Here is a 69,974-nt window from a genome sequence, read left to right as displayed (position 1 = left end):
CACTCTCACTATTTCCCCCACCCCACCCCACCCCCTCGCAGAAAATCACATATAACTTTTCACTACCCAAAAACTTATCTACAGATAGCCTTGTGTAAACTGAAAGCCTTATAGATAACATAAACCATTGAACACGTTTTGTTTGTTATATGCATTATATACTGTATTCTTATAATAAAGAGTAAATAAAATATTAAGAAAATCATAAGAGAAAATACACTTAGAATACTATATTATTCACTGAAAAAAAAAACCCACGTATAAGAGGACCCACGCACTTCAAATCCGTGTTGTTCAAGGATCAACTGTACTCTTCAAAAAAGTGTTGTCTCATAACTCAACCTTAGCCAATAAACTTAGAAGCCACCCAGACACATTTGCATTTTACAGAGAGATTTTAAGGTTAAAAACCTTTCAAAAGTCAAATAAAGGAGCAATCCAGGAATGATGTTATTTTAAGGGAAGGAGCCCTGCTCAGCGTTCTCTCCAATCACACCTTGTAGGCTGCTGCTGCCAGTTTTATGTCTTTATGATCACCTACCTCTGCTTTTAAGCAGCAGTTAAGCTAACAAAGGTAAATAAAAAGGACCAGGCTCTGAAAAGTGAGCTTATAGAAAAGTGGCAGGGGAGTGTATATGTAGGCAAATACAATTTAACAAATCTAGAGGGAAATAATTAAAATAGGCTTAACCTGAATTGTGGACTCTGCCAAGAAGATGCTAGAGCAGTAAACTCTTCTGAGCAAAGAAATCAACAGAAATATTAGGCATGACAAATAAGACTATGGAACAAAGTAGAAAATGTTATCTTAACCTTGTATAAAACTGACACCTTTGCTAATTAAAATACCGTATCTGTTTTTTTCTGTTTTAATAAAAAAGTATAATGGAACTTTAATTTCCTTCTGAAAGGTAGCTAAATTGATCTAGAAAGTAGAATAGATAGATATGAAAGTTGCCTAGGCAAGTGTTAGATATTTTACATATTTAGTCCTCATAAAATGAGATAGGTATTATCAGCATTTTGCAGTGGTGTATAAGTCAGGAATGCTTTCTTCTGCAAATAATAGAATAGTCCAACTAACAGGCTTAAACATGGAGTTTTTTGTTACTTTAAAGAAGTGTTGGGGTACGTGGTTGTTGACATTTGTTCGGTGCATTTTTCCCATGGTTGCAAGAGCTTCAGAAATCATATCCAAATCAATAAAGAAGGGGATTAACCAACATCAATTGTTCCTTTTATCAAGTAAAAAAGAGTTTTCCTAGAAGCAAATCCCCTTCCAAAAGATTTTCACTTATGTGTCATTCACCAGAACTATGTCACATAGCCACCCCTAGTTGTATAATGGAGGCTGAGAAAGTAACTACAGTATATGGATTTTCCAGGCTCTACAATAGAGGTGGTCAAGGTGAAAGGTCAATTCATAGGGTCTGCCATAACTCACCGCTTAACCTTCTTAGTACCCACGTACACCTTTCTTCCCATACAGGCATTTTACATTGACTACATTCATCAGACCCCTAAGAAGGCAGCCCTAACGTCTTGGGCACCTACTGCATCCAACTAGTCTAGACTCTCTATCTCCTGTATCAGTCAGTCATTCACTCTTAATGGTTTGGCAGTTGATAACTAAAAGGAAATTGTTTGCTCCCCTCCCTCCCCCAATATCCAATATTACAGTGATGATGATAGAATGAAATAATTACAGTAAAAACTCTAATTGAGAAAAAGAGAGAATGGGAAATACACAGAAGACAACTAGTCCGCAACACATACCAAATCCTGCTGGGCTGGAATAATAATGACACCAAGTTCCATCAGTGGAGCAAGTTCCTTGCACAACCAATCAGACAGAGCAGCGCCTGACTCTTCTCTGGAAGGACCTCCATTGTCCATTGCCTCCCAGCTGCTGGTGAACCTCTTTGGAAGATGTTCTTATCCCCAGGCCATCCAATGTGAGCATTGGAGAAAATGACTCTTCTGGGGGAAATGCACACCCTTCACAATCCACTCCCTGTTGGTGCAAACACAGGATCCAGGGCATGATAAAGGTTGAAGAATTATGAGTTTTCTAGGCAGGCTTGAGATTTTGGGGGGCAAGTGACAAATATAGTTTCCCCCAGAATTTAGCAGGCTTCAAGTGTTTTTTTTTTCTTTTGATAAACTGTGTGTATGAGTGACCACAGACACACACCTGTTTAAACAAAAAACCAGTATTTCCAAAAAATCACTAACAATATACTTTAAAAGTCTTAATTACAGGTCTTTAATTAGTTCAACTCTCTGATTTGTAAGTTTTGTCTATTGAAATATCACAGTCCAAATTGCCATTTACCTTGTTAGTGTCATATCATTTTTCTAGTTATGATTGAAGAGATGTTGTAACCAAGACTGTTTGAAATTAAAAGAGAAAAGTAAATATATTCCAATAAAGAATATCTGATCCCCTTGCTTTTAAATTATTTAAATTATTTCATTAGTACATTTAGTAACCTTACATTTTAAATTATTTAAATTATTTCATTAGTACATTTAGTCATCTTACATTTTAAAATTGACAAAAGTTAAAAATAGTCCTTTTTCATTTTTCCTTTTTTGTTTTTTTTCCCTGCTTTATAGTTTTAGCTTTAAGTAAAGAACAAGGACTACCTTCAAAAGTTATTTTATAAAAAGATCAAGTTTTGTTATAATTTCTAGCACAACAAAAATGTCAATGTATCAAAAAAAAATTCTAAGCTCCTTGACATGGCCTTATTTACTGGATTACCATTAATACAATAGAAGAGCCAGACTAATAAAAGAATTTGGAAAATTCTTTCGAGAAATGAGATATTATCTATTGGATAAAAAAACACTTCTGACAAGAAACTATTTTATTTACTTTCTTGAATTCCTCCTAAGTATCTCTAAACTCTCTATCTTACTAATTACACAAAATTGATTAGTATAAAGTCATTTGTTTTACCTTAACTATTTTGAAAGGAATAAAATAGCCATCATTCTATAAACATCTACTTTCTTACACAGGGAATTTTGTGTAGTTATAATTAAAGTTTATTTACTTAATAAATTTTATTTTTTATATATTTAGGAAAGCTGAACTGTATTGCAAAAGTCGATACTGAACTTGATATAATTATTTGTGCAATTTATAGACATTTATTCCACAAATGTTACCAAATGCCTATGCTGGATAAACATTATTGCTAGGTGCTCAGGGTTCAGGAAGACAAATGAAAAAAACAAAAAAAAATCAATAGTGATAAGTATTATAAAGAGAAAGAGAGTGAAAGGGATAAGGTATTCTACAGATCAGGTAAGTATCTCTGATAACATAAGTGACTTGAGCAGAATCCTGAAGGAAATAAGAGAGTGACAGACACTGAGAAAGAGAGCTGCAGGCAGAGAGATGAGCGAATGCAAAGGTCCCAAGGAAGAAGTGTATTTTGCTTGTTCTAAGCAAAGAGATTACTGTGGTTGGAATGGTGTGAGCAAAGGAGAAAATAAAAGTAGGAGATAAGGTAACAGAAAAAGCAGGGCCCAGATCATACAGTGCCTTATGGATCCAGTGGAAAGATGACATGAGCCACATATGTAGTTTTAAATTTTCTAGTAGCCATCTTTTAAAAAATAAAAAGAAAAGTGAAATTAATTATAATAATATTTTCTTTGACCCAATATATCTAAAATATTATCACTTCAACATGTGATCAATATAACAAAATATTAATGAAGTATTTTACATTTTTTTCTTTCTTACCAAGTCTTAGAATCTAGTGTGTATTTTATACTCACAGCACATCTAAAGGCTAGTGGCTAACATTGGTGCAACTATAGACAATTGTAAAGCCTGTGAAAAGTTTTGGTTTTTGTTTTATTTATCAAATATATGCAAAAATAAAGAGAACAGTATAATAAACTTAATGTTGCAAGGACCTGGTTTCAACAATTAGCAATACATGTCCAGTCTCATTCCATCTATACCTCCATCCACTTTCTCTAAACCTGGATTATTCTGAAGAAATATCCTGGAGAGTTTTGAACAAGGGAATGATTTTTATCAGCTCACTCTGACTGTCAAGTGGAGAGTAGCTTACAAAGGAGAAGCATAGATGGAAACAGGAAGACCTGTTATGTGGTGATTACAATAATAATCCAGGTGATCTTACCGCACCTTAGTTAGAGCTGACGGCAGTGGAAATGGTGAGAAATGGAAGATTGATTGGATCTTTGATATATTTCAAAGGTAGAAGCTGACAAAATATATTAATGTATTGGTTATAGGATGTGAGAGAGAAGAATCAGGGATGACTTCAAGATATTTTGCCTGGCAACATGACAGAGTTGCCATTTACTGAAATAGGGGAAATCAAGAGTTCATTTTTGGATATTAAGTTTAAACCACCTATTAGACATTCAATTACAGATAGCAAATAAAAAGTTGGATATCTAGATCTGCAATTCATGGAAGAAGTCCAGGCAGAACATATAAATTTGAGAGTAATCATAAAATAGGTGGTATTTAAAACCATGGGACAAAATGCGTTCACTTGGAAGTGAATCTGTATAGAGGAGAAGTCTTAGCACACCCCAAAGTTTACAGCAGGAAGAAAAGGAGGAACCAGGAAAGGAGACTGAACAGAAGCCCCAAGTGAGCCAGAAAAATGAATGAATGAATGAATGAAACACAAGAAAATGTAATGTCCCAGAAGACGAGTAAGAGAAGTATTTCAAGAAGGAAATAGTAAGCAAAACACAAAACTAAATTAAAAAAAAAATTAAAACCAATGCAGAAAATTTGAAAACGAACTGAAACAAACGAACACAATGGTGTATCGGTTTGTTGACAAAACACACAAAGAAAAGAATTATTCCAATTGACTTTAGAACAAAATATTTTGACTATGTAGTTCTTAGTGGGATACACTCTTAGGACAAAAAAAAAAAAAAAAGCAAACAAATCTTAAATTATTTACTTTCATGTAGTAGCCTTTTTGTTAATAGTAACAAATGTATTATTATTTTAAAACTAATATATATATTTTTTTAACATAACACAACTAAGAAACTATGTTAAAGCAGTTAAGGATGAAATGTTCAGCATAAAAAAGATCCATTAAAAAAAATCATATGATTTTAAATTGTCATTGTAAATATCAGTATAAATTTGTAATTCTTAAAAGTTATTTTCTAGCTCTGTACACTGAAAAGACCAAGAAGCGACGATAATCCAGGAATGAGAATCCCATATTGTTGTTTAAAACACCATTTTACACTAAGAGGACTCAGGGTTTTTTGAATAAACAGCCAATTCCAGCATATGTACCCATTGAATTTGGAACATCTTATTGTACCAGAAAACAAGGAAGCTATCAAAAGCTAATCTTGCCATATCAAAGAATATAAAAACCTCCAAAGTTCCCCCTTTGTGCCCAAAATAGGATGATTTGAATATCAACCAACTGCTACTGACAGAAACACATTCAATATGTAAAGCCATGGGTTTTTAGTGATATTCAAAAGAAGAAAAAGAAAAGAGACATTCTGTGGACATCATGGAGGTTGCTAGGTAACCAACATATTACTCTCAAATTGAATAATTAAAAGGAAATAATTAAAGATCTTTCCTGCCTTTCTGGTTTGAATAGCATTTCAGGGTAACCAATAATCTTAATGGATGTAGGAAAGTTCTATATAGAAGAATTCTAGCTAATAAATGTAGAAGAGATGATCAAATTAGAAAACCACTATCTTGCAACCCCTAATTATTTCAAGATGAATCAGGTAATAGTCATCAAGAGATACTAAGATCATTAATTGAAATATTGTTGGGAAACTTTGCAATGAAGGAATCAGGCTGTCACTACCTGAACAATTTAAGCATTACTAAAAGTGAGACAATCTGACACTATGTGGCTCTTGAGGTAATGAAATAATATGAAGTCTATGACATCACCTATAGTGTATTCTTGTCAAAAATTTGAAATAGAATTTAAGTCTTTAGATCTAACTTCTAGACTACAGGGAATACAGAGATGCAGAAGCAAATTAAACACCATAAGGATGCAATTGAGACATTCTTCAAGACTACTGACCCAGTTTCTTCAAGAAATAGAGTAAGGGAGGGGAAAATGGAGCACTCTTCCAGATGAAAATAGATCTTAGAGGCAGTAAGAACTAAATTCAAGATGTGGACCTTGTTTGGATTCCGATTTGAAAAAATAAATGTAAAAAGATACTTTTAAAGACAGTTGGGGAAATTTTAATAGTTTGCATTAAAACAAGAAATGATTATTTCATTCTGTTAGATGTAAAAATGGCTTTGTGGTTATATAAGAAAATTTTTTTTTTGTCTTTTTAAGTCATAATGAAGCAGTTAGGATAAAATATCATGCCATTTAAGATCTGCTTTTAAAAACTCCAGCAAAAAAGGTAGAAACAGCTCTAGTTTATCAAGGTGCCCCCCTTTACATCAGCATAGATAAGGGCCACTTGTTCTTCAATGGCCATAGGAGAATACTGTCCTTGCTTCAGCAACTCAGATGTACATCACAACTCAAAAGTTGTTGAGTGGCAGGCAGCATGAAGGTCAGAACCCAACTGGGCAAAAGCGTCAACCTCAGAATAAGGAGCCAATTCCAGCTTCATGGTAACTGTGACCTGCTTCATGGCCTTGGTTTGGGCAGCAGATCTGACACAGAACAGAAACAAACCCAGAGAGATTGGAAGAACGATCCTAGAGACTTTCAGGCCAACTTACCTATGGGTCTGGCAACCAACTGGACCATTTCCATCAATGACATTACCAAGGGCACCTACTACATGACCCAACAGCTTCTCAGCAACTAGAATATCTATAATGACTCCTGCCCTCTTCGCAGTATCTTCTTCCTTAAGTAATCATTTCTAAACACCACACCAACATTGTCAGGTTCCGAGTTCAGAGACATACCCTCTAAGACTGAGAAACTCTACCATTTATTATGTTTGAACAGTCCTCAGCTCATGTACTCAAGCAACATCATCATCAATACTTGAGACACACCCAGACTCTTCAAAGTCAGTAGAAGTAGTAGCTCCAGGAATATGCTCCTCAAAAATAGGACACATCAGCATTACCAGTCTTCTGAATACATTTATTAGAGGCATGGAAGTTCCTTGTAGCAAAGAAGGATGATCCTGGGGCATTTTTGGAAACTGGCCCAGCCTGCCAAGGGTGAATATAGGTCATGGCCCAAGGCCATCTGCACAGATGGCTTCTTTGCAGCTCTCCTTGGATAGCTCCTCTGCAGCTGCAGCCTCTGGACTGACTCCCAAGCAAAATTAATTTTAAAAAATTACACTAGTATTTTGAGATAATATATAAGCATTATGAGATAATTACATTAGTATCCAACAAAATATACTTTTAAGAAAAAATCCTTATTATGGATAAAGAAAGTCACAACATAAGGATAAAAAGAATAATTCACTAAAAGGATAAAACAATTTTTATATAATTTTTTAACGTGTATTAAAAAATTTTCAAATATACAAATATAGAAAAAAATGGTACAATGAACTCCTGTAAATCCACTACCTAGATTCAACAATTATTGTTAACATTTTGTCATATTAGCTTTATTGATTTATCAATCTACATTTTATTTTTTATTATTGTGCTAAGCTGTTTCAAATTGTCACACATTATGACATTTCATGCCAAAATACTTTACACATCTAAAAAAAAGAAATAAGGACATACTCCTACTAAATGCAATGCTATTAATACCCCAACAATATAAAAATAGCTCCTTAATTTCATCTTATACTCACTCTATATTTAAATTTATCTATGTCCTCAAAATTTTATTTATAGCTTACTTTTTCATAACAAGATTCAATCAAGGATAATTGATTATATTTGGATGGTATAGCTCTTAAATTTCTTTTCATCTATAGCTACTCCCCCATTTTTAGGAATTACCATTTCTAGGAATCTACCCCAAAAGTAACCCTAGCAAAAAATTTTTTAATTAACTTTTTATTGAGGTGTAATTGATATACATTAATTTCAGGTATACAACATAATTTGATATTTGTACATATTGTGAAATGACCACCACAATAAGTCTAGTTAACATCCATCATTATACCTAGTTTCAGAATTTTTTATGTGTGTAATGTGAACTTTTATGATTTGTTCTTAGCAACTTTCAAATATGCAATGCAGTATTATTAACTATAGTCACCATGCTATACGTTACATCTCCATCCCCATGACTTATTTCATAACTGAACGTTTGTACCTTTGACTTTTTTCATGCATTTCACCTACCCTCCAACCCTGACCTCTGACAACCACCGGTCTTGTTCTCTGTATCTATGAGCTTGGTTTGATTTTGGTTTTTGTTTGTTTGTTTTCTGGTTGTTTGTCTGTTTGTTAGATTCCACATAGAAGACCGTAACCAGCAAAAAAATTTTAAAAGCACATATGTATAAAGTTTTTCCCTTCAGCACTGATACATCAAAAAGAGTGGAAACAACCCAAAAGTGCATTAATAGGGGACTGGTTGCATAAAGCCATACTGTGAAGTCCTATGTAGCAGTCAAAAAATGAGAAAGTTCTCTTATACTGCTATGAAGTGATCTCCAAAATATATTGTTAAATGTATAAATCATGTCACAATGTGTGTAGAATGCTACTTTTTATCTAAGAAATAATCAAAGAGCAAAACAAAAAGGATTAAAAATGAAAGGCAACATCATTACAAATCATACAGTAGTTATTAAAAAGACAATAAGAAACCACCAACAACGTTATGTCAATAAACTTAAAAATGTGAATGAACAAGAAAAATTTGAAGAAAATTAACTTAGCAAAACTAACACAAAAATAAAATCTAAATAGCCCTACACCTCTTAAAGAAAATGAACCCATAATTAAAGACCTTCCCCAAAAGAAGTTTCTAGGCCATATCACTTCCCTATCAATTTCTTCTGAATTAACAAGGAAATACTAGCAATATCGCACATGGTCTTATAGAGAATACTTCCCAGTTTTATGACATCAGAATAAACTCAAGAAGGACTTACAAAGAAGGAAAATTATAGATCATTTTTCTCATAAAACTCATAAACTTATTCATTTAAAAATTCCCAAAACAAAATAGTAGCAAATTGAATCCAATAACATATAAAAAGAATAATACATTATAATCTTGAATGCAAGGTTAGTTTAATATTTGAAAATCAATCAACGCGATTCACCACATTAACAGAATAAAGAAAACCATGCAAACTGACAGGAATATGGAACTGAAATTAAAAACCCATTCTAACCAAGTACCCGAGAGTTTTGTAGTGAATCTACAATACAAGCAAAAAATACACAATTATTCCCAGAGAAATAGGTAGCAACTTGGTTTAGAATATTGCCAGAGAACGACTCAGTCCTCTAGACTAGGCTTTCCTTTCTTTAAAATTAGCAATGAAACAAAGTTTTGGAACACCAAAAGACAGAGACTGGTCAAAGGTCATTCTTTTGGTCCCTTTATTCTTTGTCTTAAAGACAATGTTTTCATCCCTCTGCTAATAGAACTTTTTTTTTTATATTCTTTTTTCCTTTGTACACATGGGCAGTTCAGGACCCCCACTCACATGAATTTACAGGTTTGCTCACAATTTACAATTAAATTCTATGGGCACAATGGGGTGATTGTTTCAAAAGAGTGAAGTGTTATGACCTTTTTAGTACCTCTTACCTACTCCAAGCGTGAGGGGATGTGCAGACATCTACTCAAAACTCTATTACCAGTGAGAATCGGAAATGGCAGAACTACTTTGGAAAAATAAGCATGTTTCTTAATATATTCACCATATAACCCAGTAATTTCACTCTTACATATCTATCCAAAAGAAATGAAAACTTTTTTTCACACACAAAAAAAACTATGAGAATGTTCATAACAGCTTTATCCTAACAGCCAATAACTAGAAACAGCCCAGATGTTCATCAATAGAAGAATAGATATACAAACTGTATTATATTCATACAATGAAATAACACTCAGCAATAAAGTAACTATTGACATGCAATAACATAAATGAAAATCAAAAACATTATGATGAGTGAAAGCAGCCAGACATTATATACTGTATGATTCCATTTATCATATGGGCATGTAATGGACAATGCTAAAAACAAAGAGAATTTCTATGTCATTTTTTACCTCACTTCTCCATGGAGAGGATCATTCCAGTCTAATGACCAGTGCATGAACCATGTGCAGCGGGCAGAAGTCATCCCAGACAAAGAAGAAAGGTAGATACAGACCTTCCGTAATTTAATATGCTCTCAACCCAAGCTTTGAAGAAATGGCTGGAGGTTTCTAAGGCTCTGCCAGGTAGTATTTTAGAAAACTCAGAGACACTATGTGAAACAATCTCAAATCAGACATTATCAAGTCACTCTTATGACAATCTCAGGCTTCTTTAAAACATCAAATGATCCATTTGTAAAACCTAAAGCGATTACAAGGAGTAAAATAATAGACCAAGAGTGTGGTCTCGAATCTCACTTCGTCTGGCCTGTAGGAAGTGGAAAATGATAGAAGTATTTTGGCTCCAGAAAGTCTTTAACCTAAGCCTTGCAATAAAATCTTGGTACTAGATCTTATGGTGACAGAACTGCTGTAGGCGAGTTGACAGTGTCCTTAATCCCATGGTGGATACAAAAAAAAAAATGACCTTGAGGGTAGGCTAAGATTTTATTCACCCTGGAGAACATGCATTCGGTTGATCCCTATCTTCCCCTTATTCCAAGATCAAATGTGGGACACATTATCCAGGGATAAGATCAGGGGAGTAAAGGGAAATTTACTTAAGCCAAGATCAGGAGAATAGTGGGTAAGACATGGTGATCAAAAGCATACTCTGGAGACAGACCCTTCTGGGTGAGAATCTCTGCTATACAGACAATGAGATCTGTGACCAGAGCATGTTTCCAGCTTCTCTGCACCATAGTCCCTCAGATACAAAATGGAGGTAATAGAAATTACCCCACAGAAATTTGAAGATTAAATGAGATACTGAACATGAAGAGTACAGCATAGGACACGGCCCTTAGTAGATGCTCAATAACTGTTATTATCATAACAATCCTATGACATGGGGAGCATTATTAAAAACAAATTTTCCAAATCTTTCTTGCTCTAAATTCTCTCTCCTGGACAACATTCCAGTTTGAGATGGTTTAAATATACAAGGTATAGAGTTTCCTGTGGCCTTTCTTACCTGGCTGAAGTCCCCTTTCTGTGCCTTCCTGCTTTAACTGTCACTCAAGGCTTTTAGATTGAAACTCCCAGTTCAGATTTGATGAAAGAGTAAATGGGATTTTTTCCTTCCATTTCAAACTCATTAAGATGAAGAACAAGCAAAACAAACAAACAAACAAAACCCACACACATTTATCTCAAAATTGAGCATCACCTAATGTTATGTGTAAATTCCCAAAAACTGGTGGTCAAAATAGTTCCTTTCCTCAAGCCCTGATATCGTATCTACCTTATCACCCTCCCACCTAAAGACTCCTCAGAACCATAGTTTATTTCTTTGCCTAAAAAAATCAGTAGACATTACAGAAAGTGTGAGTGGGTGGATAAATTAAGCACCTGAGAAAGTTAAATGAAAAATAATGGTTTATTCAAATGAATGATGCTGCTAACCAACACTTAGAAGCGATGGGAAGTTACATTTGACCTACTAAGAACTCACCGGAGGTCCTAAACTTATTCTGGAAAGGTGTTTGAAAGATACTGGCATTGGTAAAATCTAAAAAAACTTAACGCTTAAAAAAATCTTCGTGGCTTAATTTCCTTACTTAAATACATACCCGTATGACTGATTCATTTTAAGTCAAAAGCTATAAATTGACAAATTTGAACTAATTAAGCACAATTGTGACTGCTAACCAATCCCCTCCCAGCTCTCTAACCAAATTATGAATTGGCCACTACATATTTTATTCCCAATCTTTTCCCTACTCTGCAAAATGCTTCTGGCCTGGGGTTTGTAACACAAAACAAGGTCTGAAGATGATCATCTATTTTGTATTTTTTCTGTCTCTATAGCTCTATACCAGTGGAGATATTTTACCACTTTTTCTCCCCTAAATAGGTATCAATTACTTTATTAGGTAACCCTCTAGTACCTAAATAAGGACCCCATGCAATAATGGAATGAGGACAGGCTTTAAACTTGTCCCACACCTAGATCTAAATCTTTTATCTACAATCGAAATGCCTAAAACAATTTTTAGTGCCTAAAAGTTGGGTGAAAGACATATCAACTGTGATATAGCCCCACAATGGAATAACTTTGAAAGTTATGTACTTACTGACTTGGAAAGAAGTTCATGATATGTTGTACAAAAAGAATGTATAGTATAATTTATAAAAATATAAAGACATAGATGCACAAAGTAAGAAGTGTGGAATGGTTTAGCAATGCATTTTAACCAATATATATCAGGCACCTATGATGTGCCAGACATAGTTGTATATGCCCAGGTTTTATCGGTGAACAAAATGAAGTCTTTGCCTTCATAGAGCTTAGATTCTAAGAAGCATCAGGAAAAAACATTAATATATAATTTAACATTAGGTATAACTATGAAGAAAAATAAAAAGGCATGCTACATTAGGCAAATCGTCAGATAATTTCCCTCAAGAAGTAACATTTGAGCACCTGCAGAGGAGGCACGGAACCATGAAGATATCTGAGAATGAGAACTGCAAAGAGAGTAGCAAGTTTGCAGTTGCTGCGGTAAAAACATGTTTCCTAAACTCTTGAAAGAGAAAGTCAATATTGCTGAAGAGGAACTGAGGAGGGGTGTGGTTAAGAGATGAAATTAGGAAGCCGTCAGGAGCAAATTAGGGCTTCTGAGGCCACAGCGAACACTGGATTTTAACTGGAAATGAGAAGTTAATGGAGAGTGCGGGCAGGGGAAATTAGATTCACATTTACATACTAAAATGTCAACAGCAGTTATCCCTGGTAGAAAAATTTCGGATTTTCCTTCACATTTTGCTTTTCTGTATTTATTCTCACTTTCACATTCATTTCTTTCTTTTCTCTCTCTAGCTCTCAAGCTCTCTCAAAAGATGAACCTTACCATTTTCCCAACCAAAAGTTGTTAAAATCATTCAAGGGCTCTCAAGTATTTCAAACATGGTTGCAATTAATGCCTTTATCTGTTTGTTTTTTGTCTTTTTCGTTATATCATGTCCCCTTGCCAGGTAAACACTTCTCTAAAAAAAGAAAAGAAAAAGAAAAACAATGTACCTACATTGATTGCTACTCAGCTCAAAGTGGTTAAAAACAGAACATTGTTTGCAATTAAACCAAATGTACAAGTCAGAGGTTCCCATATAAGCTATTAACATTTTAGGCTTCTGAGACATAAATGAGGTGAGGCAGGTTCTATAAATACAAAAAAAAGGGAGAATATGGTGTCCTGAAAAAGGCAGACGTGAGCCTTATAGTCTACTTAACACAGAGTCAAAATTCTGTGTTTCTTGAAAGACCAATGAGATCCGAGTTATCATTAACTTTGTGAAAAAATGTTTAAATTGCCTTTTTACCTGTATAGTGCTTAAAGCAAACTCAAAGATACTCTGAAATAAATTTGAAAGTTTATAGTACTTTTAATGACATCCGTCCTCTGTGCTAATGTCCCAATTAACCAAGATTAACTGAAGATATAAACACTAAGGCATGACTTGTAAAAACTCAACAGTAAACTTCAACTTGAAGGCACGAACCTAGGAAACCACCTCTAATCACAACCCCCAAACTTGTTCCCATCCATCCCAGGACTCAGCCTCTCCTATCCTTAACAAGGCAACCTGCCATTTTTCTCCTTTGAAAAAGTTATCTGGAGTTGATGGAACAGAACCCCAAATTATCTAACATTCCTTTTATTCATTAACTTTTTATTAAATGCACAACCACCATTAAAGAAAAAACTTATGATAGCACTTTGTAAGTACAAATAATATATTTTATTTCATCCCTGAAAACAAAAAAAAACAAAAATGTCCACATCTATTAAGACAGATTGAACAGTTATTCCAAACTTCACCTGGCAACGACATGTAATTAATTTCTTCACAAAAAGGTAGAATATAGAGAATGTCTGGAAAGCTACCTTTCATAAAACAGTACTTTTCTCATACTCATTTTAATAAAACATTATAATTATTGCTACTACATGTAGTAGCATATTATAATAATGAACAATATCCAAAACTAAATACAATATAGTCTAAATCTAGAAGCTAGCTGCACTTAAGCAGTTATTATAGAGAATAAATACTATGAAATATAGGGCACCATATGGCAATTAAATTTGCTACAAGAGAAATTTAAATAAAGGTGTCCTTTGCTCTATACTAGAATTACCCAAGATTAAGATCTCTTGTGCTATATACATTAGCTGTTTTCCTGAAAAGATAAAGTCAATCTTCAAAATTTAAATTATATCTTAAGTGTTCTTCATTATTTTTAAGTGGTCATTATGTAAAATGAATATCTAACATATCTTTTAAATCCAAAATTTCATAAAGGAGGATACTCTTATATAACGTTAACATTTTCCAAGCAATTTAATGCAGCACAAATACCTTTATACACCTATACATCTGGCTAACGTCTGTAAGAACCCCATTCTCACAAATATCTCAATCTCCCCCACCCGGACAACATAATAAAAATTACCCAAATATGGAAATAATGTGCTTTCCTGACAGCATAGACACTCAAAGGGTTAAAATTTTAAATTAACATTCACGTATGTGAAAAATCATGAATAACTATACTGTTTTATTTTTAATCTCGTCATAAAAATCTTTTATTCTTCAGAATATATATAAGAAAATGTTACGTATAAGATTAGAGATTACTATTTTAATGTTATTTAACTGTTCCAATGTTTAGAATAGGTTACAGACAGTGGCTACTACCCATTTCAAGATTATACTCATACAAATGTAATTTTTAAAAATATACAATAATTAACCTCCAGTTATTCCGAAGGATAGTGCAAATGAAGACATTCTTTGGGTCATTATTTCAAAACATTATTTCAACATTATACTTCTTTACTCTGCTCATAGTCTCAGTAACAAAACCTAGTACTGGAAGTAAGCACATTCTCTAAAGTATTAGTCTAACGGTTATACATATTGAGAACAAATGACAGAATGATTCAATAACAACTTTCTCCACTTGTCTGAAAAACATGTTATATATTTAAATAAATATTTTATAGAAACGAATCCACATCTTTCAATGTTTTTGTTTCAGCTCGATTGCAAATAAAAGATTTATACAAAGATCACCTACCTGCTCACTACATCGACCATGTTACTAAATTCCCTTTAAGGATATAGTACAGCATTGAAGAGACTTGCCTGCACGCAAACTAATAACTTAAAATTTATATACAGAGTTAGAGTTCCATGAATCCAGATTCCTTGAAAATGTGTAGAGCTTTTATTATAAAGTATTACTCTATCCTAGTCAGCGATTTAAAAGCTTTTCTGTCATGGGATGCACTCCATGGTGGATGTAGCAGCACGAGGTGATCGCCAACTGCTATCTGATGCTGCCTGATGCATTTATCCTTTTATTTGTGGTTACTGGCACCAGATTCCCACTAGTACCATTGGTAGTGTTGGTTGCTGAGGCGTTCACAACAATGTAGTCAACTTTGTTCTCTAGCTTTACTAAGCGTTGTAAAATGTCATCCAGAAGGACAGCAATTGTTCTTTTTAGATCCGCTAGGGGGAAAAATCAGAATACACGATGTTAAACATTGGAAGAGCACTTAACATTTGTGTTTTTATAGTCTGAGGATAAAAGTGAACCATTATTGTCATCTGAAAGAAAATATACTGAGGAGAAAGCACTCATACCACAAACAGGAAAGGCCTAATTATTTTAATCAAAAGCATCACATTTAGAGTTTCTTAAAGGAATTTCAGAGTTATAAATGGGGAAGCTCTCACTTTTCTAGTGCAATAAAACAGATTTAAAGTCTGGTTCAAAAGCTGGTCCCTCTGTGAGGAACCTGTTCACCTTGCGTTTCTTCAGCAGTTCGTAAAGATCACTGTGGTCTAGGCAGCTAAGGAAAAGCCAGTAACTGAGCTATGAAAGTCAATGAAGAGCAGAAACAAGAATCCTGGAACTTCCACGGGCTGAGGTATGGGGGAGCCTAGGATCTAGGGTAGCTGCCAGGAACCTGATTCGTGCTGTAGAGATACTACTAGTTCTGGCTTAAATTTCATACAGAAAATGATATGGACTATCTAGAAGGGACAAAAATATAGAAACAAAGTGGATTAGAGGTTACCAAGGGCCAGCAGAAGGGGGAATGGAGAGTTACTGCTTAATGGTTACAGATTCTTGTCTAAAGTGATTCAAGGTTTGGAAAGTTAGTCCCGATGGCTGTGCAACACTGCAAAAATAATTAGTGCCACTGAACTGTACACTTAAAAATGGTTAGAATGGCAAATTTTGTTATATTTTACCAAAATGTGTGTGTGTGTGGATAGATAGGTAGGGGTGTGTGTGTGTGTGTGTGTGTGTGTAGGGAGGGGGGGGGGGGGGGAGAGAAGAGAGAGAGAGAGAGATATCTTACTGAAAGATGGAAAAAAAGACACCAGAAAGGAGTAGTGAGGGTGGTGGTAATAGAAGGTGGTTAGAAAATGCTCTGAAAATAAAACAAACGACAAGAAAAGAATGTAATAGAAAGTGAGGAAAAACTTTACTTGGAGAAAGTCCACTCATGGAAGAATGAGATTTCCCAGGCAGTGTATCTTCTGGCATCGTTCATCATGAGCACTTACATAGTCTAGTTTAGTAGGAATGTACAACGAAAAAAAGGACAAGAAAAAAACCTTTGACAAAAAGTATTTAGCGATGAAATGACATGATACATACAATTTCATTTAAATGGTACCCCCCAAAAAGCACATATATTTGTACAGAGAAGATAAAAACAAATGTAGAAAATTTTTTAACAAATGGTGAGTCTACATGAAAGATATATATTTACCATGCAATTTTCCCTAACTTTCTATAGATTGAAAAGTTGCGAAACAAAAGCCCAGGAGAGGAGATATTTCTTTATTAAGACCTTTCAACCAAGAGTTATAATAGTATCTGGTAAATAGGAGAGAATTAAATATTTTTTAAATCTTTCAGCAACAAGACTAACAGGTAACTGCTGGATCCCTGTTTACTCCTGGCGGTCACTTCCTGTGAGAAGAGGAAGCAATCTAGGCCAGAGAAGGCTAGTTAGAAAAGACTAGGGTAAGGGGCCTTACCAAAATGAAGCTAAAGTCCTAGGAGGTTTGACACCAACCTGGGGTGTGACATGGATTATAAAAGTAGCTTAATCATTGATTGGAGTCAGGGTTAAGAATAGCAATTAAAGGAAAATTTGGGATTAATGAGAAACAAATAATATGACAACTTTAACAATATTCTAAATTATCATTAAATATTCCCACTCAAATTTTCTAAAATCAATTGTTTAAATAAAATATTACAAAAGACTAAGATATTTTTAACTACCGTGTTCCATGGTATAAAATTAGCTGAAAAACCAGGACTAAAGTTTCCTGAACTTGAGATTCTTTTAAATATACCAAAACTCGGGGGTGGCTCCATAGTGTAGTGGTTAGCACATCTGCTTTACACACAGAAAGTCCTGGTCTTGCGCCCAGGTGGAGCCATGGACCATATCCCGGGTGCACCAGGCCCCGGGTGCACGCCACCAGCGTGTGGGAGGAGACACCCCACCTTCAGAGATCCAGTTCTTAAGGGGAAACAGCAACATCCATAGGTCAGGGGTAGAAGTGTGGGGTGGAGAGGAGGAATTAAAGAGGGGAAAAATAAATAAATAAATATACCAAAACTCCCTTCTCTAGATTCATAATCTAATTTTATGTTCATGTTTCATGGGACTATATATTTATGGCAGCACTTCCCCCATAAAACCCTATCACTGAAGGTGCTACTTTTAATAAAAAAAGAACTCCTTCCCTGCCATGGGCGCCTGTTCAGAACCCCGGAAAGCAACTTGAAAGTGGATTCCAGATCCTATCCATCCTTTTACTCTCAGGTACCTAGCTCGATGCTTCATCACACAGCGGACACTCAACAAATGTTTGAAAAGAACATCTGCTGTATGTCTGATTCATGTGTTTGGTAGGTGGTGCCATTTTTGAGATTGATGTGAAGATCCGATTTAGAAAATAAAACCATTTAAGGTTGCTCTATTTCTGCTTTATGCTTCCCATTCTGGGAGAAGAAATCAAATAGCTTAAGGGGGGAAAAAAGAACAGAAAAGAATGGAAAAAATTACAAAGCCACATAAGAACATAAATACTATAAAAACAGTACCTAGCCCACTTGATTATTTCACAGTACACGATTATTTTACAGTACACAAAAATCAAAAGCAGGGTACCATGTTATTAAATATACAAAAGATTTTGGATACTAAAAGATTCTAACTATACTATAACGTAATCAGGGATTATGAGGCACAGCAGGAAGCCACTACCATCCCAAGGCCTATGGAACATAGAAAAAAAGCAGCTATGTTACCAGAGTCCAAGTCCAAGGATACCTAGTGTAAAACAAGTCTGACGCTACAAAGGAGATACTACCTAAGGCAGAGAGAGAGAAAAACACCCTCGCATTTCCCTTCCTCCTACTTTCCAAAACTGTGCCACTGTCTCCCATTGACTGAAAGTAGGCAGAAGCTAGCTGATGTGGGAACTTGCAAAAAGCCACCTACTGGAATCACTCACCTCCTGGCATCACCCTCCCTTGAGATATAAAACAGAATAGAGAAAAGGCAACCAGCCACAGGCCCAGCACAAACAGCAAGTATACTTGCCTTCATGGACGCCATACTTATGATTCTGTCTTGATTTATCTCTTATTTATATCTCAGTAGGTTTTATTGTTTTTATTCATAATGTGAACTGCCTCAAATCTGTTGTATATAAGAGGCAGATATAAAGATAGCCGTGTATATATACAAGAAAGAACAAAACTGCAGTAAAATGTAATAAAATGACTAATGAAAATAAAACATAAAAGTGTTTAATGCATTGTATAAATGAAAAACTTTTCCTTACTAATATTTTACAAATTCAAATTGATACTTTACCACCACTAACATCAGCTTAATGGTACAAGGAAGAAAACTTAGAAATCACTTCTTAATTATCAAAGTGAATTACCCACTGTAGAGTTTTCTGAAGCTAGCAATAAAACAAAAATGATTTCTTAAAAATATGAAATCATTTAAATATCGGAGAAAAAAGAGTAGTTAGGCTTTAAAAGTGGTTTTAAAAACCTCATAAACCCTATATAAATGTACAGTTTACTTTTACATTTCTAATATAACTACTGTCTCCCTTTGAGTGCTGAATAAATTATGTTATTCAACAAATATTTTATTACTTCCCTACTTAAAACTGCAAGGCACATACTGATCTCTTAAGTGGATCAGTATATGTTCCCATCAAACTTTAAATACAAATTAAGTGCTTTGGAGCATAAAATAAGTCTAATTTTTCTTAAGCAAAAAAAAGAAAAACTAGATAATGGATTTGACTAAACAATATAAATCATAAATAAGCTACGTTTTAAATAGCCGCATCAAAATTAACTTCTAATAGGTATTCTGAGATTGACTTTCCTTTAGGAGACAGAATATTCTAAGAACTATTCATTTTACAGGTTTGGTTTAGAGTTTTGTTTTGGATTTTTTTTTTTTGATAATTTTATTTTGAGATAATTGGAGATTTACATATATAGTCGTAAGAAATAATAAATGCAGAAATTCCTGTACCGAGTATCCCTCAATACTAATATCTTGCAAAAACACACTCAACATCATAACCAGGATACTGACATTGATAAAGATGCAGAATTTTTCCATTACCACAAGGATCTCGATGTTGGTCCTTTTATAGTAATACCCTCCTCCTTCTCATTAGCCTGCTAGTATAGTGAATTATATTGATTGATTTTTGAAAATTGAATCAGCCTTGCATCCCTAGAAAAAATGTCACTTGGTCATGGTGTTTAGTTCTTTGTATATGTCGCCAAATTCTGTTGGCTAATATTTCTTAAGGATTTTCACATCTATATTCATGAGGAAAACTGGTCTGCAGTTTCTCTTTCTTATACTTTGTCTGGTTTTGGTATAAATACAATTCTAGCTTCAAAGAATGAACTGGGATGTGTACCCTCCTCTTCTATATTCTGGAAAAGACTGTGTAGAATTGACATTAATTCTTAAACTTCTGATAGAATTCTCAGTGAAACCAATTTGGCCTTGAAGATTTCTTTTTTGGGAGTTCGCAAACTATAAATTCAATTTCCTTAATAGTTTTTTGGTTATTCATGTTAATTCATAAAGAGTGAGTGTGGTAGTTTGTGGTTTTCAAGGAGCCGATCCATTTCATCTAAGGTATCAAATTTATGTGCGTAGAGCTGTTGATAGTCCCTCATTACCTTTTTGATGTCTGCATGGTCTGTAGTGACACTCATTTTTTCATTGCTGATACTGGCGATTTCTATCTTCTCTGTCAGTCTTGCTAGAAGTCTGTCCATTTTGGGGGGGTTTTTTTGACCCTTACAAAGGACAAGCTCTTTGTTTCATTGATTATTCTCTACTGTTTTCTTTCGATTTCATTGATTTTTGTTCTTGAACATTTCCTTCCTTCTTAGTGCTCTGAGTTTGTTTTGCTCTTCTTTTTCTAGGTTCTGGAAATGGGAGTTTAGATGATGGATTTGAGACTTCTCTTTTCTCAAGTATGCACTTAGCACTCTAAATTTCCCTCAGCACTGCTTTTGCTGTGACCCACAATTTCTATGTTGTATTTCCATTTTCATTCAATTCAATGTATTTTTTAAATTTCCTTTGAGACTTCCTCTCTGATCCACAGATTATTTAGAAGAGTGTCTGTTTAGTTTCCAATTATTTGGAGATTTTATTATCTCCGTTACCAATTTCTAGTTTGAGTTCACTATGGTCACAGAATACATCCTGGATGATTTCGAGTTTTTTAAATTTGTTGAGATTTATTTTAAGGCCCAGCATATGATTATTTTGGTGACTATTCCATGGACTCTTAAAAAAAAACATGTATTCTGCTGTTGTTGGTAAAGCCTCTATATATGTAAATAAGATTCCATGATTAGACTGTGTTCCTTAGATCTTCTATATCCTTGTAGATTTTCTGTCTAGTAGTTTAACGGTTCCTGAGGACAGGCGTGTTTAAGTTCTCACTGTAATCGTGGATTTCTCTATTTCTGCTTTTACTTCTTTCAGTTTATAGATACACATTTAGGATTGTTATTTCTTCTGGGTGGGTTGACCCTTTTATGATCATATAATGTCTCTCTCTGATTTTGGTGGTTTTCTTTGCTCTAAAGTCTACTTTAACTGATATTAATGAAGCCATTCCTTATCTTGTTTGTATACTGTATCTTTTCCCATCCTTTTACTTTCAGCCAGCCAATATCATTAAATTTGACAGCACATACATGGGTCACTTTTTTTAATCCAGTCTGCCAATGTCCTTTAGAACATTTATATTTAATTATGATATATTAGGGCTTAAGTCTGTCATTTCATTTTTTTGTTTTGTTTTGTTTGTTCTGTTTCTCACTTCCCTGATTTCTTTTTCCTGCCTTCCTGTAGATTACTTGAATATTTTTTAGAATTCTTTTTTGATCGATCTGTAGTGTTTCTAAATGTACCTCTTCATATAGTTTTAGTGGCTGCTCTAGGTATATTATATAGATATCATAGCCATTTTACTAATTTGACAAATATATAATCTTACCTCTCTTTACCATCTGTGATGGTTCACTTTATATGTCAACGTAGCTAGGCTAAGGCACCTACACAAATCCACCAGTCTAGTTGTTGCTGTGAAGGTAGTTTTTAGGTGTGACTAGCATTTAAATCAGTAGACTTTCAGTAGAGAGGCTTACTTACATAAGGTGCATAGAACTCATCCAATCAGCTGAAACCCTTAAGAAAAAAGACTGAAGTTCCCGGAATATAAAGCAATTCTGCCTCCAGATGACTGCCCTTGGACTCAGGACAACATCAGCTCTTGACAGAATTTTCAGTCTGTCAGTCTACCCTACAGATTTTGGACTTTCCAACCCCCACAACTGTATAAGCCAATTTCTTAAAGTCCACCAACCTCTCTCCCTGCTGTTTATCTGGAAAGCCCTAATACATCATTCTTTACCCTATTCCATTATAAAATATTGCCTCGAATATTTCCTCTATGTACATTTTGAATTTCATCAGTGTTATAATTTTTGCTTCAACCATCATAGTTTGGAAAACTCAAGAAAAAAAGGAAACCTACAGAATTACCCTTATTTTTATTTACCATGTTATTCCTTCCTTCCTGGCATTCCAGGTTCCTCCTTAAATCACTTCGCCTGTTTAAAGAATTCCTTTAGCCAACTCTTAGAGCAGGCGTGCTGTGACAAATTCTTGTCCTTCATCTGAGCATAACTTTGATCTTCTCTTCATTCCTGAAGGATGTTTTCACTGGGTATAGATTTCTGGCTTGATAGTTCTTTGCTTGCAGCATTTGAAAAATATTTTGCCACTTCCTTCTGGCTATGATGGTTTCTAATGAGAAATCCACTGTCTTTTGAATTGTTTTTCTACTTTGTTATTTTTCTCTAGTTACTTTCAAGACTTTTTTTTCTAGTTGCTCTTTAACTTTTCAGAAGTTCAATTATAATGTATCTTGGCATGAATTCTGGAGTTTATCTTGCTCAGGGTTCACTCAGTTTCTTGAATCTGAGGTCTGTGTCTCCCGCCAAATTTGGGAATTTTGCAGCCATTATTTCTTTTGAGTACTTTTCCAGTTCTGCCCTCATTCTCTTCTTTTCCAAAACTCCAACGACACAAATGTTACATCTTTTATTATAGTCCCACAGGTCTCTGAAGCTCTGTTTATTTTTTTCCAGTCTACTTTTCTCTCTGTTGTATAGATTGAGTAATTATTGTTTTATATTCCAGTTCATTAATTTTTCCCTCTGTCCTCTCCTTTCTGCTGTTGAGTTAATCTGATGAACTTTTTATTTTAATTATTGTATTTTTCAGCTCAAAAATTTCCATGTGCTTTTTCTTTATATTTTCTATTTATCTGCTGAGGTTTTCTGTTTCTTTGTTGATGCTCTTTTTTCATTTGCTTTGTGTTCATTAATTCCTTATCGAAGCATTTTTAATCATGACTGTTTTGAAATCTTTTTCAAAAGATAATTCTAATATCTGTCATTGTCTTTTTTAATTCAGGTAGAGATTTTCCCTGTTCTTCATATAACACGTGACTTATATTTGAAACCTGTACATTTCCATATTATGAGATTGTGGATCTTATTTATCTCCTATTTTAGGTGATATTCTCTGAAACCACTGTGGCAAGGCAGAGGGATGCCACCTTGTTACTACCAGGTGTAGGCAGAAGTCTAGGTTCCCTACCTGGCCTTCACTGTCACCTGAGGGTGGCGAGGTCCTCATCATTCCTGGATGGAGGTGGCAGTTCCACATTCCCATGCGCTCTTGACATTGTGGTGGGGCTGACCTCCTTACCACTGGGCGATGATGAAAATCCTGACTCTCCACTAGGTCTCCTCTGGCTTCACCCCAGAGGGAGGATGGACACACATTTTGCCATGTGGAGGTGGGAATTTTGGCTCTCCACGTGGTCTCTACTGGTACCATGGGAGCGTGGGGTGGGGGTACATGTCCCATCATTGCCTCACAAGGATGGAAATCTAGGCTCCCATCAAACAAGATAATCTTTTAACCTCTCCTATAAACAAAGAAATACAAAAGCAAACAAGTAGATGCCATCTGAAACTAAATAGAATTGATGAAGTGTGGAGAAACGGGCATTTTCACACTGGTGAGAAAGTGGCAGTAGGAACGTATACTGGTAAAGCCTTTCTGGAGGGCAATCTGATAAATGTCTAGTAAATTTAACATGCATATCCCTGACCAAAAAATTCCACTTCTAGAAAATCTATCCTTCTGAAACATTCATAAACATGAAATACTCACACACGCAAATATATTTCATACACACACACATACACACACACACACACGCACACTGCAGCAATGAATCAAACACACAAAAAGAAGTTAGCAACAAATTATCCATCATTACAGAATAAGAGGGAAGGGGAATAGTTATAAAATGAAACAATATTATGTCATTAAAAAGGATGAAAGAAACCTGTATGTAATAACATGGAAAGATATTCACTGTAATTAAGTGAAAATAAAGAAGCTGCAAACTCGTATCCACAGTACAGTCTCATTTTTGTTCAAAATAAAACAGTGTACTGGACCATAGCAAACTACAGCTGGTTGGCTGCCTATCTTTGTAAATAAAGTTTTACTGGAACACAGCCATGCTTACTTATTGCAATGGAGGTCATATAACCCACAAAGCTGAAATATTTACTATTTAGCCTTTTACGAAAAAGTATCCTACCCCTCATATATGCCATATCAACTGACGTTCTCTCTGCTCTATTTTTACTTATCTATGTCATATATTCCTGTAATATCTGAACGCTTATAATAAACATAATGTTTTTATAATAATAAGTAAAAAAACATTTCAGAGAATTGGTTAAATACCATGTGGCCATTAAATAATGTAGGTATAAATTAACAGAAATATCTCCACCATATATTAAATTTTAAAACCCAGTTTACAAAATACCATGTGTAGATGGGTCTCATTTTTTAGTTTAAAAATGAGTTGTTATACACAGCTGGGCAGCATAGCACAGACAGCTATCATTTAAAATATCACAGTTATTTTGCTCAAGTAGAAGGAATTTTGGTTTTAAGAACTTCTCTTGCTCTAAAAGAATTGCTTCTTTATTGCTTCTATCAGTGTCTTTGAACTAAGCAGAATGAAAAAAGATATAATTTCTGTATCTATATCTGCCACAAGTAGATCTATCTCAGTTTATACCAATTCCTTCATGTCTAACCATCTAAATTTGATCCTCATTACTTCATAAAAACCATCATTAAGAGAGAGAAGAAAAAATAGATAGTGTCCAGGGCATTCCCAGATAAAGATGGTAAACTGAACAAAGGCATTTAACCTCCGCTGACTCTGAATACACCGCAAAAACAATAAAAGTGCTTTTTTCTCTTTTTCTTTTTTTTAAGCATAAATCCATGAAGCCAAAGGTAACAAGAGAGGCCACAAAAGCAACAAAACACCAGAAGCTGGAAAGCAGATGAATGTTTACTGGCTTGGTAGACCTGAAAAAGTTGGATCTTAAAAGAGAAGAAAAACCAAGAAATGATTCAGAACCTCACCCTCAAGGCCCAGGAATGGTTACATTGGATACCAATAAAAACGGATAAAGAAGCAACTAAAAACAGAAGGATTCAATGACATTTTATCTACAAAATAATAATACGATTCCTAAATTCTTTATACCACTCCGAAACTGGGCAACAGCTACTACCCCCCACCATTGCAGAAAAATCTCAGATTTTCTGAAGCCAGTATAGTAGTTTGAAAACCTGGGTACCACACTGAAAACTGGGGAAGAGAGTGAAAGTTTACATCGTAGTACTGAGGCTACCCCTCCTCCCATAGCCTTTTCCTTTCATTCAGATCCCAGGACACCTGGAGGCCTATATTCTCCAGCAAGAGATTGGAAGTCTTTCTCAAGGGAATTTGCCCAGCTCAAGAAGAAAAACCTAAATACACTGATATGTGGAATATCCCCCCAAAATAGACACTGATATTGTATAATAAAGAATTTGGCTGGCCTTTGTCCCGGGCCTGGGCATTTAGGATTTTCTGAATGATAAGAGTGCCTTTGTTATTCATGGTGGACCCAACGGGCGACACCTGATAGTTTATATTAATAAAGTGTCTCAGACCGGGCCCTTAGATAGTTTGTGATAATGAGATGATGCAGGATGGAAGCTAGTCTTGCCAAAAAGAGCAACCACGTGATTACAGAGTTAGGGCTTTTTGGTCAACATCAAATAGAAGGGCTGGAAACTGAGTTCAACCACGTGGCCAGTGATAGAGTCGATCACACCTACACAATGAAACCACAATAAAAACTCTGGACACCGATGCTCAGGTGAGCTTCCCTGGTTGCCAATACTCTAAATATTCTCACACACTGATGTGCCAGAAGGGTAGTATGTCCTGATTCTAGGAGAGAAGAGAGCAGAAATTTTACATTTAGAACCTTCTCAGACCTTGCCCTATGCGTCTCCCTCTTTGGCTGGTTCTGATTTTCTTCCTGCTATAATAAAACTGTAATTGTAAGTATTGTGCTTCAAGTGAGTTCTGTGAGCCAATAGTGAATTATGAAACATGGGGGGTAGTGGAAACTCTTAAATTTTTACCCAGCTGGTCAGAAGTAAGGGTGACCTGAGGATTCCCAAATTTATGACTTGTGTCTGAAGTAAGAGCAGTATGGTGGAGGATTATGCCTTAACTTGTGAAATTTGGTCTTACTCCAGGTAGCTGGCATCAGAAGTCATTACAAATAATAAGAATACTCCCAAGAAAATGTTCCAGCCAGATCATCCTGTAGTGCATACCACTCAACAACTAAACACTTCCTACGAAGCTTTTAGTGTCTCACTCTTTTAAAAAGCCTCAAAAGGCTAAGGATCACCAGACATATTTGGAAAAAATGGAAGAAGACTTCAGAAAAGCTATCATTGATAACCTTAGAGAAAAACAAAAAAGAACTCACAGAAGTTAAAAATACAAGAGACAAAATAAAAAACTTTATAAAGAGGTAAAAAATAAGGCTGAAGAAATATCTCAAAAAAATAAAGCAAAATGACAAAAAGATGGAAACTAGAAGAGTTAATAAAGGAAAACAGTTCAGAGGGCCTAAATGCGGAATAACAGATTTCAAAAAAGAATGAAAACAATGGGGAGAAAGAAATCAAATATATAATTTAGAAAAAATATTCCAGAATTAAAGAATATAAGTTTTTCAGGATTTAAAGTACCCACTGAGGTCCAGCTCATGTACTCTATACACAGACCTAACAGCATTGAGAAGTTTCAGAACGGTATGGGACAAAAATTTCATAAGCTTCCAAAAAAATAAGTCACATATAAAGGATGAATTAAAACAGCATTAGACTCTCAATAAGAACACTGGAAGCTAAAGAAGGGGAAAGAAAAAAGAACAAAGCCTTCAAAATCCAAGGGAAAACTATTTCTAAACTAGGATTCTATACCTAAACTTTCAATTAAGCATAAGTGTGCTGGTGAGGGGTGCTGAGGGAGAGAACTTTTCAGACACACAAGGACTCAAAACTTTGACCTCCCTTGTATATTTCTAAAAACTACCAGAGGATCTGTTCCCCTAAAATGAAGGAGTAACCAATAAAGAAGAAACCACAGGATTCTAGAAAACAGGAGATCCGACACGAGAGAGAGAGGGGAAAAGGGAATCCCCAGGATGATGGTGGAGTGAGATCCTAGAACAATTCACCACCGCAAGCCTAGGGAAGAAACAGCCCAGATCAAAGCAGATCAGAAGGCTTGAGAAAGATTTCTTCAAGATAAAGAAAATTACCAAATAACTAATATGTCTGAATATACTGAGAGGAGATTTAAACAACTTTGGGGGAACTGGTGTGGAAAACTAGGTAAAGAAACAAATCGATGCTTATTAATTCTAGAGGGCAAAATAAAGTTGTACAAAAAAGGAAAAGTAATCATAATGTACTATATGGCTCAGTAATGGAAACCATTAACACAGTAATAATACTGCAAACATGAACACTGTTTTAATCAAAATTATCATGGGAAAATGGCAGGACCAGAAGTTCATGTGTGTGTGAAAGCAGCATGGAGCTGGAAAGCAGGATGCAATTTTGGGTAATAAAGAAAGCTGAACCCTCATCTTACATAATGAGACGTTAACAGATTACACCTATAACTGAAAAATCAAGAAGTAACTCATAGAGCATGTTATTTAGAGGTATAAAGGTAATCACTAAGTAAATCAGATTAAATAATTTAAAATGAGAAATGGGAAAAGTGAGGACTATTGGGGGTTGGAAGAACTTTTTATTATAAGAATCGTAACAAATTTCAGTTCTTTAAATACAAATAACTTTAAAAAAACCATTGTGTTCAACAACAGAACACAAAAAAACACATGTTTTCTCTCTTCTCTCTTGTTTAAGTCTTAAAAGCAAGAGAGAACATGTCATGCATACAGAACTTAAAACAGAGCAGGAACCGGGGATGTGAAAGGGCGAATGGCAATAAACAACACTGGAGACAGAGGTAGGAATTAAGAGATGTTACATAATTGTGGTCTATATTGGGATAATTGGGAAAATGTAAACATGAACAAAGTATGATAATAGTATTCTAATTATGTAGAAAAAGGTCATTTTTTAGATATACATATGGAAATATCTAGCAGTAAAATATCATAATTTCTATAATTTAAATATTCTCCAAAAATTAGACAAAACAAATATTGCAAAATGATAATAACCATTACATCTAGTTGATGAGTATATGAATATTTATCATATTATTTCCACTTTTCAATACATCGAGGCAGGAAGTAATGTGTTGAAGTTCCATGACTATCTTTAAATGGGGATAGGTCGAAGAGGAAAACTAGAAATATTCTACAGTTATCTTACCGTATCCTGCCATCGAAGCGCCACTCTCGACATCCATTGTGTTCTTATTTTCCTCTGCTAAAGCTTTAACGTATCTTTTGCTTAAATCTAGTATTTGTTCACGTAACTTGACACTGCTTTGATGTCTTGGTTGTTGAAAAGTATAGTGGAGTAACATCAACCCCCAAATGAGTCCAAATATAAGCAATAGTAAACTCAATTTCTGGGACATACTTTTTCTTGAGATTGTAAAAATCATTTCGGATGAAGCAAACAGACTCGGCTGAAAACTGATAACTAGAGTCAAGCCACCAAACAATCCTTTTGAAAGAAAAAAGAAAAAATTTCCTCCTTCTCCTTTAATATTGTATATTCTTCATCTTCAGCAAAGTTGCCTCCCACCTCCAGTTAACTCTGTAAAACTGAGAAGAAAAAAGGTGATTAGTCATAACCTATATCAGTAACAGAATAGACAATGACAGATTTAAGAAGAAATTCTTTAAATAGTTCTGATTTGGAACTATATCATCTTCTTTGCCAACTTTCTCCACCACTAAGCAAGCTTCCAGGTCCTCCATCCATCTCATTTACAAAGATCTTCAAAAATTCAAATTAGAAATAAATGACAATTCAAAATATCTGAAAAAAAATGCCACCAGTCACAAAATTCTTTAAATGACTCCTTGTCGTTTGTAACTAAAACTCTGGATACAAGATTTATAGGAAATCTCCATCTATTCAAATACAGGTCACCAGCCCAAATATCTAAAAACTACTCCTCCCACTCAAAAAAGATAGATGCCACAATGAAAGTCAGATATAAGGAAAGGTGAAACAGATTACAAAACCAAATGCCTCTCTGAAAAAAAAAAATCCTACAATATAAATAATGTGTCAATATTTAAAAATATCACTAGAAAATATTACTAATGGCAAAAAGATAATCTTAAGAAGCAGCCAATCTAAGGTGAAAAATAACATAATTTCCAAGTCTATACATCTACGTTTATACCAGACATAATGACAAGTGTTAAAACTTGTTAATAATCTTTTTTATATTTCCAAATTCACAATTCTAAACTTTAAATGATGCAGGTATATATTTTTATGATTTAAGGGAAAATGAAAAAGTTATACTTCAATTTTTTTAAAAAAGAGAAAGGTGATGACAATCACAGAATCTAGAAAGACATGAAAAGTAATAAAGTCTGTGAATCACCAAAGTGTCCCGTGAAGAAAACTCAAAGTGTGGGAAAAGGCTGAAGAGGGTAAAGGGGGTCAAATATATGGTGACAGAAGGAAACTAGATTTAGGTGATAAGCACATAACACAATATACAGATGATGTATTACAGAATTGTACACTTGAAACCTATACAATGTTATTAGCCAATGTTATCCCCAATAAGTTTAATTTAAAAAACTCTAACGAAATAAAATTCTTTACGTTAGAAATACACCTAGAGTCAAAAAGTGCATTTCACAGTTTAATAAAAATAATCCTTAAGAACTTTTAACTTCCTGTACTATGGGCAAATAAAACGTACCAATTTTAATCCACTTAATAGGGTATAATCACATAATGAAATACAATACAAAGATAAGACTAGAAATAAATATAGTATTAATTAAAGTAAACTCTGCAGAGCATTCGATCAATTTCAACAAACATTTACTGAGCCAGCATATATGGTAGGCACCAGGGAAGCTATGATTCTGCCCTAGAAATTTGTTTTATAGCACAGGTGCTCTCAAAACTTTTTTAAATCTTATATAAAATATCAAAATACAAAACGCAGACAATCAAAGATTCTCTAGTAGATGTGTGTGTGCATGTAAAGTGGAGGATCTTCTGCCCTGCCAATTCACCTGTCCCATTCCTTTCTCCCACATTGCCACCCAATCCCTGATACACTTCTAATAAATTCTGGGACGCATTAAACCAGATGGATTTAAATTGATATTTTTAGAGCATTTAGCCCCAACGCAGCAGAATATACATTCTTTTTAAGTGCACATGGAACGTTTTCCAAAATAGACCACATTAGGCCACAAAACAAGTCTCAATAAATTTAAGAAAACTGAAATCCTATCAAGCATCTTCTCCAACTATACACAATGGGATAAAGACAGTATATTCAGTAAACGGGGTTGGGAAAACTGGACAGATATATGCAAAAACTAGACCACTGTCTTATACCGTATATAAGAATAAACTCAAAATGGATTAAAGACTTAAATGTAAGACCTCAAACCACAAAACTCCTGGGAGAAAACATAGGCAGTAAACTCTCTGACATTGCTCTTAGTAATACGTTTTTCTGATATAATTCTTCAAGCAAGGGACACAAAAGAAAAAATAAACAAATGGAAATACATCAAACTAAAAAGTTTTTGCACAGGAAAGAAAACCATCGACTAAACGAAAAGACAATCTCCTGAATGGGAGAAGATATTCGTCAATGATACATCCAATTAGGGGTTAATATTCAAAATTTATAAAGAAGTCATACAACTTAACACCAAAAAAAATAAACAACCCAATTTAAAAATGGGCAGAGGACTTGAACAGACATTTCTCTAAAAATATACATATGGCCAAGAGACATGAAAAGATGCTCAATATCACTAATCATCAGAAAAATGCATAAAATCACAATGAGATATCACACTTCACAATTGTTAGAATGGCTATCATCAATAAATCAATGCGTTGGCAAGGATGTCGAGAAAAGGGAACCCTCATGCACTGTTGGTGGGATTGCAAATTGGTATACCAACCCTCATGCACTGTTGGTGGGATTGCAAACTGGTATACTAACTATGGAAAACAGTACGGAGTTTCCTCAAAAATTAAAAATAGAACTACCTTAAGACCCAGCAATTCCACTTTTGGGTATTTAACCAAAGAAATTCAAAACACTAATTCGAAAATATATACAAACTTCTATGTTCACTGCAGCATTATTTACAATAGCCAAGATATGGAGGCAACCTAAGTGCCCATCAATGGACCATCGGATAAATATGATGTGGTACGTATATACAATAGAATATTACTTGGCCATAAAAAAAGAATAAAATCTTAACCATTTACAACAACATGGATGGACCTAGAGAGTATTATGCTAAGTGAAATAAGTCAAAGGCAAATACCTTATTTCACTTACATGTAGAATCTAAAAATCAAAATAAATAAACATACAAAACAGAAACAGACTCATAGATACAGAGAACTAACTGATGGTTGCCAGACAGGAGGGGGTTTGAGGGACTGGGTGAAAAAAGTGAGGGGATTAAGAAGAAAAAATGGGTAGTTATAAAACAGTCACAAGGATGCAAAGTACTATAGAGAATATAGTCAATAATATTGTAATAACTATGTATGATGCCAGGTGGGTATGAGAGTTATCAGGGGGAATCACTTTGTAAATTACATAAATGTCTAACTACTATTCTATACCAGTATAAAATAATATTGAATGTCAAATGTATTTGAAAAATTTTTTAAAGAAAAAAAGGAAAACAAACTTCAAATTCATCATAAGTAATGTTACCAAAATAAAGGGGTTTGTTTTGCCTGTGCTCATAAAAGCCAAACAAGATACCAGCAAGGGTTTGCAGCAAAGAAAGTAAAAGTTTATTTAAGGAAATGGCGCCATGCTGAAGACACAGGTGCACTAGCACTCAAAGACCTGCCTCCTCGATGGCCTCTAGGGCAGGGGCCCCCAACCCCTGGGCCATGGACTGATACTAGTTTGCAGCCTGTTAGAAACCAGGCCACACAGCAGGAGGTGAGCGGCAGGAGAGCAAGCGAAGCTTCATCTGTATTTGCAGCCGCTCCCCAGTGCTAGCATCACCACCTCAGCTCATCAGGCATTAGATTCTCATAGGAGCACTGGTCCTTAGTTCCAAAAAGGTTGGGGACCACTGCTCTAGGGCACAGGTTATACAGGGGAAAACTCATTAGTCACGGTTGCTAAGGGAGTTGGGGTCGTGGACTCTACTGATTGGTCAGGCCTAGGGTAGGAGGCAGCTGAACACTGCATCAGGTCCTGATGTCAGTCATAGCGCCGGTCCATCTGGTTTCGAGCAGATGCCAGTGGGGTCGTTCTGCCTTCATGAGTCTGGAGCTGAAATACAACTGAGGTCAAAACGTTATCTTTAGTTTGACAGAAATTTTTTCTGTGGTCAATAGACCTAAGGCTGTTGATGCTAACCTAAGGGCTTACCGATTAAGTAAGTGTTTGTATAGCATGTGCAAAGGTGGAAAGATAAGGAAAGAAGCAAGTGAGTCATGGTGCTATTAGACTACACAAGGCCGATTTGAATGAAGGCAAAAGGAAAGTCATTTTTTAAAAAGTTTTGCCCTGTTACAGTAACAGCAGGGGAGTTTTTAAAAGCAAAAATAAAACCATCATCACCTTCATCATTATTATTATGTGGACCTAAGATAGGTTATGGAATATTTTTAGGATTCCCAGGGGAAAGGTCTCACTCAACTGCAGAAATTATAAAAGGTATTACAGTCTATATGGCCCAAAGGTAGAAGTAAGGCATGGAGACACAATTAAATTGAAGAATCTGTAGAGTACTAGACCTGAAGGAGGGCAACAGACTGTAGTCCAAGTACCACTATCTCCAACTGGATCCCTGCAGCTGCTTCTCAAGTGGTTTCCCAATTCCTCTTCAACCCCATTTCAAGCCATTGTCCTCACTACAGCCAAAATGTTCTTTCAAAAACAAAAGTCATGATTCGAATAGTCACATTTTGAACATTTCTCCAAAGGAGAGATGCAAATGGCCAATAAGCACATGAAGACATGCTCTAATCACTGATCATTAGGGAAATACAAATTAAAACCACAATGAAATACCACTTAACATCTGTTAGAATGCCTATGAAGGGCATCAGAGTATGCCACAGCAAAATTTCCCACTTTCATATAAGGATTTTGACCTGAGGATAACTGAGAAACAGTAGATGCAAGGACTCCCTGCCCGCCTTCCTACCTTAAAGCAAGACATGAATTTCCCATGAGAAAGTGGAGTTAATGTTAAGTCAAATCTGTACAAACACATCTTACTAAAACAACCCTTATTTTCCATTGGTTTCCCCCATATATTTACCTTCCCACAATTTACTGCCCCTAGGAGCTCAAACTCCTTTCCCTTTGCCTTGTCACATCTCCACAATTTATGGCTCTTTGTTTAAATTATATATAAACTCTGAGGCCTAACTGCTTCTTAAGAGTTTTCATTTCTGTGAGGCCCTTCATTTGTATATGAAACAAATCTTTTTTTCCTGTTAATGTCTTTTGTCAATTTAATTTACAGAGCACAGACACTGAACATAAGAAGGTAGAGGAAAAAGTATTTTTCTTACAGCTTGTGGGGTTCATTACGAGTTCCCCACAAGATGTGCTGCTGTGGTATGCATAGTTTTGAGCTAAGGACAATTTTAGCTTCAGGCTCAAGAGAAAATTCTGCCCCTCCCTTTTAACTACCTAGAAAAACTTGAATTAGTGGCCTTTCCCAGAATAAGAGATTATCAGAGTAAACCTCTTTCAACACATCTACAGGGCAGGACAAATTTCCACTTAAGTACCTGCTTTTCTTACCATCCTGTAATGACCCTTTGAAAACCCCAAGGCACCTTAAATCATCCCTAGCTCAGGATGTCTTATATACCCAATGTCCCTTTCTATCTCCAAACCTCTCTTGCATGCGGGGTCTCTGACTTTCATGTATATGGGGTTCCTCTCTTTCAACACATCTACAGGGCAGGACAAATTTCCACTTAAGTACCTGCTTTTCTTACCATCCTGCAATGACCCTTTGAAGACCCCAGGGCACCTTAAATCATCCCTAGCTCAGGATGTCTTATATACCCAATGTCCCTTTCTATCTCCAAACCTCTCTTGCATGCGGGGTCTCTGACTTTCATGTATATGGGGCTCCCATATATATGTATGTATTAAATTTGGTTGTTTTCTCTTGCTAATCTGTTTCATGTCTATTTATTAGACCAGCCAGAAGAACCCTGAGGGTAGAGGGAAGTTTGTTCCTCCCGCACAAGCTATTAAAAAAAAAAGAACTGTTGGTGTGGATATGCAAAAATTGAAACTCTTATGCATTGCTTGTGGGAATGTGAAATGGTACGGAATTATCATATGATCCAGCAATTCTGCTTCTGGGTATAATCACAAAAGAACTGAAAGCAAGGACTCAAAAGAGATACTTGTATAGCCATGGTCATTGCAGCATTATTCACAATAGCCAAAAGTGGAAACAACCTAAGTGTTCATCAATAGATGAGCAGATAAAAAAAATGTGCTATATACATATAAAGGATTATTATTCAGCCTTAAAAGGGAATAAAATTCCGATACAAACTACAAGCTACAACATGGACGAACCTTAAAGATATTATAATAAGTTAAATTAAATAAGACAGGCACAAAAGGACAAATATGGTATGATTCCACTGATATAGGTAGCTACAATCGTCAGATACACAGAGACAAAAAGTAGAATGCTGGATACCAAGAGCTGGGGAGGTAGGAGAATAGAGAGCTGTGGTTTAAAGATTAGGGTGCAGACGTCCATTCTGGAATGATGAAAAAGTTCTGGAGAAGTACAGTGGTGACGGTTGTATGACAATGTGACTGTATTTAATGCTACTGAACTATATACACTTAAAATGGCTAACATGGTACATTTTATGGTTATGTATTTTTTACCATACTCACACACACATCAAGTCATATCACTCGCCTGCTTAACAACTCTTCGACAATTTCCCACTGCACTTAAAATACAATGAAAAGTCTACCACAATCCAGGAGGCCCTGCATAATCTGACTTCTACTTTTATTTCTCTGTCTTAATCACACACCACTTCCCCCTTGCTCATGGTGCTTTGGCCACACCAGACGAAAACACCAAATTCTTTGACCTCAGGGTCTATATGCTGCTATTCCCCTGCTGTATAAGCTCTTCCCGTGCCTTGTTCCTTTCATCCTAGTTCGAACATCACCTCTTCAGAAAGTAGCACTCCCACTCCTACCACACCTCCAGCCTCAAAGCACTCCATCATTCTCCATATGAAATTACACAGTCCATCTTTAAATCCTTGAGCGAGTTATTTTGTCTCCCTAAACCCTGATGTCCTGATTGTCAACAGTCTCTTCCTAATCCTGGTGAGGGTAAATGACACCTCACCCTACTCAATAAATATTAACCCTTATTATAATTAACATCAGACGCTTATTCAGCAATGCCAGTTAATTCTTAATAACTTGTATAACTTGAGTTAATACTCGTGATGTTTTATTAGACCCAAATAAAACTTCTCTGATTAACTCTCATGGTCCTCCATAATTCAGTTCCCAGAGACCAAATTTATTTCTCATTAATCACAAAAAATATCTCCCCCAATCAAGCCAGTTTTCTCACTGTCATCCAATAGTAACAATATATCTTACATGTTTCCTTACATCCTCTCAGTCAGTCAGTAACAGTCAGCTAACAAAGAGGCTTCAGGCTTGAAAAAATTTCTACTCAGAATTTGTGGCCAACATGAAATACTACAGGTATGCCTCAGAGATACTGTGGGTTCAGTTCTAAACAACCACAATAAAGTGAGTATCACTACACAGAGAATCACACAAATTTTTTGGTTTCTCAGTGCACATGTTTATACTATACTGCGGTCTATTAAGTGTACAAATGTAATTTAAAAATACCTTCTTGCTGAAAAATGCTAACCATCATCTTAGCCTTTATCAAGTTGTAATCTTTTTGCTGGTAGAGGATTTTGTCTCGATGTTGATGAAAACGCTATATCTGCAAAGCACAATAAAGTGATATCTGTATGCCTGCAGTCACTGAAGTATTAATTACCCAGTCCTAAAAGATGACATAACAGCATGACGGTGATGAGTAACAGCTTGTCTTCCAAATCACCCAAAATGAGACTAGATAATCTTTTTAAATGTTACCTGAGCGAGAAGGATTTCAAAACCTCATTACCTTAGATTGTCTCTCATAGCACAATATAACAACTGATTTTACACATCGTATCAACCAATCATGTGTGAGCCTGTCTCCTTAAATCCCAGGTCCCTGAGAGGCAAGACTAACATGCACATGCTGTTGACACAACCCCACAGAGCCTGGTGAATGATCAGCAGAGATGTCTTACAGTTACTTTAAACACATCCCTGAGCCTAACCCCACCTTCTCCCAAGCAGCAATGTGATCTCCTTGCAATGTTTTTTGGGTGCAGAGGGGCAGAGGAGATGGAATTTTGAGTTAAAATTAAAGTATCTTCAAATTTCCATTTCTGGCCTGGAAGAACCCGAGAAGAAATACAGTCCAATCCCTCACATTTCAGATGAAGAAACTAAAGCCCAGAAATGTTAAGTGTTTTGCCTAAAATGAGAAAATCCGTTAGTGGCAGAAGCTGTCTTGGTCCACAACGCATGCCTTAAATCATTATTTAGGTTTTTCTTACTCCCATACCTTCACTAGAAAGACATGTTTGTAAATACTGAATGAATTGTAAAATTAAATGAAGCCTGTTCATTTTTGCTTTAAAAGAATGTAACTAACAAACAGTAATGGCAGTTTAAGGCAATGATCCTAAAATTCTGAAGATCTGTAACTTGGACTATTCACTAAATTATCAAGTTGGCACATTAAAGTTTTAAATATGCTTTAATCACATAATCGAAGTATTACAAAGTCACTACTAGAGAATTTAAGAAATCTTAGATCTTAGTTTTTTTTTAACCTAGGCACAAAACTACAATAGAAAAAATATGAAGTAAAACAAAGTTAAACACAAGGTCTTCTGGATGTAGACACCATCACTATGATCAGCAAACACAATGATAAGAACACATTTCCAGGGAAAAAAAAAAACTGGTTGGGCGGGGGGGAGGATACACAAAGGCCCAGGCTCAGACACAACCTTTACGTGCAGTTTCATTTAAAGCGTGAAAGAACTTGGTTTATTCATTCACATGATCACTTATCCATTCACAATAGTTATTAAAGCACCTTCTATGTGCCAGAAACCACAGATGTGAAAGGTGAAACAAGACAGGATTCTTGTTCTTCTAGAGATTATGCTTTAGTAGGAGTAGGACAATAAACAAGGAAACACAGAAACAACCTAATTTCAGCCTGTGGAGAAAATAAACAGGGCGATGTGAGAATGTCTAAGGCGTCTTCATGAGGTATAAGTCAAGCAAGGCCCTCTAAGCAGGTCTGATCCGAGAAAGAACAGGAAATACAAACTCTGGTTCCAATCTCCTTCCAACTAAAACCCTTAGAATGCTTTTCTGACCAGAACTTGGGAACAGGCAGTAAATTCCTTATTCTTAGCCTCCTCAGTACAAACCGATGGGAATGAGGAGGATCCTAATTGCCAGCATGGCCTGGCCTAGTGTGGAGAAATCAAAGTGCACAGAAGGAAACCCATGAGCAAAGAAAGCTTTGTGTCCCCTTTATGAGAATAGCATTTCACTGTTTAGTAATATACAGGAACAGTAATGATCTGATATGGTGATCTTTACAGAGAAAAATATATTCTTATTAGATTTTCTAACATGAAGTGGACTGTGGCGAGATGGAATATCAAATAAAGTCTAGGTAGCAGTCCGCCTAGACTAATCGTAAGCATGTTAACTTACGATTATTAAGCATTTTAAACACAATTTTTTCAAACTCTAAAATATTCCCTGTTAGAGAACGCAAACGTAGGAAAAAACAAAGAACATGGGGAAATCTTTTTCTTAATTTTTATATTTATTACAGTCCTTAATGTCTCCACCTCAATTTGCAAAACACATAAATCTCCAAAGATCTGTTCGAAATCTGCAAAGATCTGTTCAGAATTCTATTATGAATGTGTCAAATAGCAAACATGCAAACAACTAGATATTTAAGCAATTTTTCAATGGTTTCTCCTTAGCCAGGGCAAATATATTAGTCCAACATTACTATTAGGGACAAATAAAGACAGAATCAGTGACTACCTGAAGTAGGATATTCTCATGTTAAACATAAAATGAAGCACAAAAAGGATTAATGACCACTCAACATCAAACAAATGGAAGGGAAATTAAGCACCAAAACTTTTTTTTCAACTTAATATATATGTGTATGCATACATATTTTTTCATACACAGTTGCACACAAGCACACAGTTATACATCTATGGAGTCTTGATATAAAAAGACTCTTGCTATGACTGCAATCAAAGATTTTAAAAACACTGCATTTCACACTGCCTGTCTTGAAATGCTTCCTTGTATTTTTATGTAAACATTGCAACAGCAACTTTAAAAACATTCATGGATGGCTAATTCTACCTTAAAAATCTCTCCTTCAAATTCTATTTTTGCATTTATTCAGCGTTCTGCTTCTTCTACTGTATGACTACAGCTAAAAGAAACATCAATACCAATAGTAGCAACTAGCAAGCAGAGACACTCTCACTCAGCCAAAGGTGCTACAAGAAATACTGCCTATTAAACTCCTGAGGAATTTACAACTAGAAAAGCAGATATTTATTACAAAAAGACATAGTATGTTCACCAGACCTCAGAGGTTCATAAAGTTCTCTCCAAAAGACTCAGTAATAAGTCCTTCCACAGGCTTGAGCTCGGAATATAATTTCAGGGGAAAAGACCCATTCCTAAAATGTTTTCTCTACATAATATTGCCTGAGGCCAATATCTGGGGAGGGGGGGAATTGAACGGAGGACACAGCTATCCACTCCTAATTAGGTCTAAGATTTAAAATGTGAACTGCCTGAGAGAAGCTACACTAAAATTCCAGAAATACACAGAAATATCATCTCTCAAGATATTAAGTCATTTTTAGATGGCATATTTGGGAGAGGGAAGAGAAGACAATAGCCCTGAAGAGTATACAGATAAAAGAAAATGGGTAAAGTAAGTCAGAATGAGAATATAAAGTGTTAAGGCAAAAGGGAAACTACTTAATCACTATGCCATAGTAAAAGTTTAATCTAAAATATATTTTGCAGCACTAGATATTTCAGTCACAGAGTCTGACCTGCCCACAGCGTCAGCCAATCATGTTTTGTGCCACATGACCCCACCACAGCTAGCTAAACGGAGGCTTTGGGCACCTTTGCCTGAAGCCTCACCAAAAACAGGGCCCTAAGTAAACCAGGATGTTGGGAGTAGGAACATAAAAGGAAAGAATTCGCAAAAAGAAACAATGGAGTTAGACTAAGGTATTGACAAACTAGTTACAAAGCAGGCATAATAGGCAAACTGATGCTACAGAGTAAAAGAAAATACAGAGTAAGGAGGAAGAGAAGCAAGCATGCCAAAAATGCAGAGAAGGCGTGTGCTGCTCACGAAAAAGAAGGATGAACTGGTCAGTAGAGATGGTGGCGTCTTTCCAGTTCTTTCATGTGTATCCCCCTCTTTCAAGTGGAAATGTACCCGTAAGATACAAATAAATGACTAAAAGGGTTTACATCCATTTTTTCCACATTAAAAAGAACATCAAAAAACCCTTATCATTGAAAGTCGAAGCTAGAAGAGTCCTTGGAATCAGACTAATTCACTATTTTAGAAATGAGGAAATTGAGGACCACAAAGGAATCCAAGGTTACACGGCTAGGACAAGAACCAAGGTCTCCTATTTCCATAGTCATTGCAGTAAATAACACCAACATAGACATTTTTCTTCAAAACAAGTATTTTTGCCACACGTTTTAAAATGAATCAGAAATTTTTATGTGTATATGCCATCTCCCATGGTTTAAGTAAGTTTTCCACATAATTACTCGCTGGCTCTGTTATCCTTATGAAACACATTCATTAGATTTTTCCTTCTTTTCTTAAATATTTCTTTTAAATGCATCTGTCACTAAAGACATGACAGAAAATTCATCAGGCCCCACTGGCTTTTCCTGGCCATAACTGTACAGTCAAAAATAGCATTACTCAGGACATGTTATTTCACATATTATACAATAGTGTTTGAACTCAAAGTAGTACAAAACAGACATTTTAAGTGAAAATAAATTCAGCTAAGGAATACAAAAATTTCCTTGAAGAAAAACTCATCACCAATGTCAATAAAATTCAGGGAGACACAGTGCAAGAACCGAAACTAAAGAATTGGGGTTAATGTGAACTGTTTCAAATCATTTATTACATTCATTCAGTTTGTCGTAAGAACAAAAACTACAACTTGGAAACAAATCCCAAAGGGAGAAAATTACTAACCAGTGGGAAAAAGTAGAGGGGTAGAAAAAAGTTGATACAGAGTTGAAAGATGAAGTTGGAAAAGCGGTGAAGCCTCAGGTCGGGACTGCAGAACACCTCAGATGCTTACTCTGCCAAAACAAACACTTAAGCTTCTCTAAGGATCCCGCAAAGGACACAGCAGATGCGGGGGGGCGGGGGGAGGGATATAGTAAGTCCTTGCATGTATCTCTAAAGCTGATCCACAGAAAAGCAGAGTCATCAATTTCCTAACATTCTCAGCCATCTTAAAACAGCGGAAATTAAGAAGACAGCATATTTTAAAGAATTCCTTGTTTAGGTTTCAGGTGAATGCAGTATAAAGCAAAGAACACACAACCTAGGGTGCTAATAATTAAAGAAAGAAAAACACAAATCCAGAGGTTACTTCGGTATAGCTAGTGAAAGTATCGTATTCTAAAGATTTTTGGTCAAATGAAGAATTAGTGGCGTTGTAAGCATATTATTTCTTGTTCTAACAACTTAAAGGTGTGTATTTTATCTCCATTTAGTCGATGACAAAACTCAGGTTTAGAGCCTTTAATTAACCAAGGTCACAAAGCCAGAGAGCGAGTGACGATCAGGACTGAAACCCAGGCTGCCTGAGCCACTCTTAATACCGCTTGCGAGAGTATAAGCAGTTTCGGTTCATCCTTATCAGTCACCCAGGAACTGAGTTTTGAAGAGGAAATTAAAAAAGAGGGCATTTGACTTTCTCTCAAAGTAGAGCAGAGCTGAGCTGTCAAATGCAGAAAGAAGCGAGGGTGGCTGCAGCGCGGGCACTCCATCCCCGCAGCTCGGGTCCGTCGCTCCCCCGCGCCAGGGGCCGCGGGACCGGATCCCGCTCCGCTCGGATCACGCAGCCGGAGCCACGCTCGGTTCTCGCGAGTGGCGCGGGTCCCACGGGCTGCAACGCCGCCACCCCGTGCTTCTCTCTCGAACCCTCCCCATTACCTTGACAGTGGGCTTCCCGTCACTGCCGCCGCCAACGGGCGCCGGAGCTGGGGCGGCGCAGCGAAAGCGAATTAGAGGGCGTCAGCTGCGTCCCGCGCTCGCGAAGCAGCCTCCAGGTCGGGATGGAGAAAGGCCGGGGCTGGGAATTAGGGACGAGGTTGGTTTTCCAGCTTATAGAGATTTTACTCTTCTCGTCCCTCGCACTCAGCTTCCGCTCCGCCTCCTGGCCTCCTGGCCCGGCCGGGCCCTTCCCCCACTGGGGAGAGCAGCTGCCCCCGGCGCGCGGCATTGTGGGGGTTGTAGTCCCGGAATGCGGAAGAAGCGGCACGTGCTTGTAGCCCGTCGGCACCTACTCTGGATCAGGACGACGCCGTTGCGTAGCAACCAGAGGGCTTTTTGGTCTTGAAAGAGGAGCTTATCGTAGGCATACTCTCTCTGCTTTAGCTCGCCGCAGAGGCTGAAAGGAGAGTGTGGGTGTCTTACTCGTGACCCTCCAGCTGGGAACCAACAATTCTGAAGCTGTTGGCTTGAGGCAAAAGAGCTTAGTAGTGATTAAAGGTGTGCTACGGACAAGAATGTCAGTTATTGCCCATAAATGCCCTTAGCCAGTGGAGTAAGGCAAGAAAAGTAAAAGATTCAATAGGAAGAAACAAAATTCTCAGATGTCGTAATTGTTATGTATGTGGCATATCCGAAAGAATCTATGAATTGTTGCAGTTAATAAGAGTTTAACACGGTTAATAAGTACAAAATTCATATTTTTTAAAAAATCAGTATTTCTATATTCCACAAAATAAGAGACTTCAATTTTTAGAAGATACCATTTACAATAGCTTCAAACGAATACCTAGGAATAAATCAAAGAAATGCAAGACCTGTATGAAGAAAACATTTTTTAAAACATTGAGTAAGACCTGAAAAAATAAGGTAACATTTTCATGGGTTGGAACATTCAATACTGAAAGATGTCAAGTCTCCCCAAATTTATCTATAGATCCAGTGCAATTCCAGATAAAATCTCATAGGTTTGTGTGAGAGAAACTTAAAGACAATTTAAAACTTGAAGAGCGAACACAACCATTCATGAGGAAGAGTAAAATAAAGTGAAAGGAGGAGGAAAACTTGTGCTCTAATAATTAGTGCAGTGTGGTAATGGATCAAGGATAGACATATATATCAATGGTACAGAATAAAGAGCCCAGAAAGTCTCACCCATACATGGGAATGTGATTTATATTGTCATGGAGGTGATGCAAAGCAATGCCTAAAAAACCATTTTCAATAATTGGTGCTGGACACATGGATTTCTATTTGGAAGAACAATAATGAAATCGGGCTCTTCACATTACACTCAAAAATCAATACCAGGTGGATAATAGCCATAAGTTCGAAAGGCAAAAGAATAAAGCTTTTAGAAGATAAAAGGAGATAGGAGTATATGTTCAGGACCTGAAGGGTAAGGGACAGACTTTTTAAACTAATCCAAAAGCACTAACTATAATAGAAAAACTGATAAATTTGACTACATTAATATTTAAGACTTGCTTTTATCAAACAACACCATTAAGGGTTAAAAAAGCAAGCCTCAAAATTGAATAAGAAATTTACAGCAGTATGCTGTACACCTTAGACTTATAGAGTTCTATGTCAATTATATCTCAATGAAACAAAAACAGCATATATAACCAAGAAAAATCTTGTATTCAGAGTATATATAAAGAACCACAGTCATAAGAAAAAGATGAACAGACACATTACTAAGGAAGAACAACGAATAACCAGTAAACATGTGAAAAAGTGTCAACCTCATATGAAAATAGGGAAATTAAAGCTATAGTGAGAGAATACTATACCACCCAACAGGATGGCTAAAATGAAAAAGACTGACAATTACAAGCATTGACTATGAGTGGTATAATAAAAATTTTCACTTTACCATACAGAGAATAAATGAATAAAGTAGTTTGGAAAACTTGTTTGGCCTTATCTATTAAAGTTGAACATGGGCCTATACATGACCCAGCATGTGACTTCCAGAGGTATGGCCTAAGAGAAGCATGTTCATGTGTACCAGGATGCATGTGCAAAAATGGTAACAGCAGGACTGTTGTTAATAGCTAAAAACTGTAAACAACCCAATGTCCTCTATCAACAACAAAATGGATAAATAAATTGCAATATAGTTGTATAAAGGAATATAATATAATCAAAAAAATAAACTACATGCAACTGTATAGATGAATCTTAAAATATGCTATTTATTCTACTTCATAAAGTTTAAAAACATGAATAAAGAATGTGTACTTAGTTGGTAAAACTGTAAAGAACAAGGAAATAGTTACCATAAAAAGGAGATTAAGGGCTATAGCCTCTAAGACAGAAGGAATCCTATAGGAAGGGGGTTGAGACTGGGAAGAAGTAGTGCATTGGAATTCTACAAATCTGTTATTTCTTTATATGGGTAGTGGCTACATTGCTGTATGCTCTATAATAACTCATTAGACTTTATTGTTTAGACATCTTTCCATGTATGTGTTATGTTTCCCAAGTTAAAAATAAAAGAGCACAAGTCTGGAGTTAGATTGCATTCTTTCCATTCTAGGCCCTACAACTGCAGGACATTGGGCAAGCTCCATAACCTCTCTAAGCTTCAGTTTCCCCATCTATAAAATGGCAGAAATAAGAACAACACTGTCATAAGGATGTGAGAATTAAAATGAAAATATGAGTTAAAGCAGATTGCATAGTGCTTGGCAAGCCCTCGGGAAATGTTGGTTATTATTGCTATGACCACGTTGAAGTGTTAAAGTCACTGAGGCGAGTAGAATATGAGATGGTTCCTTGAGGTAGGGAATAGGTGGATGAAAATAAATATACGAACAGCCACAGCAGACTGTGATATCTGCCCTATGGAGTGGAAAAACCACTTCCAGCAGAATGGGAAACGTCTTCATGGTAGCGAGGCACGAAGGAAAAGAGACAATACAGGCCAAGTGCACAAAACACGAGAAAATCTGGGTACAGGTTACCTGTGGTATCCAATACAGTAACCACTAGCCATATGTGGCTTTTGACAAGTGGTGATGTGGCTAGTCTGACAAGATGTTCTGTAAGTATAACACGCACACCAAGTTTTGAAGCTTTTAGTACAAAAACAAATGTAAAATTTTTTAATAGTTTTAAAATATTGATTGTTAACAAAATATTTTGATATATTCAATTAAATAAAATACATTATTAAAATTTACTTGTTTCTTTTTACTTTCAAATATGACTGCAAGAAAAAATAAAATTGCCTATGTAGCTTGCATTATACTTCTATTGGACAATGTTCCTATAGAGATATATGAAAAACAAAGTAGGACAGAGGAAGAAGTTAGATGGCCTTAAATGCCAAACTAAGGAACTTTTACTTAATTTAAGGAGCCATGAAAATTTTTAAGATGAGATGGTTACGCATTTGTCTATGAGACCATTATCTAATATTAATGTTGACCCAATCTACTATATTAGGTTGTAAACACTCTACAGTGTTTACAGTATCCACTGTTTCCAGAGACTGGTAGAAGGCACTCGGTAAATAAATGATGAACGAATAACTCTTCCTACTGACCCCACACACAAATCGCTGGACACCACGTATATTTAATAAATGCTGTCTGATTCTGATAGAGTTTGGCAATATATTCCCACTGCACGTTACAACTGAGAAACCATTTTCTTAGATGTCATGGAATGTATTGTCATACTTCTCTCACTCATCATGTCAATGAAAGAGCTAGAATCAAAAGAGTAAATAGCTGCTCAAATAAAGTTAATCAGAGTTGAAGCCATTCCTTTCTGGAATAAAAACCATAGCCAACTAGTACCAGGCCCCAGATAGGAAAATGTCTTGTCAGCAACATAACAGGGGAGAAGGTAGTCTACTTCTGAAAGGAATGGCTAGTAATATCATGCTAATAAAAAAAAAGAGCCTCTCCAGAGGATTAATCATGTTGTCTCTGAGAAGAGTCAGAAACTGAACAAGGAGAAGGATTTGGAATTGAGGCACCTACTTCTACTCTTATTTATGAGATGGAGCATGACGCTGCTCAGGCCGGAAGTATTGCTCAGTATTTGCTGTGAACGTGAAAAAAACAAACAAACAAACTCTGGACTAAACTTGCGGAGAAATAGTGACTCTTGTGAAAAAAGGTGGCTCTTTCCTGAGAGTCGGAGATGGGGAGACCAGGAGGAGGGAGAGACAGGTCAGAAATGACAGGAAACTCCCCGAAAGACGCCTTTCATGCAAAGGCCTAAAACTGAAAGCACCTTCCCTTGAGCTTTGAGGGCTACATTCAAGTTAACGGAATCTTTGTTCCTTCCGCATCGTGACATGCTTCTGTGATTTGCCTGCCCCTTCATGGACAGTTCTATTTTTACACATAATGGTCCAAAGGGTTTGGTCCGGGAAAGTGTGACAGGCCAGGGAAGGGAGGCCTCTGACCTGCGTCTCTATTTTGGGATTTAGGAATGTGAGAAGAGCCTTCTAACCATAGGAAAACTCCCAACTGAAAGTATAATAAAGAGTTTGAGCCAAGACAGGTATTTTAATTCTCTGTCTCTTATGCTGGGAACTCATCATATCTGACCTAATTCAAATTTAGGCCTTCTTTAAAGAAAGCAGATTTTATTCATTTAAATTCTCAGATATAAATGGCAAAAAGGCAAAGATGAACACTCAAATTATCGGTATCATAATGACTACTGTATTTCCTAGCAGACTCAAGGTCATGTACACTCAGTGAGATGGATTTTAACAAAACAGAAGGTACAAATATGTATATTTTTGGCTAACTTGCCTAACTACAAAAATTACCTACATTTTATTCATTATTACAAAATTCAGAATAATTATCCCATGAAAGTAAATAAAATGACGAATGCTATTGCATTCAAAACTCATCACTGCACATTTTTTCCATGTAAGAATTTAGATTTAGAAATTAAAGTCTTCAAATACTCTAAATTAGATAAAATTTAATTCAATTTTTAATAACTGCATTTAATAAATCTCAGGGATTAAGCCAGTTTCTTTGGCTATATCTTATTTTATCCATTCATTAAAAAAATGTATAGGTATCTCTCTATTTACTCTTTCTCAAATAGATTATAAGATCTAGTCAATCAAGATACATGACATTATTAAGAGAGAAGATGTTACATAGTGTAGAGTTGTATTAATATTTTGGTCTAAGCATTATTCAACTTTATCATGTTTAATTCTCATAATCTCAAGAGCTTTGTCTGTCATATGTTCCATTTTAACATGTTCTATAAAATTCACACATTCCAGAACATTCCCCATTGTATACTACTCAGATCAATTCTTTAGCAGAACAGATAGATGCAGCCTTGAAACTCTAGTCCCTGTCTGATCCATCTATTCCCACCCACATCCTGTCAGCCGTCTCTCTCAGTTTCCACAAAAAAGTGAGAGGGAGGGAATGAAGAGAAAGATTGGCAGGCATTAGCTACACGCTCTCCTCATTTTCTGCCTCCTTGCTCCTATGATTGATGATAACAAATAGGGCACACAGGCTCTCGGTTATCATACAAATAACTTTATCCATTCAGTCGCTCCATCAAAAAGTGTTTCTGGAGCACCAACTGCCCATCTTTATGCCTTTTACCTTGGAGAATACAAAACTCCAAGCACAAAACAGGTCCACACTTGATGATTTTAGGAGGGGGTTGGGAAAACAAGTCCAACGAGGAAATAATTAAAGAGCAATATAGGTATTACTAAATGACATACTTGTGATAAATATAATAGAAATTCAAAGTGATATATGTTTATCGTGTACTTAACTCAGACCAAGTGGTAGAAAAGTAAAATTCAATTACAAAAGGACATTGTTAACTTTGGAACCATATTCTTTTGTTATCATGACTGTTGGAAACTCATAACCAAAAATGTTCTATACGATGTAAAGAAACTATAGGATCTGTGGGGAAAACATAGTGGATGACATTTGTATAATTTTGAAAATATTTTTGCATGATTTCATCTAATTGTTATAACACAGTGCACAGGGAAGACACCATCAGTTTTTTGTCGAGGAAACTAAGGCTCAGAGTAGGGACATCACTTGACCAAGAAGACACTGCCTATAGGTCAGTGGTCCCCACTCTTTTTGGCACCAGATACCAGTGCTCTTATGAGAATCGAATGCCTGATTGATCTGAGGTGGAGCTGGGGCGATGATGCTAGCACTGGGGAGTGGCTGCAAATACAGATGAAGCTTTGCTCGCTTGCCTGCCGCTCACCTCCTGCTGTCGGCCCTATTCCTAACAGGCCACAGACTAGTACCTGTCCATGGCCCGGGGATTGGGGACCCCTGCTATAGGTGATAGAGGCAAGATTAGAAACTAGATCTGTTTATACCCGTCTAGGACTCAACTCTTTCAATAATAGTACCAGTCTATTTTCTGGATACTTGTGAAATGGGATGAATAAAAACAAAGAAGTTATTTCCCTCCCTTTTCCTATGTATGGAATCAACTACAAGATTATCAAAGACTTTAGTTTTCTTTTCTTCAGTCTCCTAAAACTTACACCAATGCCTGGCTCACATTAGGTGTTCTCAATAAGCATTTGCTGGAGAAGTCAACTCTATATAATATTTTGCAGAACGTTTGATCTGCTTAAAGCAAAGGTTCTCTGGAACTCATCTACATTTCAGTGCCTGGTTGGCTAAATATGGATTTTCAAACTATAGATCCGCATGAATGGACCTCGAGATAATCATGCTAAGTGAAATAAGCCAGACAGAAAAAGTCGAAAATCACATGATATCACTTATATGTGGGATATAAACCTAAAAGCAACAAACAAACAGGACAAACAAACAGAGACTCATGGACATGGACAATAGACTAGTGGTTACCAGAGGGAAAAAGGGAGGGATAAGGTAGATGGGGTAACAGGGGTCAAATATGTGGTGACAGAAAGAAATGTAACTGTGGGAAGTGAACACACAATGTAAATATATATATGCCTTACTGTTAAAATGTACAGCTGAAACTTTGTTAACCAATGTCGCCATAAAAAGTAAAGTAAATTAAAAACAAAAAAAAAAAACCTATAGATCCCAGAGCCTCATCCATGGAAATGTTGATTCAGTGGGTCTTGAGTGAGGCCCAGGAATGAATGTTTTTTAAATGATCCTGCAATAATTCTGATGAGCCAACAGAATTTAAAGCCTTTTGTTTCTCTTCATTCTTAGTCTGTAGAGAAAAGCAAAAAAGCAGGTGAGAAGATAAAATTAGAAATCAACATATATGTGGCCGTAGAGGTTGACCTGATATGATACAATACTTTTCTATAAATTAAATTGAACTAAGTGAACTTCCTTCAATGAATGGGTCATTCAAGACATCTACCTTATTGCAGAAACAATGCTAGCTCTTTGTACATAAAACAACAACAACAACAACTTCAATTAAAAAAAGAAAAGAGCACGCCCAATTATCTCTGGGATTCCCTACCAAGCTACTGACATCCATTGTGTAAGTCATTCTGCACATGAATTACATTCAACACATGTGGTACCAATAATGCATTTAACTCAGTTGAAGTGATGACAGTTTGAACAGCTATGACCATATTTATATGGAGTGTAGACACATCCCGATTTTGGAGATGTTAACATGTGAAAAAAATGTGAGTCTTAACATTTATATAATTATTATAATTTATAAAATTCAAATGGACTCAGAAGAAGACAGAAGTTTGTTCGGGAGCTCAAACTCTGCAGTTTTATAAACCGAAAGGACAAAAGGCAATAGCTTTGACAGATGTTTGCAATGAATCATCATTGTTGCTGCAAACTTGTAGAAACTGTTAAAATTGTTACTATAGTGAATACTAAAAGGAAAATATTTTTAGAGTTGCCAGGCCAAGCTGATGTGCAGAGAAGTTTTCACAGAATCCAAGAACCGTAAGGGTATCATATGTGACTTGAAACCATCCATTCTACATCATTCCTGACATCTAAAGGTCATCCAGCCTTTTAAAAAAATTCTTCCTGTGATCGTGAACTCACAACTTTCAAAGGAAGTTTATCTCAGAGAAACTCTACTTAAAGTTCTTCCATGTATTTTTTTAAAAATCTTACTTCCTGTACACCTCTTGGCCTGCGTCATATCCTTGAGGATGATACCCTCAAACATAAACACTCTGCATTCCACCTCAGGCCCTGCCTGCCGCAATACACACCATGTCTTCTCTTTTCCCAGGTCCATCACTTCTGAGGGTCAACAATTCAAGCTGAGCTCAGCTGTGTGATTCTTCTGCCAGTCTTATTTGGAATCACTTATGCAGCTGTAATTATCTGGCAGCTCAATTGTCAATGAGTGGTCTAAGATGGCCTTACTCACAGGTCTAGCAGTTGTCCTGGCTGTCAGCTTCACGTCTCTCCACATGATCGCTTGGCCCCAAGGGGTCTAGACTACTTTACCAATAGTGTCAGGGCAATAAGAAAGAGCAGAAGCTGCAAGGCCTCTTAAGACCCAGGCTAAGAACTCCCACAATGACAGCTCTGCTACATTCTATTGGCCAAAACGAGAAACAGGCCAGCTCAGATTAAAGGAGGTAGATAAATATACTCTACTTCTTGTTGAGAGTAGCAGCAAAGTCACAATGCAAAGAGGTGTGCATACCAGGAGGTGCTTAGCATTTTACTTGCTTTATCTCACTTAATTCCCCCAAAAACCTATAGAGTAGGCACTATTATTATGTCATATTAGATGTGAATAGGGCTGATACTGAACAGATGGGACTCATAAACTCTTTTTTATACTTTCCATTCAAATCAATTCTGTAAAGATGAAATCTAAGACAAGTCACAAGACTTTTCTGGTCACTCTTAGATAATAAAAAGTCTGCTTTTTTAAGCTTCTGAAACAGTATTAGCTCAGTAATTAAAATGTTTACTCCCACGTAATAGATTGACTTTCTTTCATTTGGAAATCATGATAGTACTAATTGATTCAGACGATCAGTGATGCTGAAAATAGTTGGTGAAAGTTTGATGAGGAGATTTATATTGTCTCAAAATATCTCCCTTCAAAAGTGTTATTTATTAGAAGTGGAAAAATTGTCACTTTATGACAGAGAAATCTGGCAGACACCAATTTATCCAAGTGATCAAAATTAACATGGACAACTATGGGACAAATTGACACCATGTACCTCTCGATGAGATGTTCTAAGAAGAACACAGCATTAGTTTAGAAATATTCCTGTTAAAAATGCAAAGTTACAACCTAATCAAGAGGAAATTCAAATGAAGAGATGCTCTACAAAATAAATGGCCTGTAATCTGAAAAGTGTCAAGATCTTAAAAGACAAAACAATGACTGAAGAGCGCCCCGATTAAAGGAGAATAAAGACACATGAAGCTATATGTAATGTATGAAAGAGACTTCCCTTTGGGGTCAGAGCCTCACAGGACACTGACAGCAACAGTTCTCTTCAAACATCCTCTTCTAATTCCCAGCCTTCCCCCTGGATAGGATGTGGTCAGCTAAGGGAAGTTGACACTTAATCATCTCCTTCCTGTTCAACTCTTGATTTGGTTATCTTACCCATCATTTTGGAATGTGGGGTACTTGATAATTTGGGGGGAAACTCACTCAAAATGAGGACAAGAAGAGTCCTATTTTAACATTCAATTACATGAAGAAACTAAGGCTTTAAAAGTTTGAGTAATTTGTCCCAGATCACAGATAATAAAAAGAAGAATTGGGATTCAAAAACTAGTGTCAAAATTATGCTCATGAATTTCACCTTGATACATTTAATCTGTTGTCCTGGCAGTCATATATTTTTAGATACTGATTAGGTTACTTAAGGAATTTGCTCTACTTTATAATAATTGTTTATTAAACACTATGATGTGCCTTACTACATTGTCTCAGTCTATTTTTTTATAATTGAATCATGTAGCTATTATGTGACCATGGGAAAGTTACTTGGCCTCTATGTGCCTCAGTTTTCTCATTAAAAAAAAAAAAATGAAGAAAATAATGGTACTTATCTCATAGGATTATGAATATTAAAAGAACTAATATTTAAGTGCTTAGAACAGTATCTGGTACTGGTAGGTACCAGTAGGTGTTAAAGGAATGTCAAATACATGTGTATTATTTAAAAATGTAACTGGTATTCAGTTTTTTTTTATTTCTCTCAGTGCTATTTTTTGAGATCTGCCCATGTCATGATGTATAAATCTAACTGCATGCCACATTTCACCTGTCCATTCCCTTTATCAGGCTCAGCCTTAACGTTTGAGGGAACTGACAAAGAGACCAGAGGCCAAGTATCATGTCCAAATATTTAAAAATTCATAAGAGAAGATATCATACTGTAAAATTAAATATTATTTCTCCTTGACAAATATTTTTTAATAAGCATAATATAGAAACATATCTGTAAAGCTAGGATTGTCATATGACTCAGAATTGGCAAAACACCCAAGAGGACTAAATTTAATTTTTTGCCCACGTCTGGTTACTCTGTCGATGGACCAGAGACATCTGGATGAGTAAATAACACATGTAATTTAAAAAGTAGATATTTATTCCAAGACTTAATTTTTCTTGCCTTTGTTTCAGCACAATCGTTGTATTACGATAATCAAAATTTCCCCATTTTGTTTTCTACTGGCAACCATGCCATGTTAGACAAACTTTCTTGAGTGGTTATAGTTCTTATATAGTTTTTTAAATTAATTTGGAGAAATTTTACTCAGCCGGGGCCACATTTAAATTCAAAAATGAACCACGAATTTTAAAATTTTTGTATTGAGGTATAACTTGTATACAGTAAAGTGCACAAATCTCAAGTGTATAACTCAATACCTTTTTACATGCTTATCCACATGTAACCACCACCCAGATCAAGAGATGCTCACAGGAAGGCTCCCTGGTGCCCCTTTCTGGTCTGTATCCCCACAAAGTAACTACTGTTCTTATCTCTACCTTTATACACACAATTTTTAAATGATACCATCATGTCCAAACATTGTAATGCATATGATATTGTATTATATATAATAAGAAAAATAGTACAAGTATTTTTATTTTACCATACAAATAGTTTTCAGTTATAATACCATTTTCATCATCTCTTAAAACAGTGTAGGTCACTAGAAAATTTCTTAAGTTCTTTCAACCTTTTCAATGCTGTGATGTTATAAAGAAAACAAAAATTATAAGTATGCTAATCAATTTGTTCAAATGTCTCTTCGATTAAGACCATATCTTAATCTATCATGGCCAGAAAACATGCTCTATGAAAATTAGTTTGGTGATTATTTGTACATAAGTCTTCTTATTTATGATATTTATATAAAATCTTTTTGTTTCTTTGCTCTAATTCCACATATTTTGTTCAAATGATATCTTTTTAAATATCTTTTGATTTAAGAAAAACTATTTTCTCTAAAATTAAAATAATTATTCTTTTCGAAAGTGAAACTTAGCTGTGCAAGATTTTCTCTGTAAAGCTTTTGGCTAACATCAGTAATGACAAAGAATAGTTTATACTGAATAACAGTGGCCAGTGCAACTTCAAAATAAATTTTATTTTCCCGCTAAGAGCATGAATTGCTCTTTTCTTGAAGCCTTCTATTGTTTTAACTTTTCTAATATATTTTGTATCTTGTCTAAATTAAATTAATTATTTTGATGAAATTTAGGAAACCTTTTCCTCATGTGTTCAAGAGTGATTTTGTATTTGCTTCATCAAGACGTTCAATGTTTGGTCAGATCCAGAGTGTCATTTGTAATGTTTGATTTGTTCAAAAAATATCATAACTATTGACATGATTAAGACCAACAGATTTGAACAAAGTTCACAAGTTGTTTAATGAGTGTTTCTGAATTTTTGGCTAAATTATGGTGTGTGCACTTTAATTTAGCAATGCCTTTGTGTGGGCTTTATCATGCTCAGAGGGTATCACAGTCATAGATATATACCACTAGTGCCGCATGGCACATCTATAACAAAGGATTTACCTGTGGACCAAACCAGTCCCTGAATTCTCACTACCCTGTAATGTAAGCCCTGCATCTATGTTCTCAATGCACCTTGGTTAAAGTCCCTGGGGCCTGCCTGAGGCAATGGACTAGAAAGGCCATAAACAGCACTAAAGGAAAAGGGACTTTGCCCATTCTTTCTGTTAACTATTTATCAGTTGGTCTAAGATAGTGAAGGGAAGATCTAGTTTCTCTAAGAAACAGGAATATATCAAGAGATCTCAGGCCCAGGAAGAACACTAAGGAATGTGTAAACCTAAGGCTGAGGTATTATACAAGGGTCTCTACCTGCCAGAAACACTGGCATTTATCAGAGGCCTAGCTATCCCTCTGCAGAGAGGCTCAGTCCACTGAAACAGGTCTCTGCTAAACTACTGGAAGAGGGAAAGAAATATCCCTATAGGGCCATCCAGGTTTGTTTCTTAATGCACTTGCCTTTGGCAATCTTCTAAATCAATGCTTAAAACTGAAAGATGTTTTCTCAGTTCTTCCCTTAAGCCAAGAGCCTACACTTTTTCATGACAGGGGTAATACCAATGAAACATTCCTTAATTTTCCACTTTGTTTTCTTTTGATACTTCAAGTGTGTGTGTATGCGTGTACATGTGTGTAATTCTTCAGTATGACTTTGTACGATAGAGTTAAAGTAGATAATACAAATATTTAAGTTTTTATTTGATGTATGATTTCTTCTCTCACCTTACTAACCATTAAATTAATAATCTTATATTGAACTTTCCATCCTAGATAATGATCATTATTTATGTCTTGTGTTTAGCCATACTAGCTTCAACTTTTAAAATCATTTATTCTAAATCTAGAAATATTCCACTGTTTTCTGTAAATGTTGTGCTGTTAAAATAACATTACTTTAAAAGTATTATAATAATGTCCTACATCATGTTTCAATGTTTTCTTGTTTTGGTGAATGCTACCATTGTTATTCAGCCTTTTTTTTTTTTTTTTTCCATTTCCAGTAATAGCATATGTGTTTTCGTGTGTGCCAGTGACATTTCTGTTCTTTTAATCAGGAACCTAAATATTTCCAGTCACAAATACCTTTGCTGGCCAAAACTGACCTTGAAAACTGGTTGTGAGCTGTGTAACCATTTAACCAAAGACATAGCCTTTAAACTTAAAATATAAAATAAAATTTCTATAGTTTTTTATTACATTTGAAAACATTTTGGTATAAAATGAATTACTAAATTTTCTGCTAAGTGAAAATAGAGATGAAAAACTGTAATCGTTCATTTGAAACAGAAGAATGTAATGGTTGTTGTCCGGGATCATTGCTCAATAAACATTGCAAAGCCTCAAGGTTTCTCTTGTTCATTCAACCTGCTGATTTCCTGTATGATTCTATATTAATTTTAATTGCTTTGGTCAGTTGTTAAATCTTAATTAGTAAAAAATGTGAAATTGCAGAGATTTCATTTGACCTATTCAAGCTGTAGATTTGAAGAGAATAATTTTCTTCCCGTTTCATGGTATCAATCAGTTATTAAATCTCCATTAAACAAGCAATTTGTAATCTTCTATTCAAGAATTTTTATGTGGGTCATTCTCAACAAAAGTCTGTTTGCTTTCATTGTTTGAAATTTTTTAAATTTAAGTAGATTGCCTCTTTTGAAGATTTTTCTATTTCTTGCCATTTCAGCTATTTTTTCTTTTTGAGCTTCACTTTTGTATTTTCTGTATCTGTGATAAACTTAACTTGTATTCATTCTCAGTGATCCAAATTAAAAATAAACTTTAATATATTCAGAGTCTACACAACTTAAATATGTTTTCATTTTAAAAGTAAATTAAAATACATGTAAAGTAAGAAAATGAAATTTCATATACAATTTTCAAAGTCTTTTCTTTTAAAATATTCAAAATTATGTATTACATTAAAATGTAATATATAAATTACAATTAATGGATATCAGAGTATTCAGTCAAAATTGTTTAAATAAAGCTGAATTTTAAAGGTAGTCTTCTGCAATTTGAACTAAATCTTTTAACGTATTTTTATAAAAACAAATCTTTCATAATCCTAACATTCAGTGTCCGTTTAGTTGCCAATGTAAAGGGTCAGTTTTCCATTTTAGGCATGTTATGTCTAAACTACACATAAACGCATTTAGTGATATGAATCGTTCATTGTTGCAAATGTTCCTCAACTGCTGTGTTTATCTGTCGCAAATAACAGTGCGAACGTAGGAGTGACTGCAGACTGCAAAACCAAGAGAGAAGCAAAGAAATGGATTCTCAGCACTCCTAGAAAAGGGCCCTTTATTATGCAAGAATCTATTGCATTTGTAGCATCTGAGAGGGAGGATTTGTCAAGTGATTCATTCGTTTACTCCTCTACAGAGCATCTTTGCCACTCGAGTGCTCCCTGATCTCCAAACCGGGTCCATCGCCGAGGTCGACAGCAGTAGCACTTGCAGTCTTTCACAACGGTCTAATTCAGTGGCCCCCTTTTTTTAAGGACCCAGGACAAGATAAGCGGATATTTTCCTGGGGCCCGCATAGCATTTGTCACGACAGAGGATACGTAGGTGGACAGGTCAGGCTGTGCCAGCCCGAAGTAACAAGTCAGTGCCTAAGGTGCCCGTGTGTACTTTAAGGAATGTCCTTTTGTATCTTTGTGATATGCAAAGATTTCTAAAGTCCAGGGTCCAGAGCAGAGGCCCCTCTTGCTCAGGTCTAAAGTCCTGCCCCTGTGCTGCTTCCTGTTCTTTGCTACAAACGAAACCGCAATAAACATTCTCATTTCTGTCTCCTTAAGGATCGATGAAGAGTTTCTTTGGGAAATATACTCAGGAGTCCAACTATTGAGTTACAAGGTATAACCCATATTGCTCTCTGGAACAGCCTTCCAACTATAATACATAAAGATTTTCTCTATATTTCCATGCAAATATATCATTTTTCAAAACTGAAATGACGCAATTTCAACCTCTCATTTGTCTAGTTTTATACTGATCTATTGGCTGGATCCTTTAGGCAATACTGTTTAACCAGTAAACAAACCTTCAATTGTACTAGTATCTGAGCTATATTTCTGCATCCTTTGTTCGATTAATATATTTGTCTATTGAGAGCACAGATTTCTGCAAACTATTAAGAACCATTCCAGGCATTGGTGAATCCAAATACAAATGAGATGTACTCCCCTTCACTCAAGGACCTAGGCGTCTAGAAGATGTAATAATGAGAAACCTATTCCAAAGCCTTGCAGAAGTCAAGACCTACTACCGTTTTCTTTTCTTTTAGAAGCAAAGAAATGGATTCTCAGCACTCCTAGAAAAGGGCCCTTTATTATGCAAGAATCTATTGCATTTGTAGCATCTGAGAGGGAGGATTTGTCAAGTGATTCATTCGTTTACTCCTCTACAGAGCATCTTTGCCACTCGAGTGCTCCCTGATCTCCAAACCGGGTCCATCGCCGAGGTCGACAGCAGTAGCACTTGCAGTCTTTCACAACGGTCTAATTCAGTGGCCCCCTTTTTTTAAGGACCCAGGACAAGATAAGCGGATATTTTCCTGGGGCCCGCATAGCATTTGTCACGACAGAGGATACGTAGGTGGACAGGTCAGGCTGTGCCAGCCCGAAGTAACAAGTCAGTGCCTAAGGTGCCCGTGTGTACTTTAAGGAATGTCCTTTTGTATCTTTGTGATATGCAAAGATTTCTAAAGTCCAGGGTCCAGAGCAGAGGCCCCTCTTGCTCAGGTCTAAAGTCCTGCCCCTGTGCTGCTTCCTGTTCTTTGCTACAAACGAAACCGCAATAAACATTCTCATTTCTGTCTCCTTAAGGATCGATGAAGAGTTTCTTTGGGAAATATACTCAGGAGTCCAACTATTGAGTTACAAGGTATAACCCATATTGCTCTCTGGAACAGCCTTCCAACTATAATACATAAAGATTTTCTCTATATTTCCATGCAAATATATCATTTTTCAAAACTGAAATGACGCAATTTCAACCTCTCATTTGTCTAGTTTTATACTGATCTATTGGCTGGATCCTTTAGGCAATACTGTTTAACCAGTAAACAAACCTTCAATTGTACTAGTATCTGAGCTATATTTCTGCATCCTTTGTTCGATTAATATATTTGTCTATTGAGAGCACAGATTTCTGCAAACTATTAAGAACCATTCCAGGCATTGGTGAATCCAAATACAAATGAGATGTACTCCCCTTCACTCAAGGACCTAGGCGTCTAGAAGATGTAATAATGAGAAACCTATTCCAAAGCCTTGCAGAAGTCAAGACCTACTACCGTTTTCTTTTCTTTTCTTTCTTTTATGTTTTTTTTTTCTTTTTTTACAAATTCATCAATCCTGACATAAGAAAAAAATTTAGGTTTATCTGAAAATACATGTCCCTAGCCAACTCTCACTTCTAATAATGTTTTTACTTTGTAAGAGCACATAAATGATGCTTTGAATAACCCTTTCTTGAGTCTTGCTCGGGATTGACATCAGGTCTGGGTACTCCACCATCTCCTTTTGGAAAATTGCCACCATATTTGCCAATATCTGATCTTGATTTCATGCTCTTTGATTTTCAAAATAACATCTGTTCAACTACTCATTCCGGGCTATCTGAGCACACTGGACATAATTCATGTAGTCTAGATGATTCATCGAAAGTCATTTAGATCTCTGCAAAACTTACATACTTAATATTTTTCACCTATCTTGGGCTCCAATTTCTTCTAACCCATTTTTGCTTCACCCTTTTTAGTGTGAAGATCATTCTCCTTGACACAGAAGACAGATTCAAAGAGTTCTGCTTATTCTGTCACTTGTTCACATTATACAGTCGGCCCCAAGCCTCAGACTTAACTCTTCAGATCTTTGCTCTAAATATGGTTATAAAGCTCTTCTATTTTTCCTTAGAAGATTTGCAGTTCTCAACTCATTTTGGTCTTTAGCATTCTGGATGCCATTTTTTACAGATTTATAACACTCTCTCTATTCATCCTTAGTCATATTTCCTTATTTCTATCATTTGTACATTTTCTATTAAAATCTGAACTAATCAGAAAATACCTTATACTACTATCACACTGGCTTCTTCAAACATCTCTCTCTTTCTTCTTTATTGAAGTTACATAAAATTATATAACCAGAATTGAATATAATGACCAATGCCAGAATTGAATATAATGACCAGAATTGAATATAATGACCAATTTAATGAATGATAATAACGTATGAAAATCTCATTCCATGGATTTACTCTTGTATTTTCTTTGAACTTTTTATAATCTGAATTTTTGGCAATTTTTAAGTTATAATTGAATATTCCTATTGTTATAAAAATTTATGACTTAGGTGGAGTCACTTTCTGCCGATATTATTGTCACTTTTACTTCAATTAATTGCAATTTTTAAAGCACATGCATCTTTCCATGTTTGTAATTAGTGACAATGTTAACTCAATGCTATAGAAGCTACTCAGAAAAACCTTCTTGGGCCTGACACCCCTCACACCTTCATGTAATAATTTATTTTTCATGGTTAGCAAAAGGGCTACCAGCTAGTGACAACTGCTTTGAGGAAAGATCTGTTCCCTTTTCAAACTGTGCAGATACTATTCCATACTGGGAGAGAAATGGAAGCATCTTTAAATTCCCTACTTACGTCTCTGTGGATTAGAAATTCTATTTGCTTTTGTTATTCATATAGTTGCCTATAAAAATACATTGAGAATCTATTTTGTGTGTATCCCAAATAAGATGAACAAAGTTGTGACTAAATATTGCCGTGAACTAATAATTTCTACCACTGGGAAAGTTATAAAAGGACAAACCCCTCTTCCTGCTTTCCTCAACCTCTACTAATCATAGCTCAGCTGTCCCCATAGTGCCCATGCTGTGGGCTGTGGGAAAAACCCATCAGGGACCACTTGCAGGCAGTTCTGGGCCCAGAGCCATGGGGAGTATGAAAGAATTCTGCCTTCAGCAAGAGCCTGAATACATGTAGGTGGTGCCTTGATATTGCTATGCTTTTATTTGCTAAGGAATTAAGGGGGCATGAACTCTAATAATCGGTCTTTGTTCCTTCCACCCGTTGGTCTCTATCTCATTGCAATTAAAAGAATTCAGATGTGTTCCTACCCCAGAGGGCGGGCAAACCGAATTTTGGTAGTCCTTAAAAACTTAAATATTATTAAATATTAAGGCAAGTTAGAGTTACTAATTATTCAAAAACTGTATGTTTTTTCATCCTGTATATAACTTTGATATTTTAGATGAAACATAGCCTTGTTTTGACACGATAATCTTGACGTTAATCTGTGCTGCATATTGTATGATTCTGTTTATATGAAATGTCAAGCATAGGCAAATCCATAGAGACAGAAAGTGGATTAATGGTTTTTAAGAGGATGGTGGGAAGGGAGAATGGGGATTGACTACTTAATGGGTACAGGGCTTCCTTTGGGGGTATCACAAATATTCTGGAATTAGATAGTAATTATGGTTGCACAACACTGCAGCTATACTAAAAGTCACTGATCTGTGCACCTTAAAATAGCTTAAATGGTGATTTTTATGTTATGTGAATTTTATCTCAAAAAATTTTTAATCTGTTTTGTTCTGTTCCAATATTTTAAATTTAGTATTGTCAGATCTAAGGGAAAATATAAAGCAACAACTTGTACAAAGCTGCATAAGACTGATGTTAATAAAAGATGAATTGACCAAAAAAAAGGGGGGGGAAATGTGTGTGTTTGGGGCACTCACCTGCATTCAGAGCCGGCTGTAGCCTGGATCCCCTACTTCAAGTTTCCAGCATGCTCATACTGCCACCTGGTGGCTTTGAATAGCCAAACCAGGCAGGGGCCCACATTTAGACTTCCACCTCTTACCTATTCTTCCCTTCAAGCTTGCCCTCTGGTGGTCGTAAAGGATATGTAAAATGCATTCTTTGATAAGATTTGAAATTCCAAGTGGGTCAGTGTATTGAGATCTGCAAAGCTCTCAAATAACTTAGCAGGTAGAACTTCCAACACACTCCATTCGTTCCATCAAATAACATATGTGACACCAGCCGGTGTCAGACTTCGGGTATATTTCCCAACTTTAAGCACAGACTCAGGAGTTGGGAAAATTGACTAAGATTTTCACAAGGTCCCGTTGCATTAATGACAATTCCTACCAAGTGTGGGCTCTCAAGGTGCCAGGCAGTGCCTTTTGAAGGAAAAGGCACTGATCCCTGTGTTTGTGGATGGCACCAGGACTCGAGTCCTTTCCAGCACGCGGGGGCATCTTCATTCAGAAAGCCATGGCTCCTTACAAACGCAAGTGCAGCTGCGGCTGTGGTCCCTCTGTCCCTGCATACTTTGCTGCTGTTACACCACATCCCCTGATCCGATGGGATATCGTGGGTCCCATTCCTGGCGCACGGTAGCACAAGACCTAGGGCCTGATATAAATGGGCTGAATGCCTAGTGCCAACACCACTTAAAACATCCGGAGAAGTTAACAAGCTCCTCATTAAATGTAAAACGCCCTCAGAAGCGGCCTGGCTGCCGCTCCGCCAGGCCTACCAACATGCCCAAGCACCGGTTCTACATTCTCAGGGCTCCAGGGACCAGTCCCAATGATCCTGCCACCATTGCACTAGGGGAAGCTGACCCCCATCCTCTGCAGTTCTACGGGGACACCCTGGAGAAAGAAGCAACCAGATAGGAGTCTCCTGCCACGGACATCCCCTGCGAATCTTTCCAGTAACAGCTCATAAGGTCAAATCAGTGGGAGATAATAGAGAATTAGAAAGTGAAACATAAAATGTATAAGTCTAGAGATTTAAAATATTTTAAAAGACCTTGTACAGCAGGAGGGAAAGGAAGAGGCTGACTGACTGTTGTAAGTGTTTAATACTGGCTCTGAGCTACTACTACTCACCACCACAGAAATGCCACAACTAGCTGATATTTACAAGACCCCAAAATGCTTACTTTTAAAAGACCCCTAGAGCCCGAAGGGCAAATTCTTGAAAGACACAGGCAAACTTGACCCTCCCATACTATTTAGGAGGCCCTGGAGGGAATAAACATGGTGGCTGGCCATGGGGAAAAAAACATTACCCCAGACTCCCAGATTTTACAGCACCAAAGCTGCATACAACCCCAAGGCCAGCCCTCGAGTGCTAGGCCCTGCATCCCACCTCACAGAGCACCCTTTCCACCTCCTGGGCCCGGTGTCCCATGTCAATTCTGGCAAGGACCCACTGACAGAATTGTGTGGATCTCAGAGAGAGGAAAAGGGTCCCTCTGCCTAGTGGATGCCAGTCACATTAGGAAATGAAATCCAAACAGAAACCCCAGGATCTAGTCTGCTATCAGTAGATTCCGGCCAGACTCCCTCCTTAACCCAGGAAGAGGTTAATGGCCTCATGTTCCAAAGGAAACACACAACCATTACAGCCCTGCAAGCCGGTCAAATGCAAATGCTTTACTTTGTTGTGGTTAGTACTCCTATCGTGCACGGCCTGGTTAATACGGTCGCTAGTAGACCCCTTGGGCCTAACCCTGTCTCAGGGGAGGTACTGGAGTAAAATCAGCCAGGTACACATGTGCACCACAGCACAGCTGAGGCCAAGTGCTAGGAGGCCCTGCTAGAAGGGCTTACAGCCAAACTGGTGTGCTATTGGATGTGGATTCTGACCCAGAGCTCACCTCCCTCTGCCTTAAATGGTACCAATTGAAGTGATGCTTAAATGAGTTGCTCTCTCCTTAACCCATGCCTCAAATTATATTCCAGGCAGAGTCGTCCTCTCAATGTAGGCAAATTAGACTCATCTGACTGTCAGGTCTGTACCCTAATGAACTTATTATAGTTTCAATGGGGTGATCTCTTGGTTGTAAAGCTGCTGTCCACAAAAATGTCCCTGCATGTAGCCTATCAATGTGCCTGAAATCTATATAAATTGTGAGTGGAGTCCTCACCAAGCTCAGAGGTGGACATCGCACTCTCCTTTGCAAGGTGCATCCCTGATCATGACTGAGATCTGTGCAGCTAGCAATAGAGCCTGTCCTTGCAGGTCCATCCTGAGCCAGGCCTTTAGCATCTATATTCAGAACTGAAAGGCAGCCAGCCACTCCTGCCCTTCATGGGTCTCCACCTGGGAAGGCCACACTTCCCCAGGGCTGGCCTCCGCCACCCCCGAGCACACCAACACCTCAGATGCCATGGCCACAGCCCAAGAGCTCAACATTAGTGATGAGTACACCTCTGATGGTGACACCACAACCCAAGAGAAAGACAAGGAATCTATCAAAACACTTGCTAAACTGCGAGAAATTCCCCCAGCAGCATTAGACATCGCTTTACCTCTGTGGCAAGCCAAACAAGGTACTCTAAACCACACTAGCCACAACAAGGCATTTCTTCTCAACACCCCTAGCTTGAAGCACGTACATCCACGGTTAGGGACCTCTTACTGCTGTGTTCACTGCTCAGTGTACTAGATAATAGCTTTTGCTTTCCATCTGAGGCATCCCTGACAGACTCTACTCCTCCTGTTATTCCCACAACTGCACGTCCTCCACACCAGAAATTGTCACCTCCATTCCTCTCCACATCTCACTCATAAACTCCTCCCCATTGTATGCCACAACCTTGCCTCACACCACAACCAAGTGGGCCAGACCTGATACAACTACATTCATACAAATCTTTAAGATAGCAGCCCAGGCCTTGCAAGTAAAACGATGTTGGATTGTCACCACACAAAGTCAGACCTAAAGACTCCTGTCACTATCTGTCCCATAGTTTTTCCTAGTGATCAGCCTCATCTGCTCATTTCCTCCCAAACACCATAAGTCTCATTTAGGCTAAACTAAACCTCTAATCTAGACCTCAGATAGGGCACCCTGGATCAAAATAATCCTCCACAGTGGTACCTTTTAAAGGCTACCAACTATACTGGAACACAAAAGGCTGGACCTCACCCTGTACACTCACTGCCCCTTAAGGATAAATAATGTATCATTCGAATGCTATTATAGACCTAACTCAGGGAGCCAGGAGAGGTCCACTTGGCCCTGCCCAGCCTGCTAGCTATCCCCAAAGATGGCCCCTATGACTGCAATTTTGTACCCTTCAGTATTCCAGCCACCTTCCTCCTTCCTGGCACCTCTCCTCTAGAGGTGCCCCATCATGTACGAAAAGAGCCATTCTTATCCCTACCCTGTTGGACTGGCTATCACCCCTGGACTGCAGGAATTGGTGCTTCTGCCCTATCCCAACATGATCAAATATCAAAAACCACCCAGCAGTTAGCAGCAACCCTAACAAACCACTAAACCACATTCTAATCTGATGCAACAACAGAATGACTCACTAACACAAATGGTGATAGATAATCAACTGGTGTTAGATTAGGGTGGAATCTTTTCACAGGGCACTTCTTGCCACCTGTACAGTAACAACTCAAGACAGGTACAGGCCAACCTCCAGAAGATGTGTCAAGATTTACAGGTCATGCATCATATAACTAAAATATTTCAACACTCCTCTAGTTCCCTGATTTATTCTCATGGCTCTCACCATCCACCTGGGGGCAATGGCTTAGAAATGGATCTCAGATAGTAACAAGTTTATTCATCATAGGCTCCATCATTATTGCTTTGGTTAAATGTGCTTTACAATGGCTTCAGAAAACAATACTTATGTCCTTTAACATACCTGCTGCAAGTGATTGTTGATCCTGATCTTGAGGCATCACAGGATGGACTGTTGAGAGTTTAGTTAAGCTACTCTGTGATATTGCTGCCTCGGCACTCATTTTGTTTATCTAAGTGAGCTGCAGGGGCTTTAAACTGACACTAGGCCATCATGCAGGTGCATCCCCAAGATAACAGCCTGCGCAGTCACAGGCAAATGTAAATTCCTGATATAGCTCCTCCAACATCTCTTATGATAAACGGTTTCCCCTGCCTCCCACGGCCTTCCCCTTGTGCACCTTTATATAAGACATCTCTAGAGTTTACCAAACCCTGTTCTTTTGTTTGAATTGACCAATCCAGCTTTAGCCCAGGAACCCCAAAGCACACCACCCATGGACCCTAACAAAGGCGTGTGCCCCCAAGTCTTGTCACTTTCTGCCTGCACCCTGCCTTGACCTTCTCACGTGGCCCTGTTAGACATCATACCATGTCCTTTCTTCAGGACCTCTAAGTAATAAACTTCTCTATCTTAATTTCTCTTGTGCTCTTTTATTGAGCCATATGACCCTGGTGGGGCGGGGCTCTACTTAACAAATGTTGATTTAACAAAAGCATACATAATAAAGCTTCGGCACAGCAAAGGGAACCATCAACAAAACGAAAAGGTGCCCTAAAGAATGGAAGAAAATATTTGTAAACCATGTATCTGATAAGGAGTTAATATTAGAAATATACAATAGTCCCACTTTATCCGCGGTTTTGCTTTCTGCAGTATCAGTTGCCTGCAGTTAACCATGGTCCAAAAACATTAAATGGAAAATTCCAGAAGTATGCAATTCATAAGTTTTAAGTTGTATACAATTCATAAGTTTTAAGTTGCATGAGTGATGAGTAGCGTGATGATATCTGGCACTGTCCACTCTGTCCCTCTCAGGACGTGAATTATCCTTTTGTCCAGTGTATCCATGCTGTATACACTTCCCACCCATTAGTCACTAAGTAGCCGCTTCAGTTATCAGATCAACTATTGTGGTATCATCGTGCTTGTGTTCAAGTAACTCTTGTTTTACTCAATAAGGCCACACTTATATAACTTTTATTACCATATATTGTTAAAATTGTTCTATTTTATTATTAGTTATTGTTGTTAATCTCTTACCGTGCCTAATTTATAAAATAAACTGTATCATAGGTAGGTAGGTATGTATAGGAAAAAACATAGTATATATAGGGTTCTATATTATCTGTGGTTTCAAGCACCCACTGGGGGTCCTGGAATGTATTCTCTGCAGATAAGGGAGGACTACTGTACAAGGAACTCAAGCAAATAATAATAATAATAATAACCCAATTTAAAAATAGGCAAAAGACCTGCATAAATATTTTTCTAAAGAAGATATGCAAATGGCCGACAGATACATGAAAAGATGCTCAACACCACTAATTATCAGGGAAATGCAAATCAAAACCACAATGAGCTATCACTTCATGCCTGTTAGGATGCCTAGTATCAAAAAGATAAAAAGTAACAAATGTTGGTGAAGATATGAAATAAAGGAAACACTTGTATACTGTCAGTGGGAATGTAAACTGGTACAGCCATTATGAAAAACAATATTTTTTGAGGCTCCTCAAAAAATTATGATCTAGCAACCCCTTGTTGGGGTACAGATCTCATGTTCATTGAGGCATTACTCACAAAAGCCAAGGCATGGAAACAACCTAAGTGTCCATTGACAGATGAATGTTACATATATGCAATGGAAAATTATTCAGCCTTAAAAAAGAAGGAAATCCTGCCATTTGTGACGATGTGGGTGAAGCTTAGGGGCATCATGCTAAGTTAAATAAGCCAGACAGAGAAAGACAAATAAATACTGCACAGTATCACTTATATATGGAATCTAAAAAAAAAAAAAAAAGTTGAACTCATAGAAATAGAGAGTAGAATGGTGATTGCCAGGGCCTGGGGGTGGTGGGAAGAGTGAAATATAGAGAAGCTGGTAAAAGGGTACAAACTTTCAGTTATAAGATAATTAAGATCTAAAGATCTAATGTATAGCATGATGACTATAGGGAATAATACTATATCGTATAATTGAAATTTGCTAAGAAAAACAGAACATGTTCACACACACGCAAAACTAAACATATGAAGTGATGTTAATCAACTTAATAGTGGCAATCCTTTCACCATTTTGTATATGTATATCGAATCACCACCACGTACGTTTTAAAGATATTACAATTGTATTTGTCAATTATACATCAATAAATCTGGGAGGAAAAAAAAGAGGAAAGAAATAGTTGTCTAGAAGAGGAAAGAAATTGGGAAAACATATTGTTGGGGAGCATAAAGGGCCCACTCAAGGTTAGTGGCCATAAACTTGATTAGAGAACAGTTAGCATAATTGAATGGTTTTCTTCAGCCGCATTCAGCTGCAGAGGTATAGGATCTGAGTAGGTGTTAAGTTGGATTTTACCAGGAACAGGAAAAAGTTGGGAGGATCAATAGATTGATTGTCCTAATCAGATTACTAGAGGGACTGGCCTAAAATGGTAGCAGGCAGTGGTCAGAAAACGGGCTGCTTGAATTGAGATGGTGGAGGGGTTGCCGTGAAAGTCAATGACCAGCTTAATGGTAAGCGAGCTAACGACCGAGGTAGGGTAGAGAGCGAGATTCTCACAGGAGAGGAATACAAGGAACTGAGAGCCTAGGATGTTCGAAGAATCATCTACATGGAGAGTGAAATTGCCAAAATTTAAGACAGTTGTAGTGCTGAAGAGAACGACAGTGAAAGAGGAGCTAAAATCGGTAGGAAAATGCAGTAAGGGGAGGTGGCGAGTGATAAAATCTGACACGAAGTTCAAAACTAATTGTTTGTCAGCAGAGATGAGAAGGAAGGAAATCCAACCCGACCTCCAAGTCCAGTTACAAGAAAACAGACACCGTTAGAGAAGGCTGCAAGGGAAGCAGTTCCTTCAGGACAGTGTCAGGGTGTCTTAACCTTAGTGCTATTGACGTTTGAGGCTGATGATTCCTTGGGGAGGAGGGGGCACTGCCTTGTGCATCGTGGGATTTTCAGCAGCATTCCTGGCTTCCATCTACTAGTTGTTAGTAGCATCACCTCCAGTTGTGACATCCAAAAATATCTCCAGACATTGCAAAATGTCCTCTGGGGAACAGGGCAAATTACTCCAGTTGAGAACCACTGGGCTAGAGCAAGGAAGTGAAGAAAATATTCAAAGAGGAGATTTAAGACATAGGATGTTTTGCAGATGATTAACCATGAACCCCAGAAGACACAGTGGAAAAGGTGGGGATAAATTTAAGCGAAAAGTCCTTCTGTGCACCATTCAAATTATAGCACTTTGGCAGCTGACAGATCAGGTCAGTCCTATCAAGGTGTTTAAACACGCAGTGAATTTTCTGTTGTCTACGACAGTGTCTCTCTGCTCCTGAAGTTGCTCCCTTCGATATCACCATCGCCCGGTGAAGATTGGATTGATGCTCCCATGTGACAGAGATAATAAATTAACAAACTCGGCTATCTCAGCAGCTCCTAAGATTTAAGCTCCACCTCAACAACAGTGAATAAAATTCCATGCTACAATGAGGTTGAAATATCCAAGAATGTAATGACAGGAAGTTCTGAAAACTAGAAAAGGTGCCATATTAGAATTAAGTTTAATCTCATTGTCCTGTAAAAATAATGTGGATAGTTTAAAATTTTTTTCAAGTAATCAATACATTCACATGGTTCAAAATTCAAAAAGCACTAAAGGGTTTATAGTAAAAAGACTCCCTTCACCTAAGTCTTTCAGTTACCTTTCTCCAGATAAAGAATGATACCAGCTTTTATATTGTGCTGGCTGGAAAATTACTGCTTGGCTATCGCTCATGGGAACATAGGTTATCACCCATGGGAACATAACATTCTAACAATAAGCTTTCTGCTTCTGTACCCCCACTTACACAACCTATCCGTGGGTTGACAGTTAGTAAATAGAAGAAAAATAGACTTGTGTTCAGACAGAATGAGGAATGAGGTTTAGGGCTTAAAAACCCTGTACCTCTACATTTCAGGGTGCTTAATTTGGGGTCTGCATACCCCTGGCAGACCCAGCTGGCTGAATAAAGAATGTGTTTCCTACTACTCCCTGATTTCTGGTGGTCCGTGTGTCTATTGGGGGTTGGCGGCTACAACATTTGGAGGCTCCAGCGAGATCTCAGGGAGTGGCCCTGGGAACTAAGACCGGACCAGCCTCCGAAGCGGTTGCTGTCCCTGTTGCAGATTCAAAGGGGTGGCCAACCTGAGACGTTCCAGGGCCCTTGAATGCCATGACGGGGTCAGTGCAATCGTCAAGGACGCAACCTTTAGGACACACTCTTTGTTCTTGGTCCCGACGGGAATCTCCGAGGCCTCGACGTCTGGACAAAAAGGTACCTTTCTGTTTCTGTTGACCGATCATTGGGGGTCCATGGAGAGACTGGATGCAGTCATATCTCCCGGACCGTGGCCAGGCCACGGGACGCCGCCTCCTATGCCCTGTTATCAGGTTCTGTCTATTGTCTTTGGCTTGTCTAGGTTGTGGGTGGCAGACTTCTCTGGGTCCACTCACACCCCAGTAATTGTTCTTGTCTGAGTGTCTGTTTCGTGTTTTTTGCGCAAGGGATGGGCGGAAGCCTGAGTTCACAGAAGACACCCTTGGGGTGTCTCCTGAGACATTTCAAAGAAGAGTTTGTAGAGGGAGCTGACTATGGCATAAAGTTTTCTCCAGGCAGACTAAGAACATTGTGTGAAGTTGAGTGGCTGTCTTTTGATGTAAACTGGTCTCCGGAGGGTTCTTTTGACAGGGGTTTAGTGAGGAATGTTTGGAAGATTGTCACGGGAGACCCGGGACATCCTGATCAGTATTACATCGATCAATGTTTAAACCTTGGCTCCGCCAGTGTGCCCTTTCTCTAGGGGCGCGAGTCTTAGTTGTGGGCACCCCAAAACATACGGCAACCGAATCTCCAAGACAGCCCAGTCCCTCAGTCCTCCAATCTCCACCGGAGGACAGTGACCTTCCCCCATCCTATAATCTAGGACAACAGAAGCCAAATAGCACCGCCTTACCTCCTCAGACATGGGCAGGTAACCCCTATGGACCTCCTGCTCCCGCTCTGGGTGG

At 36.9% G+C, this 69,974-nt stretch overlaps 2 protein-coding genes across 2 annotated transcripts in view; both read right to left on the bottom strand.

Moving 5' to 3' along the window:
* FAM221A (family with sequence similarity 221 member A) overlaps nucleotides 1–1,485 on the bottom strand; it is a 21,220-nt gene extending 19,735 nt beyond the window's left edge. The window contains exon 1 of the mRNA XM_025046812.1: nucleotides 1,445–1,485. Coding sequence (XP_024902580.1) covers nucleotides 1,445–1,485 — 41 coding nt within the window. The remainder of the gene's footprint in view (nucleotides 1–1,444) is intronic.
* A 13,446-nt stretch (nucleotides 1,486–14,931) lies between these two features.
* On the bottom strand, nucleotides 14,932–42,277 carry CCDC126 (coiled-coil domain containing 126). Its single transcript, XM_006911995.3, has 3 exons — nucleotides 42,034–42,277; nucleotides 28,802–29,202; nucleotides 14,932–15,821 (listed from the first exon to the last, which is right to left on the bottom strand). The coding sequence occupies exons 2-3, from the start codon at nucleotides 29,037–29,039 to the stop codon at nucleotides 15,637–15,639; spliced, it is 423 nt and encodes a 140-aa protein (XP_006912057.1). The 5' UTR covers nucleotides 29,040–29,202; nucleotides 42,034–42,277; the 3' UTR covers nucleotides 14,932–15,636.
* Nucleotides 42,278–69,974: the final 27,697 nt, after the last annotated feature.

The sequence above is a fragment of the Pteropus alecto genome, unplaced genomic scaffold, assembly GCF_000325575.1.
Source record: "Pteropus alecto unplaced genomic scaffold, ASM32557v1 scaffold21, whole genome shotgun sequence".
Taxonomy (NCBI): domain Eukaryota; kingdom Metazoa; phylum Chordata; class Mammalia; order Chiroptera; family Pteropodidae; genus Pteropus; species Pteropus alecto.
This window is presented reverse-complemented; position numbering and strand designations above follow the sequence as displayed.

Coding starts and splice junctions, on each gene's coding strand:
- CCDC126 (XM_006911995.3), bottom strand. CDS start 29,039: ATGATTTTTACAATCTCAAGAAAAAGTATGTCCCAGAAATTGAGTTTA. Junction 15,822..28,801: donor CGCTTCGATGGCAGGATACG/GTAAGATAACTG, acceptor TTTTCCCCCTAG/CGGATCTAAAAAGAACAATT.